Raw genomic sequence first — 60948 nt, 5'->3', positions numbered from 1 at the left:
AAAATAAACAGCCAGGGATAAACATGTTTTCACTGAGTGAAAGTCCTGACATGGGACTTGTCACTCACCCTCTCGTCCCTGTTTTCTATGCAGACAGCTTGAAGCAATGGAACCCAGTGCTTAAACTGAAAACCAGAAGCATGTGAGGCCTGGGGATGTCCCTGCAGTATTTTATGTAGAACAGGATTGTAGAGATCCCACAGGACATGCCTATGGCCATGCCTGTGGGATGTGGAAATTCAGTGCGTATGGCAATGGACTTCTAAACAGAAGGTTGTGAGTTCAAAATCCCAGCACCTCCAAACTGTCACTGCAGAGCCCCTGAGCAAAACTTTTAATCCTTAACTACTCAGATAATTGTAAGACGCTTTGAATAAGGGCTTGTGCCAAAGTGATGACAAATATTCTGTAGCATCCCTAATGAGATAAGCAGAGAGTTTCACATTCTCATGCACACCTAATGTACCTGCAGGTGAGATTTGCACAAAGGCAAGATTTAAAAGTAAAGCACACGGTGTAATATTATTTCCTCGACCAGGATGCTGTTATACGTCTGTTCCTAAGCAGTGAAACCAGCTAGTTCAGTCCAAATATGTAGATCATTTCTGAGGTTACTAGTCTGCATGAAAATAAATGAACCCTGTACATTCTCATGATTATCTGAAGGCAAGAAGTGTTGAAAAGTGTTGATTATTTCTCAATTAATTAAGAAATCAGTTTCTTAATCAGAACCTACAAATATGCATCAAATACAAATATAAACTCATTAGGAGAGCTGTTAGCTCAGTGGTTAAGGCATAGAGTTACCGACTGGAAGGTTGGGAGTACCAGCCTCCCAACCTTCAGTATTGGCAAGCTGGCATTTTGGGGCCCTTAAGCAAGGCCCTTAATCCTCTTTGTCCCATGGGTGCTGTATTATGGCTGATGCACTGATCCCAGCTTCCTACATGACTTGAATATGTGAAGAAATATTTTCCCTGTGGGATCAATAAAGTATTCTAAATGAAATAAATAAATAGGATAACAATGCAATGGAAATTTCTAAGCAAATTAGATTATTTCAGTACAATTGTAGTGTGTGTATATATATATATATATATATATATATATATATATATATATATATATATATATATATATATTTTTTATTTTTTATTTTTTTTTTTTTTTTTTATTATTAATTTTTTTTTTTTGGCTTTGTGCACAGGGTTATTGTCATGCTAGAACAAATTTGGGTCTCCAACTTCAAGTGAAGGGAAAATGGAATGAAACCGCATCCAAATACATCCTATACAATTGTGTGCCTTCCACTTTGTGCTAACAATTTGAAGAACAACCACATATAACTAAATACAATCTATATCTAAAACAAAATTTACTTTTGTTTATATAGTGGCTTCAATCCAGTAAAGTGTGTAATTTATGAGTTATGTACTGTGTATATATATATATATATATATATATATATATATATATATATATATATATATATATATATATATATATATATATACAGTACATAACTCATAAATTACACACTTCACTTAATCTCTCTGTAAAGAATCTTTTTCATGCCACCACACATTTGTGTAAAAAATGTGATGTTTTCATGCCACAATGTTCAGCAACCTTACAGTTGCACTGCTACACTATATCTAAAGAGAGAGATGACCTTGATAAAAGGGACCGTATCGGCTTTGGAGTAAACAAAGAGTACAAAATATATGTTTAGGGGTCAATAGGAAAAATAAACATGGTGTGGGTATACAGGTGTTTGCTGCTAGTGTGTTTACTGGTTCCTGTTGTAGCATTATAGATGCACCTACAATACTGGCTTGTATTAATAATGATTTGGACATATGGAAACTAACATATTTTATACAGTGTTTAAATAGATATTTAATATGATGCAAATGTTAAAATCTCTGGAAGGTTGGGGGTTCAAGCCCCAGAAACCTGCCCCTGTTGGGCCCTCGAACAAGGCTTTTAACCCTCCGTGCTCCAGGGGTGTTATATCATGGCTGTCTCTGGGCAAGTATGTTATATTTACTTGTGGAGGTTTTTTTATATATAATTGTATGTATTATTTATTCCACATTTAATCAATGGCTAATTGAATTATTACACTTTGAGTTTGGAAAAAAAGTCATAATTTTACTATGTGATGCCTTTTTCTGTTTGAAACTAATATTGTGTTGAAATAATTAATAAAAAATTAATAGAATTAGTCCAAGGACAATATTACTATATGGTTATGGCACAATGTTAGTGTGTTAGAACAAGCTAGAGCATATTTCACTGGGATCATTTTTCAAAATGGGAGTGGCTTGAATATCCCTCTTTTCCACTTAACTCCAATGTATGGTCAATATCAGGAGAAAGTGGTTTTCACTTCTACAGAGCGTAAGTCCATTGCAGTCATCTAAAGAACAAATCTTTAAGGTAGGATTTACAATAAAATCTACAATCTTACAATAAAAAAAACAGCAATAGAAAGATGTTATATTTATAGTCAATGTTATTCTATGCCATTTACGCTATTTTGTTTTCTCGGGACAGTTAAAGATGGTAACCACAAATCTGCTTAACAAGACACTGGTCTGTCTATATTTTTCGATGATACTCATGACAAGTCAGACTCTGTGCTTTATGTCTTCGTGGTGTCAATCCAAGACACACCAGGACATAACCCGTGATGCGGTTTTACTAACAACAGCTGATGTCTGCAGATCACGAGCACTTCAGGAGGGACGGAATTTGATTCTGGTAAACTAAAGCTGTTTATATACATTATATGGACAAATGTTTGTGGACACCTGCCCATTAGATTTGCATATGCTTTTTGAACATCCCATTCCACATTTGCCGTTATAAAAACCTCCACTTTTATGGAAAGATTTTTTATGGAAAGAGTTTTGGATTGTGCTTGTGGAAATCTATAAAAGAGTTTTGTATTGTGCTTGTGGAAATCTATGCTTATTCAGCCACAAGGGTTTTAGCACAGATGTAGGGGGTAGAGGACGGGTTGTAGTCATCATTACAATTCCTCCCTAAGGTGTTCAACAGGGTTAACATCAGAGCTTTATGGCAGGAAAAATCTTTCACTCTAACCACGGTAAAGCATATTTTCATAGAGCTGGCTTTGTGCACAGGTGCATTGTCAAGCTAGAACAGGTTTAGGTCTCCGAGTTCAAGTGAAGGGAAAATTTAATTCTACTGCAATTCAAGTCAAGTTTATTTCTATAGCACTTTTTACAATGGACATTGTCCCAAAGCAGCTTTACAGTATTTAAGAATTAAGGTGAATAATGTGTATTTATCAATAATGAGGCAAGGAAAAACTCTAAAAAATATCACATATACCTGGAAAAGTCAGGCATCTCAGTACTTTTGTCCATAAAGTATATTTTGTAATATAAAGCTTTTTGAAAAGAAAAAAAAGAAGTATATTTTTATATTAGATTGTCTTGTACCTTTTCCTATTGCAGCCAGAGCCATTGACAGTAAAGTCAGTAGCAAAAGCTTGTTCCTCTTCTGATTCTGCTAAAGAGTTTCAAAGCAGCATTAATGAGATAAATCATCACAATGCCTGGGTCGACTTTTGGCATTTTTTCAGCGCCCATTACCATTTCGAAAACGAGGAGTTCATGTCTGGACGGCAACTTATTACCGAAGGAGTATTTGCTGTCAAATACAGTGTCAAGCAGAAGAACTATCAAGCTGCCAGAGAGGCACTTGGTAAAGTCCTACACACTTTGCAGGTATGAAACCATTGTATTGTAGAATAATGAGGTAACTAATAATTAAGTTTAAGATATATAAAGTTTTTCTAAATAAATTAGACATTATGTTGCATTGCACAGTAGCAAGAGGTGTATAAAGCTATAAAATGTAAACCACAGGCCTCATTACTGTGTAGGTTTTCCTTGTACCACCAAAACATCTCGTTAAGGTCTGGATTCAAAAAGACAATTGAAGGTGTGCAATGGGGTCAGGCACCAAAATACAAGAGCATCAGGTTCTTTAAGGTTTTTAAGTTTTGAGTTTTGGCTTCCAGAGATTGGGCTTATTTGTCTAGTACATCTCAAAGATGCTTGATCAGATTTTGTAGTCCAAGTCAACACCATTAACTTTTTGGGGACCAAAAATTCCCAACAGGACCCAAAATTCCCCAGCAGAACATTGATCAGAGTATCGCACTGCCAAATGTACTTTACTTTGCTTAACTCATAGTGCAGTATGGTAACAATTATTACCACAATAAGCAACATACAGTACAGACCAAATGTTTGTCCAAACTTTTGGTCTGTACTGTATATATATTATATATACAGTACAGACCAAAAGTTTATATATATTATATATACAGTACAGACCAAAGGTTTATATATATTATACACACAGTACAGACCAAAAGTTTATATATATTATATATACAGTACAGACCAAAAGTTTATATATATTATATATACAGTACAGACCAAAAGTTTGGACACACCTGCTCATTCAAAGAGTTTTCTTTATTTTCATGACTATGAAATTGTAGAGTCACACTGAAGGCATCAAAACTATGAATTAACACATGTGGAATTATATACATAACAAAAAAGTGAACTGAAAATATGTCATATTGTAGGTTCTTCAAAGTAGTCATCAAGAGAATGCCAAGAGTGTGCAAAGCAGTAATCTAAGCAAAAGGTTGCTACTTTGAAGAACCTACAATATGACATATTTTCAGTTGTTTCACACTTTTTTTGTTATGTATATAATTCCATATATCATTCCACATGTGTTTTGATGCCTTCAGTGTGAATCTACAATTTTCATAGTTATGAAAATAAAGAAAACTCTTTGAATGAGAAGGTGTGTCCAAACTTTTGGTCTGTACTGTATATTCACTCATATATTTACCATCTACATGATTAAAACATGACTATTAAACCAGGCCACCTTCTTCCATCACTCCATCGTCGAGGTCTGATGTTGTAGGTGCTTCAGGTGATATTCAACAAGCTATGATGGATTATGTGTTCTGACACATTTTTATTACAATCGTCTTTCGTTATTTCAGCAGTTGATGCTACAGTAGATCTTCTGTAGGGTTAAGCTAAATAGTCTAGCCTATCATATATCATTGCATCAGCTTTAGGGATCCATGGACAAGGTCAAAGTAACTCAGATCCTTACACTTGACTATTTCTCCTGCTTCCAACATGTGAAATTAGAGAACTGATTGTTCTTAATTGTTCTTGATAGCAACCATTACAATGAGAATATTCATTGTTATTTATTTCACCTGTCAGTAGTTTTAATATTTTGGGTGATCAGTTAAAATCCTGAGTATTCCAATTTAAAACGTTGGGAAGTTGTGTTAAAAGTCTGATGTTGCTTTGTGTCTTTCTCTAAGGATTTCTACAGTAATAGCAACTGGATTGAACTGGGAAATACAGAACCTTATTCCAACTTGATTAAACCAGACACCCCAATCAGAAACATAGCAGGTAAATGTGGGTATGTGGGTATTTTTGTGCTGGTGTGTTTACCTGTTTTGCCTCTTTTATCACACAGAACTTTTAGTTTCAGTATCCTGCAAAGATAATAACAATGTTCCTAGAGCAACACCCTAAAGAAACCCTAGTGAAAATAATTTGCTGAAACATCTGACATGTACTAGGAATGAATAGTAGAAAGTAAAAAATAGTTCATATTGTATTGTGTTGCATTGATATTTACATCAGGCTGTTGCCCTGATATCCCTAATCCCTGACTGTGTAGCTAGCATGTAGCTATCAAATGGAAAACCAAATATCACTATAGCAGCTGTTTACATATATATAAAACTTTCCATCTAACAACGAAGATTCTACAACTTTGACCAGCTCAGCTTTTGTTGTGGAAGCTGATAATTTGTCAGACCAAGCTGGATTTTTCAGCAGAGCATATTCAAATAAACACTGGTCAGTCAACCCTTCTTAGTAACCCTGTTGTTTGTAAATCTTGAGATGTGACGAATGGAAAAACGAACAGATTCGCTGCATCAGTGCACACTGCCAGCAATAATCTATGACAAGAGAGGGATATGTAATATATTACATATTCTTCAAAGATATGTAATAACCTAACATTTTTTTATGACCATTATCTATTTATTAAAGCTTGTTCTAAGATTTTATAATTTAAAATGTATTTATTTATTTAATTTATTTAATTACAACAAATGGAAACACTTGTTTACTGTGAAATACTGTTCAGTGTGTTCATTGCAGGACAATGTTTTCTGAATACTGAAATACTGAAATGTATTCAAGCGTACACCATGGCAAATGCAACTTCATTACAGAATACATACCAGATCATAAAGGTGAAACAGAGAAATTGTATTTCATCCAGCATATATTTCTTATCTATTTTGACAGATTCAGAAACTTGCAGGAGTTGTTACGGTGATGCCTGTGCAGGAGGAATCCTGGAGGAGATCATTGCAAAGCAAAAACTAACCTCAGGATACTTCGACTGGTCCAAACCAAAGGGTAAAGATGTGAGATTTTTATTTACAGCTACACTATAAATTAAGAAATTTTATATTTTATGCTCCACAATTCCAGTTATTTATATTTTCGCATTTTTATTTCATCTTAAGGAAAGTGCAGTCATGGAGGATTACTTAAGTGGGAGCAAGGTGGCATAAATAAAGATACCGTCAACTCCAGTCACGGTTATCTACATTATACAGCAGCATCGGTCGCCACTAAAGCTACCAGAGAACTACTGCAGGATATTAGAGCGGCAGTTGGAGATTCTGAGTTTCTTAGGTATTAATTCAGTTCATTTCAGTTCAATTTCTATAATGCATTTACCAAATGACATTGTCACATACAGGTTTACAGAATAAAATAGAATGCATACCTTTTATCATCATAAATTAGTCCCTATTAGTTTATCCCTAATGTGCGAGCCATAGGCGACAGCACCAAGGAAAAATTCCCTGACATGGTTTAACAGCTTTAAAAGAGCCGTTCTTTGTCACACATACATTACAGCACAGTGAAAACATTTCTTTGCATATTTCAGCTTTAAGGAAGCTGGGATTAGAACGCAGGGTCAGCCATGATACAGCACCCATCGAGCAGAAAGGGTTAAGAGTCTTGCTAATGGGCCCAACAATTGGTGGTGCTGGGTCTTGAATCAGAACCTTCTGATCAACCAGAGCCGTAAACACTGAGCTGCCACCTCATGCTTTAGATTACCATATAAAATATAATTTTAGAACTAAGATTAAAATATAAATTAAATGTATAAATCAAATAAAAGAACAGTTACATACATGCTATTTAGGTAACTTGTTCACTTTAGGTTACACCAAGGTGTTACATCAGACAAGATAAATTAACTAAAAGAACACAGGACTACAGAACTATAAACTAACAACACAAAGTGCACATGTGCAACATTTAATGCAAAAAATAAAAAGACAACATGAGACAAAGAGACAGTAGACACAGTACCTGTCTAAAACAGTAATAGATTGACACTGTAGCACCGATTAGTACTGTACAGAAGGTTGTGCATGTGGATTGTTCATATAAAAAAAAAAAAGTATGGCTTGCCCATGCTTTATTTTTCCCCTTTCAACTTCTGAATGTCATCTACTCTATGAAATGACAGCTATTAACATTTGTTCTAATGGCTGCTTTGGATGTCTCACAGAACAGTGTAACAACCTTTTAAGGAAAGCGTTATCTATTCTCTTCTACATACATGAGCTCATAGAAACTCAGTCATATTTATGGAAGTTATTTTCCAGCTTCCTCTTTAGCTCTTTAGACTCTTTATCTGCTCTGTAGTACGTTATATGCATCACATCGTTTGCTTTTTCATCTATCAGACTGATGGGACTCCGCCGATCTTCAGTGCTGTGTTTTGTTATTGACACCACCAGCACCATGTCTTATGACATTGCAGAGATCCGAAGAGTTACTTCATCCATCATTGACAGTAAAACAGGCACAGCAGCTCAATCTATAGAATACATCCTTGTGCCATTTAATGACATCAGTAAGTCTGGAATGTTATGGAACATATTTATTGTATATAGTGTTATATATTGGTACTATACAGTATGTTGTACTGTATGTGTTTGTATACGGGGGCAAGATTTTGTTGCAATATTAGCAAGTTGTAGATAATAAAATGCATTCTTTGTACTCCAGGCTGGCAAGAGTAACTCAAATTCACATCGAACCACCTTGCTGTTAATGACAGGTAGTCCCCGACTTATGATGACATGTTACGATGACCACATAGTAACTTGAAAATATCATAAGTCGAGATAAAGCTTAGCCATGGAGTCTTAAACAATGGTAATCAGGATGGAGTTGTATATTATAATTTGTTAACAATTTGACAAATTACAGCATACAACCCAAAACTGATTACCATTGTTTAAGACATGGTTTAAATAGTTTAGCAAAACTGAGCAATATATATTACTTTACTGTATTAACTATATAGTATGCATGTATGTTGCAGCGGGCATGGACGAGAGCTGGTTCACGTGTTGGGCAGAGCATACACTGCTACGTTTGCCTGCTGTGCGAAACCTAAGATATTTTTTACGATTTTGTTGTATCTCTATCGTCATTGTAAAAACCAAACAAATCGTAAGTCGGACCATCATAACTCGGGGACCTTTTGAATTTTCCCACAACACTAGTTGGGTCCAGTTATTACAAACAATTTTTTAAAATTGAAAATATCTTTAATATAGTCCAATTTATCAACTAAATATTAGACTAATTTCTCTTTTTCACATTGCAACTATGTTGGGAGGTGGTAGCTTAGTGGTTAAGGCATTGGACTTTGGCTCAGATGGTCATGAGTTCACATTCTAGCCACACAAAGCTGCCTCTGCCGGGCCCCTGAGCAAAGCCCTTAAACCCATAGCTTTGCAGTTATATGAATGAGATAAATGTAAATTACTCTGGATTAGGGCATCTGTCAAATGCTGTAAGTATATAACACTCATGTTTACCTAAAAAAAGGTTGCCAACTTTAGATGCTATTTTTTTCAAGAAATATGCAGAGGAATCTGGTAATAGAAAATGAAATATAAAATGATCATACTATGATAATTGTATGGCCCTGTGTCTTTCCATTGCCAACCAGGAATGAATAATAATATGAAGCTATGGCATTGAGTAAATATTAAGATCTTATGATACAATTGATTGAACAAATAACAAACAGGCATTGAATAATTTTTTTTTTTTTTGCACATTCTTTTAGATTATGGCCCACTTACAAGAACAACTGATGCTAATGTGTTTAAACAGAAACTCAGTGCAATTACAGCTGATGGTGGAGCAGGTGCTTTTAAAATGTCTCTTTCAGCACTCCAGGTTAGAATTATACATTCAATTATGATTCCTTGATTTATTTTGTGTTTGTGTTCGGGGCAATTAAAAAGAGATGTGTTGTGCTTTGTCGAGTCATGTTTAACACATCTTATACTACAGCAACATAGTCACTATAGACACTTGTTTTCTCCACAACCCCTGTTTTTTCCTCTTTCTTAAAATTAATAATACAAAAAGTACATGTATTGTTACTAATGAATCACACAAAGTCCTCTGTTCTTGAGAAATCTCTGAAGACTTTCTGAATATTACAAAGAGCTAATACATGACACTACTTACATAACTGTAGAATAAACATCTATAACCTAATCATACATTTTGAATAGGTTTTTTTTATAGTTGATTATCTGTTTAAATCTTTTTTTTTTAAGTTGACCTTTAAAAAAATGTACATTCTCTGTGAGATATATTATCCTTTTGTATTCTATTCTTTTGATCTTAAATAAAACACTCAGACTATGTTTGAGTTCCAAACACTAATTGGAAGGCTGTTCCATAACTGTGGGGTTTTATAAGTAAAAGACCTGCTGTAGTCTTCATTATTTGAGGTACCAACAAATAGCCTGCACCTTTTGATCTAAGTAGGAGTGTGAACCTGAAGCTTATCTATGCACTTACTCGAACACCCAGACAGTAAAGCATTACAGTAGTCTAATCTAGATGTAACAAAAGCGTAAACTAGTTTTTCTGCATACTGTGACGACATCAGATTTCTAGCAATATTTCTAAGGTGAAAGAAGGTGATCATGGTAATATTATTTACATGAGCCTCAAAGGAAAGACCAGGGTCAATAATCACACCAAGGTCTTTGACTGCTGTACACACTGAGACAAAAACACCGTCCAGAGATGCAACGTAATTGGAAAGTTTACTGATCCTAGTAAAAGTACCTCTGTCTTATCTGAGTTGAGCAGAAGGAAGTTTTCAAGCATCCAGTGTCTAATGTCCTTTACACACTCCTCAGCATTTTTAAGCTGATATTTCATCAGGGCTTTGCTAAAATATACAACTGTGTACCATCAGTATATCAATAGAAGTTAATACCATTTTTAAGTATAATTTCACCCAGAGGGCAGCATATATAAAAAGAAAAGCAGTGGGCCTAAGACAGATCCTTGTGGAACACCAAACTTTACCTCAAAGATTGTGGAGAACTCACTATTTACATCAACAAACTGATAACAATCAGTCAAATAAGACCTAAACCCAGAAGGATATTATGATCAATGTTGTCAAAAGCTGCTCTAAGGCCGAGCAAAACAAGTAAGGAGACACAACCCTGATCAGAGGCTAATAACAGGTCATTTACCACTTTAACCAGTGCTGTTTCTGGGCTAAATTCTGACGTATACATTTTAAAAATGTAGGTGTGAGCAGTACTGCTATGATACAACCTTTTCTAAAATATGGGCGATAAAGGGGGTTTAATATTGGAATATAGTTAGACAGCTGACATGGGTCATGGTCAGGTTTCTTAAGTAGGGGGTTGATAACAGCCAGTTGGAAAGATTTAGGTACATAACCAGTGCTAATTGAACAGTTTATTATTTTACGAACAGGTTCAATTACTTGTGGAATTATCTGTTTGAAGAAACTTGTAGGCAAGGGATCGAGAATACAAGTTGATTTTAATGAGGAAATAATTAAATTAAGTCTTTTTTTGAATAGGGTAAAACACTTTGTAATCAATTGTCTGTTATAATTACATTGCTGTCTACATGGTTATTTTATTTGTGTTATACTTTATTATTTACAAAGTCCATGAAATCACTACTATCTATTGATGGATGGCATGTTAGTGCAGTGCTTATCACTTGCAGTGTAAAGTAATATAAGTACCATTGTGTAGTCGTTTATTGCCATTTACTGCATTCATAGAAATAATGACGTTGTTTCATTGTCCTGACAAGAAACATCCACGAATGCAGCACATACATACAACAATCGTATCGTACGACTGTATATATTTTTTGTTCCAGCTGGCCCTTACTGGATCTCCACCACAGACTGAAATATATGTCTTCACTGATGCTGATGCAAAAGACAAAGGGTTGACAAGCACTGTACGAGCACTGATTGAGAGAACAAAGTCTAAAGTGAGTACATGCATATATATATATATATATATATATATATATATATATATATATATATATATATATATATATATTGTTATTTAGAAATTTTCTAATAAATGGCTTATTGTGGATAAAAACACTCATATGTCTACCTCCCCAATTTGAAGGTGACCTTCATGCTAACTACTACTAGGCATTGCAGAAGCAGTGGGAAACCTGTAGATGGCCACCATCATTTCTCCACTCAAACTTCTCTTTATCACAACCTGGCTCAGGCCTCTGGAGGCTTGGCTATTGAGGTCACCAAAAGAACACTGGCCCAAGTTACTGACATTATTGCAGTTACTTCTGGATCTAAACTGGTAAATGACAGATATGCTAGTAGCATCATGCTAACTCATCCAGCTCAATTTCAGTTGTATTGTAAACATCTCTTGGAATGGTATACTCAGGTTTATGGTATGTTTCTGGTTTATACCTTATACCAAGTGTTATAGAGATGCAGATCCACTGCATCCATAAAAAGAGTAAAGCAGTCAAAAAATTAAATTAATTAAATACATTTTGTTAGCCTTTATTTGTCTTAGCCGAAAGAATTGCCTGGCCACTGTTCATCTTGTCTTCACTCTCTCTACTAGTTGTGTCTGGACATCTAATAATTGATTTAATGCCAAGATCAACTGATTAAATAGGTGAAGTCAGGAGGAAAAACTGTGTTTTTATAGATTTAACATATCTGAACATACTGTAAATTTTACATCCTGAAATGATATTTGACCAGAAATGAAATAAGTTCCCTCCTTGCTGTTGCTTAGGTTCTTATTTCTGTATTTTTAGCATTGCAAGAATGTACGCAGTGCTGTGCTTTTTAATTTTTGTACTAAATTCATTAATATTTGCATTGCATCTTAAGTTTTTGTGTAACACTCACTTTTCTGCTTCTTCAGGTCACCTTATTCCAGGCTACAAGAAAGACAGGAAAAGCTGAAAAATTCTCAGTGTTTGTGGATTCTTCTGTGCAAAACCTGACAATTTACATCACAGGCAACTCTCCAGTTTACACCATTACTAGTCCCACAGGTGTGTAGATCAGGAAAAATAAGCAGATAAGTGCTCACTCTTAAACAACCAAACACTCCGAATATGTGGGAACTTAAGACACTTGAAAAGTATTAATTCAAGGTACATTTAGAACAGATAAAAATGTCCAATGATTGCGGTTATGACAATTATTATGACAATTATGCGATTAATCACAATAAAATATTTTTATATTTTAATTAATTGACAGCCTAGATAGATAGATAGATAGATAGATAGATAGATAGATAGATAGATAGATAGATAGATAGATAGATAGATAGATAGATAGATAGATAGATAGATATATGTATAGATGTATCTGATCCTACCATCCCCAGTACTCCCAAGAAGAGCTTCAGGGTGCTGCATTTAAACTCTAGGCTTCACCTCTTCTGATCGGGTTCTTGTTCTTGATCGGTCCCTTTTCAAGAGACTATTTAATTATGATTGACAGGGAACTCTACCTATAGTAAGACAGCAGAGAGCCAGACACAGCAAAGCAAAACACAGGTTTAAAACAGAAGAAAGAAACACATACAAAACACTGGCATGTTGCACTCATACAATTTAGTTTATGCTATAATAAACTTTCTATTCTCTAACCCAGGAGTCTCACAGAAGAGCACTGAACTGAGCGGCATGCTGGGGTTCATTCAGAAAGTTGGAAACTTTCATACAGTGAAACCGAATATCACAGAGCAGACTGGACTGTGGCTTTTTAGAATCAGCTCAATGCAGTCCTATACCATCAGAGTTGTTGGTAAAATAATCTCTACGTTCGGATCTTTTATGTCAAATGTAAAAAAAAAAAAGAAAGAACAAAAGAAAAAAGATCCTACAAAATGTTTGTAGTTATGTTCAAATATTGACAGCCAATTTTTTATGTATTTATTTATTTATTTAATATCCAGGTCAAAGTGAGGTTGACTTTATGTTTGACTTTGTAGTCAAACAGCTAAATCCAGGCTATGCTTTGTTAAACAGCCGACCTGCGACTAGTAAGTAAACTGCCTTCCATAATTATAATAATAATAATAATAATAATAATAATAATAATAATAATAATAATTTTTGATCTACTTTAATGTTCCTACTCTATTCTTTCCTTTCGTTCAGACAACAGTGCCGCCCTACTGGTGACCATGGTTGGTGCAGACAGTTTGAAGCTGACAAAGGTGTCTCTTGTTCCATCTGCAAGTTCAATATCTTTAAGTGGGACACCAGAAGAGGTATCTAGTGGGCAGTACCTGGTGATCTTCAACAGCATCCCAGAACAAGAGTTTACTGTGCGTGTAGATGGACAGCTTGACTCTGGGAGATCTTTAGGCAACACCTTTCAGAGACAGACACCAACTCGGTTCCAAACATCAACTGTGACCATTACGGTATGTTTTCATTTGAATCAATTGAAAATGTGCATAAGAAGAAGAAGAAGAAGAAGAAGAAGAAGAAGAAGAAGAAGAAGAAGAAGAAGAAAAAGAAGAATTTATTTTTTTATTCAAATGAATATTTAAATGAATCTATTAATATCTAAATTTTCTACAAATTCAATCTTCACAAGCATCACAAAAAATGTATCATTTTCTCAATTCTGAATATATATCATGTACTTATCCTCAGGCTCAATGTTTTTAATGCATTAATTCCAAGCACATACATCTATTAAGCACATCACTTTTTGGTTCACATTATTCTCATGAAAACTGTTTTTCTTTTTCTATATTCCATTCAAGAGTGAAATTTCCTTTCTTTTGAATTCCTCTAGACCCAGCCTGTTGGAACAATGGAACCTGGAACACCATTCACTTTGCTTTACACAGTCACAACCAAAGGTTCTGGAGGAAGATTTAATATCAGAGTCAGCAACAATCGCAGTTTTGTGGCTCTTTATAAGACGTCCATTACTCTAGTCGGTGGGCGCAGTGTGGATGACATAGTAACTTTGTTCGCTCCTGAAAACACTTCCTCTGGAACTGATGTAACAGTGACGATCCAAGCTGAAGCAGTGGATGGAATCGACTACAACTACGTCTCGCTGCGTCTTATTGTCTTAGCTCCGGTAATTATCTACATCACATTCACTATTCCAGTGAGATTTTTACTAACAAAGCTTAAATTTACTATAAATACTACTTCATATAATTCCATCATGGCTCCCTATGACTGCTAATCTGATTATCTACTGTATTTTCTGTCATGGTCCGATATTATAACAACAACAAAAAAAATGCTTCACACCAACTTGCATGTACAATATATAAACAGGGGTATAGGGGCACCTGACCTGTGCAAGCCATATGAGATTCTTCACCAAACTGTTACCACAGAGTTGGAGACACATTCATATAGGATGTTTTTTTGAACTAGGAGACCCAAGCCCTTTCCAGCATAAAGCCAGCTTCATAAGCTTTACATGGGTTGGAGTGAAAGATCTTGAGTGGCCTGTGATAGAGATTTGACCTCAACCCTATTGAACTTCTGGATGAATTGGAATGCCAACTGCTCTCCAGGCTTCCTCACCCTTCCCTCATCAGTACCTGAATAATCACAAATCTCCACGAGCACACTACAAAATCTAGTGAAACATCTTCCCAGAAGAGTGGTTCTTATAATACAAAAAGGGAGTACACATGGAACGCTTTAAAAAGCACATATCAATTTTATGGCCAGGTGTCCACAAGCTTTTGTCCATGTATTTGACAAAAAGGTCCAAAATGGTCCATCTGCCAGTATGTATATAAAACATAGGTGAAATTTCCTCACACATTGAATCCCTCACTTGAATCACGTTGCTGTTATGTACAGCAGAGGTGGGAAGTAACGAAGTACAAATACTTCGTTACTGTACTTAAGTAGATTTTTCTGGTATCAGTATTTATTTACAACTTATCACTTTCAATCACTACAATTTTACATTTTTCAAACAGACTCGTTACTTGTTTTTTAGTCTATTTGGTGAAATGTCAAAATGTTTTTCTTCTCGCTGTGCACCGTTTTTAGCCCATAAACCCGTTTGCTGTCATTGCACTGCTTTTTCAATCCACCACTAGTGTATCATTTCCTGGCTCTCACACACCCCAGATGTAGACTAGTTTACAAAGCAAACAGTCAGCAGGCAGAAAGCAACAAGAAGTAAAGCTAACGTGGATGAGACAGAGGGAGTCAGTGATGTAAACAAGACTGAGAACAGACACATTTCTGATCACCTGATCATCACCATCATCTTTTCTCTGCTTGTGTTCTATATGGTGGATGTTCATACATTCATTAGTTAACAAAATTTGGAATTCGTTATGTATTAATATATTAATTATGGCTGTCAAAATTAACATGTTAATAATGCATTAACACAAATACATTTTAACAGCATGACCTGCGTGACCATTTTTATTAAAAATATAAATAAATACACATAAAAGAGGCGAAATTAAAATCTTTACTTAGAAAAAAAAAAAACACTTCACAGAAATATAATTTTTAATAAGTAAACATTTGTTTTACTGATGCAACAAGTCTCAAATCAGCACCAAAATCCGCCATGATGCACACAATTTACCCTGTGGGGTCGACAAACGCGCAGGCGTATTTTGTGAAATTATTTTACATTTTTGCTTTTTAAAATAAAGAAAACAGACAGGGGGCGCTTCCTGCGTTCTCTGTCATCTCTCTTTACAGACATAAAAAAACATCCTAAATCTCAATGAATACTTACCTCACAGATATAACAAATATATGTATAGAAAGCTCAATAAACAAATAAAATCAACAAATATTATCTGATTATGTAATCGGTATAAAAGTTAGAAGAGGTACAGTTTCTCCGGCATCACCTCATTAACCGTCCGTGTGGAAACATAGCAAAGGTTCACTTTGGTGTCCTGATGATTTATGTATTTTAAAACATCATAATTACTTTAAAACCTTTACAGGAATATTTTGTCCTCATGCTCTATGTTGAGTTTGGAGTCACTAATAATGAACATACATTCACGATTAAATATTTTAAACGATTGATGGGGCTAATATTAATATGATGTGAGGTCCAGTTACCAGTGTGACACTAAAACAGGTAGAAGTAATGGCTACTTTTTACTTAAGTACATGTTAAAGCCCAAACTTCTTTACCTTAACTTGAGTAAAAAAGTATAACCAGTACTTCAACTCTTACCAGGAGGATGTACTTTGCCATCTCTGATGTACAGTATGTGCCAAAAACATTCTTATCAGTTCAATTAATAGTATTAATAATATGCTGGCTGTCAAAACATCATAGTTAATCTTGTACTAGATTTAATCAACTAAATTTGTATTTCTTTTCCTCTTGATTTAAATGCTAGATTCCAGGTGGAGATGCATTTCTGTTCAGAAAAACCTCTAATCAACATTTTATTAGGCTTTTACGGGCCACTAAAGATCATAGTTAATACAGACAAGTCATTAGAGTCTACACAGACAATGAACTGTTTTTATTTTTGCTTTTTACAAGGTGGCAGATTTTACTCCTCCAGTTTGTGAGGCGGTTAGCTTGAATGCTAACTGTTCAGGCAACTGTAGCCTCTCCACATGGTACCTCACTGCCAACGTGACTGATGGAAGTGGATCAGGTGTTGAGAATGTGAGAGTCCTCTATGGAAATGGCAACCTCAGCACCACCACTGTGCTCAACAACACAGGTGTGAATGTCACTATGGTCATCTACAGCTCCTCCTGCTGTTCCACAGACCTGGAACTGGTTGCTGTGGATGCAGAGGGAAATGTTGCTACCTGCTATAAATTTGTAAAAGATACAACTTCGAGCACCAGCACTGGATCGCCTGGAACAGTGACCAACAACACCATTATCACCACAATTGCAGCATCTATGACTGCTCCCACTGGCACTACAGCATCCACAGACCATCCCATCACCCAAACTGGCATATCCACAGCTTATCCCACTATTCAAACCAGTATATCCACAGCTCTTCCAACCAGTGAGACCAGCTTATCCACCAACAAGACCAACTCAAAATCCACAACTCTTCCAACCTCTGAGAACAACACAAAATCCACAGCTCCTCCAACCACCAAGACCCACACATCTACATATTATCCATCCACCGAGACCAACCCAACATCCACATCTTATACAACCACCGAGACCAACACATCCACATCTTATTCCACCACCAAGACCAACACATCCACACCTTATTCTACTACTAAGATCAACACAACATCCACAGATCATCCCACCATCCAAACCAGCTCTAATGGTGCAGAATGTTGCCTGTTTCTGCCCTTTCTTTGGTTAAATATCGGAATCTTTCTATACCAATTCATTCGGATCTAAACAAAAATGTATCCAATTTAGTTTAGTACTGCTTTTATTAAGAATGATTAGTGAATGTAAATAACTAATAACCAACCATTGATCAGCTTTATTCTTCTCTCATTATAAATCTAGTATCTGTGAAAAAAATTCATAAGGTGAACTCTGAGGGTATGTTTGATTAGAGAATCCCCTTGATTTATGACATTAAGCTACAAATGTTAGTTTTTGCATACAACCTAGAAACTATATTGTGTAACCCACAGGAAAACCTCAATGATCAAGATATTGTCTTGGAATTGTGACTTTTCTGTGTCTTATTAAAATGCAAAAAAGAAAGAAAAGCTGGTATTACCATTAATAGCACTGTGAACAGACCCAGGGTCAATACTGTCCCGGTTCCTGCATGTGGAGGTCCTTTACTAAAGATCATGAGTAACCAAACTTACATGAAATATTATTTTCATATACAGTAATACCTCGGAACTCATCGGCTGTGAAACTCGTCAAATTCGGTACTCGTCACATTATGACGCCTGAATGTTTCGGCACTCGTCCCATGCTCAGAACTCGATACTGATTCTCTCGGACCTCAGAATCAGAAATAGCTTTATTACCAAGTATGCTTACACACACAAGGAATTTCACTTGGCTACAGGAGCTTCCAGTGCAGAAGTACAGACATAGTGTAACAATAGTAATCGCGGTGGTTACGTTTCAAAACTGCGCTAAACTGAAACAACAAAGCGGCTAATTTATGGATTTTTCCTGGGTTTTTCCTGGTTTCACAAACTTCAAACCAAAAAACTGAGCCCCATAACATTAGACCAATGAAATTGCTGAACGGGTTCAGGTGAACCAATGAAACTCTTTATATTAAATCAGATGCGCTCCCACTGAATCGGGCCGCACCACATCATAAATATGGATGAGGTTCCTCTGATGTTTGACCTGCCGCTCACTCGGACTGTCTACAGGAAATGCGAATCATTCATCACGCTGAAAAAACACTTCACCTGTGTTCTGAGCTGCACGGCATCGGGAGAAAAGCTTCACCTATGGTGATTTTTAAACGCACGACGATGCCAAAAGAAAAACTCCCGAGAGAAATAGTTGTGAAAGGAAGGAGGAAGACAGTGAACAGTTACTTTCTTGGTAGGTTACTGTTTAGATAAAAGCCGTGTAACAGACACTGTCTTTCATTAAAGCCTGTGTAAAGTTCATTAGTTTCAGTGTAGATACCTGCGGCTTATAGACAGGTGCGGTGTATTTATGTTCAAAATAAAAATCTTTGTCAAATTCAGTGGGTGCGGCTTATATTTGGGTGCGCTTTATAGTCCGGAAATTACGATGTGTGTGTGTGTGTGTGTATATATATATATATATATATATATATATGTACATAATTTTACTTTTTTCTTTACATCACAAACTCTGCAGATTTACAAAACAAAAAGGAATTTATTGAACTTTTACAGATTTTTTCCAAAGGATGTTTCAGGGCATGTATACAATACTGGTGGCTCAAAAAGAAAAGAAAAAGAATCTTATAAGCAAAGTGGAATGTAGTATGTAACCAACAGACATAAATACATTTATTTCAAGAGCTCACAAATTACAGATACAAAAGGGATAAAAAAAAAAAAACCAACAAAACAGCACAGCCGTAGATTCTTACGTAACTAAAAAATCTATTTTACAATACTACGTCGTTTTAAAAAGGACGAGCTACTGTGAGGCATGATGATACAGTACGTAAGTGGGACCCGTAACACAAATGCTCTACTAAAGCGCCTCATCAGTCAGTGGTTTCAATTTGATTTACAACTTCAGCTTCTTCTTACGACCGCGGCCGTCTGAATTCCCATCCTGCTTACGTTTCTGCGCCTGCAACGGCAAAACACGTTTTTAATGTCCTGTATAAGTGATACACGCTCCAATAAGTATATTCTGAAATACGTTTATACACGGTAAACTCACTGAAGAATTGCGAGGCCCCCGTTTCTTCTTCTCCGCCTTCTCCCGCTCTTCCAGCTCCATGTTCTCACGCTCGATTAGAGTGATCAGTGTGTTGCATCTCCTCTGTAACTCCTGGAATTGCACATGAACGCTTCAGCTTTAAACAGCACTTAGAACACAGTGCTAGTGTGTGGTTTAGAGGCACCAAGAACACCTTTAGAGAAACGTGTAAAATCACTCACCATAGCTGTGCGAGACTTCAGGAACCAGTCAAAGCGGAACTGGGGTGAGTTACGAATACACTGGCGCAGCTCATCGTAGACGCTCTCCTTGTCGAAGCCCAGCTTGTGTAGCATGCAGATGAGGAATCGGTCCTCTTCCTCTGTGTAGTTCTTTCCCTTGTTGGTTCCGTAAGAAATCCTTAGCTGGTGGAATGGTGCCTTGTAACGGCCGATCTGACCAAAAAAATATTCATTAACAAATTAAACTGAAGGCATTTCAGTTATATACATTATATAAAATATCTCAAGAAATGCAGGAAGATCCCCATGTGCACACATGAGTTTTAACAGATTTTGATTGGCCTGCTATAGCGCTATAAACCCTATTGAACACCTTTGGGATGAACTGGAATGCTGACTGTACCCAAGGGCTCCTTGAATCGAAATCCAAAATGTACAAAAGTAAAGCACATAAGCTCAGACCCTTACCTTTGAATCCAGTGCTTTCTTGATGCTGATCCTCCTCTGAATCCTGGCTTCACCTCTCTCTATCTGAGCCATGATCTTTTCAATATCCTGTAGCTCATTGCAGCGCTCCCAGAACACAGCTACACACACACACACACACACACACACACACACACACACACACACACACACACACACACACACACACACACACACACACACACACACACACACAATTCATTTCAACTTAGCAGTGATGCACATAATGGGTACCGTTTAAACGTGTGGAAGATGAGAGCTACTCTACCGGAATATTCCATGACTTCTTCAGGTGTTTTGCCTTCGACTTCACGGGCGATGTTTTCAATATCGTCTCGTCCCCATTTCTCATTAGCCTTAATGAACTGGTTAAAATCACGCTTGTTCCAAATGGTAAAGCCCTATTTAAAAAAAAAAAGAAACGAATGGTTATTATAGGCTTATAAAGGGAAAAGAAATTACACCCAGATGTATCTACATGCAGCAATCCTTTACAAATGGTAATTTCTATATAAAAATTACAACGGGCCAATTTGTTTTAATGCTTATATACACAATCGTTAAAAAAAATATAAAGTCCCTCTATCAATCCCATTTGATTTATTGAAGACGATTTAAATGTTTGGTTCTATAGAGCTTTTCACAATGGACATTGTCTCAAAGCAGCTTTACAGAATGTTAAGAATTGTAGAACAAAAACAAAAACAAGATTTCGATCTACTAAATCACAGACAAATTCCCATAAGAGGGGGAAGAATTTAATGTTTTTGATACATTAATGTGTTTGTATATTTTACTGTATATACCTAATAAACACCTTTACAAAAAAAATACACGAAAACAAGATTTCTATATGTAATCCAACATAGAGCAGTGTGTGTGTGTGGATCCACCTTTAGAAACAATAACTTGAAGTAACAGCTTTTGTATGAGTTTAGGAGACTCATCTTTTTGGAGAAGTTTTGGCCCCTCTTCTTTACAGCATGACTTTGATTTATTGATGTTTTGGAGAGTTTTGTGTATGCAACGTTCTCGTAAAATCCCACCGAAGCAGAACTAAAAGGTGGGTGCACTTTTTATTCTCCTGACTCTAGTTCCGTATGTATATACTGTTTTAATCACATTACCGTTACAAGTGTTGGAGATAATCTTTCTAATTGTAAGTATTGATAAATATTATTGGTACATTTTGGAGGAAAAGGAATCATTTCAGACTCGATTGCACGCATTGGTGATGAATTCATATTCTTAATTATGTCGTCTTGGTTTGTTCTATATTCTAAAAACGCATAAAGCTGACCTGTGACAAAAGGTTCTCCTTCTCCTCCAGCTCCTCTTCATTTAGAGGCTCTGCTTCATCGATCTTGGCCTGCTCTTCCTTCTGCACCTGAGCCGAGTTGGCCAGGTCAGGATTCCTCGGCACCTGGTAGATCGAGACCCATGAGCTTTACAAACATGTCTGCCGCTTAGACTGTTCCTGTTACATTACCATACCTACATACCATCCGAGAACCGCAGCCTAACAAATATTTTAAGGGGTACAAATGAGAAACACGACCAACACGCACCTTGTAGCCGATAGTTTTCCTGTAGTACAAGATCTCCTTTTCGAGCAGCTCAAACAGCCGAGGTGGGAAGAACTGGAAGTCTTGAACGTTGGGCTGTTTGGGAGGCCGAGGAGCCTGAAGAAGAACGGAGGAAATAAAAAATTCAGGATTTCTTTAATGCATAACTGAAGAATTATTTTTTTCACTGCTTTACTGTGATAAAGCAAAAGCCGAGACGGTACCTTTGGCGCTTTAGGTTCACTAACACGCAGGGCCTCTCTGAAGTAGGCGTCGACAGCGTAGTTCGCTTTGCGCTCTCTTTTGGGTGGTTCAATCCAGTTAGTGATGACCTGAGAGATAAAAAAAAAAACATTTAGATGAATACAGATAGGAATCTGTTCGTCTGGTTTCTAGCTTTAGGAAACATCACTAAGCAAGACTTTCACATCCGTCTGACTTCAAAAGATTCGAATATTTATATGACAACATTGCAGGAGGAAAAACTTACCTTTTTCTTCTCTCTGTAATCTTCACCTTCGAAATTGTACACACTGTTTTCGGTGTCCATGGTGAAATTCTTCAGGGAGCCTTCACCAAGGGTGGACAACCTCTCTTTCATTTCCATCGTCTTGAAGAATAAGGAACAAGGATTTGAATTCAATTGTAAAATCGTTATACTATATATATATATATATATATATATATATATATATATATATATATATATATATATATATATATATATATATATATATATATATATAAAACTAAAACCCAAAACGTAACGTGCAAAAGATTTCCGTTGTATGCGTTTGCGTGTATACCTTCTTTTCTCCTCTCTCCAAGATGACATCAATGTCTTCATCGGTAATTTCACTCTCCTTGGAAGCGAAGACGTGAGTGGCGCCGTGTCGAATGATGGACAGCATCTCGTCTTTGCCCAGCTTGTTCATGCTGGGATCAACCAATCTACCTAAAAGTCAGAAAACAGCGACCAAATAGTTAAAGAAAGGTTGATCAAGCGAGCCGGGAGAAAGAAAGAGAGAGAAAGAGCGCATGCGCCACTTGTCCTGTCAGGGCCTCACCTTGTTGGATGACGATGGAGTCTAGACGCAGTTTCATTTCGGCACGTTCCACGATCCTCTCCTCTACGGTGTTCTCTGTAATGAAACGGAACACGCGCACTTGCTTCTTCTGACCGATTCTGTGAGCGCGGTCCTGTAAAAAAAAACAAATAATTTAAGTCTTGAGTTTTCAAACTTCAAAATAACAACAGTTTAAAGTTGCTCATGAAGATTTAAAAAAAAAAAAAAAAAAAAAATTATACAACAAGCAGTAAGAAACCATGATTAATAATATGCACTAACCATGGCCTGCAGGTCCACTTGAGGATTCCAGTCAGAATCATAAATAATGACCACGTCAGCTGTAGCCAGGTTAATCCCCAGACCACCGGCTCTAGTGCTCAACATGAAGAGAAACTTGCAGCTGTTGGGCTCGTTAAAGACGTTGATGGAGATCTTAAGGGGGGAGAAAAAAAATAAATGTAAATAAATAAATAAATAAACACAGGGTGCAAAAATCACTTAAAAATTAACGCTGCATCTACACTTCGATTTTTCGAAAGCCTTAAAACGTTCAAGGAGCCGGAAATTAATCGAAAAGAACTGTTCAGGTTCGTCGTCTTTTTCTTAAAGCTTTCCTTAAAGCTGGGCGTACCTGTCTCTCTTCGTGAGGCGTTTGTCCATCCAGGCGGCAGTAACCATAGTTACGCCACATACAGTAGTCTTCCAGAATGTCCAGCATCCTGGTCATCTGGCTGAAGATCAGCACACGAGAACCTTTAATCATGAAGAGAAAGGCAGATTAGATTAGTCAAGTATGAGGAGTAAAAATCTATAGTAGACCAATAACTTCATTTAAAAGCTGCATTGTGAATTCACAAACGCATTCGATTACAGCAAGGGTGCGAATAATATATTTTTTATAAATAATAAAATAGATTTGTATTTAGATATTTGTGTTTACATTTTGATGAATATATTCTGATATTCCTGTATGCAAATTCAGCAATTTACATGTTTCTAAAAAAGGAAACAAATTCACTTGTGTGTTTTGAGAGACCCATCTTATTTTTTTTCTTGATATCTCATTATCTCATTAAAATAATCGATAGCTGCAGCCCTAAATACATAAAACTAATATAATTGATGTATATTTATAGCTATATTTATGTGGTGGTCTGGATTTTAAAATCTCACTTTACCTTGTTCCTTTAACTTAGGCAGCAGTTTATCGAGGACGGCCATTTTTCCGCTGTTGACGACGAGATGGAGGTCGGTGGTGTAAGGTGGACCGGGTTCTGCGCCGTCGAACAGGTACGGGTGATTACAGCACTTCCTCAGCTGCATCAGCACGTTCAGCAGACGCATCTTATCCATCTTCCCCGCCGAGTTCAAGATGTCGATGTCCTTCATTAGGATTTTGGTATACCTGTCGGGAAGGAGAGCGTATCTCGGGTAAGCAACGTCTGGATGTTTATTCGTTTGGGGGCCTCGACATTTCGACATCTCGCCTGCATTACCATTCTCTCTGCATCTTGCTGAGCCCAACATACATCTTGACTTCTTTTTTAGGAAGCAGAGATTTTTCCACGTCGGCTTTGATACGCCTCAGCAGAAAAGGACGCAATACCTACACATTTGGAAACGGATACAGTTGGGTTTAAGGTGGTTTCCATTACAAATACACCATTATGCAGGACTCATACAGGTCATAGGGGGAAAATAAAATAAAAAACACTTACGGTGTGTAAACGCTCAACCAGTTTCTGGTCTCCAAGACAGTTATTTGTGTCAAACCAGGAATCAAAGTCCTACAGGATGGAAATAGGGAGAAAATTAAATAGAAATCTCTAACTCAATTCAGAATACTCTTGCTTGTACTATGACTATTGTACTATTATGACAACCTGTGATTTTATTACTGTCAGGGGAGAGGATTAAATAAAAAGCTGTATAAATGTATAAAAAGGAATAAAACATTGGCACTTTAGAGTCACATTACATCAGTCATCACTTTCCTACATCACATGACCCTTTTTATATCAAAAGAGAAATTCTGCTCATTGGTTGTGTAATAACTAAAAGCTCTCTGTTACTGATCAGAAGGTTCAAGCTCTTCTGCTATTGACGGGCCCTTGTTGAAGGCCCTGACCCTCCAAAGCCGCTGTAACATTGACAAGCATGAAAGACTTGCGCTGTACTGTGATGTGTGAATGTATGAATGCTGTCGAGTGGCACTGATTTATAACGTTTAGGAAACGTCCTGTGAAAGCTCAATGTTTGGTGAGGAGGGTACCTCAGAGGAGTTGAAGACGTCAGGCAGGAGGAAGTTGAGCAGAGCCCACAGCTCGTGCAGGTTGTTCTGAAGTGGGGTTCCTGTGAGCAGCAGCCGGTTGGTGGTCTTGAACTCTCGCACGATTTCTGATAGCTGACAGACAGACAGACTTGTTTTCACAAACTGATTTTGCAGAACACTTAGATTTGGGTCGCTGGGATATTCATAAAGCAAGACTTACTAGTACAAGAAACAAATCGAATTTACAATTTTTTACGTATTCAATCATATAAATGATAAATTCTTGAGGCAGACCTTCGATTTTTCATTCTTGATACGATGGGCCTCGTCGATCACCAGGTATCTCCAGTTAAACTTCTTAAAGACCGCTCTCTCGATGATGAGCATTTCATAAGAAGTGACGCACACGTCCCACTCTCCAGGCAACAGGGTGTCCCGGATAAACGCCGTCTGATCAACACACAGACGCACACGAAGAAATTGAGTGTTGTACATAAGCACATTACCATGGAGTCGGATTGCAGGGATGCGACTCGTGGCTCACCCTCTCTTCCCTGTCTCCTATGAGGCAAACAGCACGGAGCGAAGGAACCCAGCGCTTAAACTCATTCATCCAGTTATAGAGCGTGGACTTGGGAACCAGAACCATATGAGGACCGAGGATGTTCCTGTAGTGTTTCATGTAGCCCAGGAGAGAAATGGTCTGAAGAGTCTTACCGAGACCCTGAGGACAAAAAGGAGGGAAGAAAGATTACATTTTTTTATGCTCGCGTACCGAACTTGAAGAGGGTTTCTACATGATCTCGTCATACCATTTCGTCGGCCAGGATGCCATTGATTCCGTTCTCATACAGGGAAATCAACCAGTTCAGTCCACGGACCTGATAATCTCGGAGTTTGCCCGTTTTCACATCTGCATGAAAACGAAATCATGTTAAAGACCGGAAAGTTCTCGAGCAAAACGATGGAAAATCTCTGACGTGAGCGCGAGGCCGCGTGAACTCACAGGACGGAGAGTCGTCAAAGCGTGTGCACACGTTGGCAGCTTTACTGCTCTCGCTGAGCAGCTCCTCGTCCTCCTCCTGCTCGGTGCGGCGGTGACGGTTGCTGTGGCGATCAAAGTGGTGTGTGAGCAAACCAAGATACACGCATCATAAAGATTTTAATATAAAGGCACATCTGCCCTGCTTCAGCACATCAAGTCATCAAACTAAATCATCTCAACCACTGATCAACACATTGTGAGGTGTCCCTTTAAAACATGTATTAGAATAAGTGGTTGCAAAGATAAAACCTCACGTCCATTATGTAACACGTGACGAAGCTTTATTAGCTGACATTCTGCTGCAATTATCTCATGTATATATTGGGTTAAGGGGCTTGCTAAAGGGCCCAGGAGTGGCAGCTTTGTAGGGATGGGATTTGAACTTCCGACCTTCCAATCCAAAGACTAATGTCTCAACCACTTACTCAAGGAACTATTACAAATATTACTACTAATATCCCTGAGTCGAGGACTTAGATCACGATATCTGTGGAGCCCCAGTTTAATATAAACGGGAACAAGCAGCAGAACGAACGATGGGTGAAGAAGAACGACAGAGAGCAGGAGGGGAAAAAAATGAAAGGACGTACTCCCCGGCGGACAGCAGGTTCTGTTTCTCGTCCTTTTTAATGCGAGGGCGACCGGGCTTCATCTTCAGCGGAGAGGTCGGGGTCTTCTGGGCAGCGGGCTGAATGAAGTGAGCGAACACCTCCGTCTGCTTCAGCAGGTACTCGAATCTGTTGGTCCGGTCTGTTTTCTAGAGGAAAACAGTCGGAGGGTTTAGAGTCGGAAATCACCCCCCACCACCACCACCACCCTCCTTCTGGATTAGCAGCTAGAAAATGAAAAGGAATAATTACCACTTTCTCTTCATAACACACCAACGGCTCCACCGTCGCCTTTTCAGCTGGAGGAGAGGACGACTGCTCACCTCCGTCCTGTGTGGCTTCTTCAGCACACGGAGCAACATCCTTAAACACACACACATACATTATAAACATGACGTGCTGCACTGTAGAGATGATGCACCAAGTAAGGATTATAATTAGTTTCTCGATTGTACACGCAAATGAAACGTCACCAGATCTTTTTACTTCACACACACAAAATATCCAGTCACGAAACTCTCTGCAGTATAAAGCAGTTCAATGTCGCCGAGTTACAACATAATCCCCCTCGCATGATGTGCTACTCACAGAAACCGAGGACGCCACCTGGCTGTTTGTGTTCCGGCATATTAACTCGCTTTAAAGGCAGGAGAGAAATACAACAACAAATCCGAATTAACTTAAAGTTAGTTTGAGTGAGTTTACCTTCCCGAAACAGAACAACATTATGGATGTAAAACGGTCAGTGCGACTCATTTTCATCATCCAATATACACAATTGTCGATCTAAACCTGATAAAGACTTAAACATGCATGTGAGCTGATTTACTGCAGATGCTGTTAAGAAGTTCCAAGAAAACTGTTTAAGTTGATCAAATCACCACCAGAAAAGTTTTAAGGACAAAATAAAGACTGTGCTTACCTACACTATATAGACATAAGTATTGGGACACCCACAAAATCTGAGGCAGACAATGCCCAGGGACTTTTTTGGCTGCACTGTATATAAATAAAAATTATATAGATCAACTTCAAAGGACTTTGGTACTGTGGTTTTTTTTTAGTTTGAAATAATCACAAACTTTGGAAACGTTCTGCCATTTTCTATGGCCTGAATCTTCTGTTTTCTCCCCGTTTCTCCGTTTTCCATTCTGCAGCGTCTTCTGTGTTCCCTCTCCAGAGCGCCTCAGAGTTTAGCAGGTGGTGCATCAGTAATAATGGTCCGTGGGAAACGCAGTGCTCCATGTTCAGTTAAATGGACTAAACAAAGCATGAACTTTTGTAATCGAGTTACTCATGGAATCGTTGCAGCCCTAACATTGAACCCTTTTATCTCAAAAAATCTAATAAGACATGATTGAGAAAATTGCTTAAATTAAACATTTATTAAAACACAAGCATCTCCTGTACCCGAGAATACCTGTAACCTAGGCAGCTACATTCCCGGACAGCTGACTATTAGCTTGGTGTGTTCTGGGCTTTAAGTTCTCATCACTGCATTTGAAGAGAGAGTGAGTATGTTTTTATACCAGCTGTAGTTTAGGCCACATGTAGGCTCAGATACAAAAACCTGCTAACAGGTGCACTGATTGGAGAGGCTTGTTTCATTCAGAACATTTTTAATTCGAGCAATTTTCTCCATTCTCCACCAAAAAAAATAATAATAAAAGGCATATATGGTATCTCAAAAGTGATTACACCCCTCGCAGCAACCACTGTAGTATATCTTCTTGAGGGACAATACTATAGAATAATACATTTTGAATATATTTTAGGGTAACAATAACAAACATGCAGCCTTTATTGTCTAAATAACTGGCAACAAAAGTGAGTACACCCTAAGTGATAACAGCTGTACATCATGTAATCATGCAAAGCCACATGTCCTATTTATCATGTTCTTGTCTGCTTGACAGAACCATACAAATTCTCTCATACTGACCACTGGATGTTCAACATTCACCTCATGGTAAATTCATTGTTGCTCCCCACAAAGATGCAGAGGCTATAAGAAGATCAGTATCAGCCTGAAACTGAGTTACTCTACAGTGCTCTTGGTCATACAGAGGTTTTTCTAAGATGGGTTCCACTCGGAACAGACCTCGCAAGGGTCCATCAAAGAAGTTAGAGTCTTCGTGCTGTGTATCAGGTGCAGAAGCTGCTTCAAAAAACAGATGCATGAGTGCCGCAGCATTGCAGAAGCGGAAGGTCCCCTTGTTAGTTCTCAGACCGTATGCCGCACACTGCAACAAGTCGGTTTGCATCTCCGTCGTCCCAGAAGGAAGAATCTTCTGAAGCTGGCTCACAAAAAAGCCCACAAACAGTTTGCTGAAGAACAACCTGTCTAAGATCATGCATTACTGGAATTATGTCCTTTAGTCTGATGAAACTAAGAAACTTGTTTGGATCAGATGGTGTCCAGCATGTGTGGTGACACCCTGGTAAGGAGGACCAAGACAATTGTCTTAACTACAGTCAAGCATGGTGGTGGCAGCATCATGGTCTGAGGCTGCATGATTGCTGCTGGTACAGGGAAGCTGCAGTTCATTGAGGGAAGCATGGATTCCAACATGTTCTGTATCATTCTGAAGCAGAACATGATGCCCTCCATTCAGAAACTGGGCCGAACTGAGGTTTTCCAACATAATAACGACCCCAAACACACAGACAAGATGACACCTGCCTTACTGAGGAAGCAGAAGGTGATGGAATGGCCAAGTATGTCTCCAGACCTGAGCCCTATTGAGCACCTGTTGGGCTCCTCAAACGAAAAGTGGAGAAGTGTCATGTGTCTAACATCCAGCAGCTCTGTGATGTCATTATGGAGAAGTGGAAGAGGATCCCAGCAACAACCTGTGCAGCTCTGGTGAATTTCATGCCCTGGAGGATTAGGGCAGTGGTGGATAACAACGGTGCTCACAACAAATATTTACACTTTGGATACAGATTTGACATGTTCACTTGGGTACGTTGAGTTATTTTCAGAGAACAGTAGTGCCTGGATGGAAATCTGTGGACACACCAAACCATCTCAGTGGATGTACAAAGAGAAGTCATGTTCCTTTTATTTTCACCACCAGCTTTGACACACAAAAGGCAGTCTAATATCGTGAACCTTTTTTTTTCTTCTTTGAGATAAATATCGCGGTATAATCGGTAAATCAGGCTTCCTCTATTGATCAACGCGGCTAGCTCGTTAGCATGAGCAGATGTTTGTTCTTCATATCTTTCTAATGGCGTGTCTCTTTTTTCCGATACACGATTTATACAATAATCGCATTTTTTTTATTACTATGGAGAAAAACAATTAACCGAATGCTCGCCAATACACGTACCGGAAGTAGTATTACATATTTCCGTTTTTGTTTTCTTTCGATAGAACACACAAAAAACGTTAAGATAGTAAAAAAAAAAAAAAAAATAACAGATCACCCTATTATTTACTGTTCGAATTATATATAACCTAGAAAGTATTAATATATATGTAAATTAATAAATATAAAAGTGCGTGGCTAGCGAAGCTCGTGGCAGCTAAGCTAAAGGAACAATACAAGGTAAAGCCGAAGAGCTAACATGCTAACACGCTAGCTGATTCATTTCGCCCAAAGTTACTACACCGTGCTGGGGTCCCAGACGTCCACACATCGGTGTTATACACAGTTATTTAGTAATGAAATGTACATTAATGTGTAATAAAACCGCGGTTTTATTGCGGCTGGTGGTGTTTCACCTGAACCATCACGGGCTGCTCAACTTCAGCTTCTTCTTCCCGCTGTTTGTCCACACTTCCCTCCGTCTCAGACATCCTTCGCTCTTCAATCTCCTTTAAAGCCAAGTCAGATATAAAACACGGGTTTTTATAATCCTCCCCAGATCCTTTTCTATCTCCAAGCCGAATTTAATACAATATACAACGATATAAACAACAAAGCCACGCGTTTCGTCTCTCACTTCCCACCGGCTTTTTTTTATTTTTTTGTCGCCACCGTTTCCCGCACAAGCGGCCCAAATATCGCAAGATTTCAACGTCCTTCACTGCTGCCGCTGAAGTCTCGCGAGATGTCTCTGTACTCTTCCCAGTTTCGGTTAGTCAACTCATTTGAATCGGTTCACCGCTCCAAAAGAGTCGACTCTTTCGAAACCCAAAGGGCCCCTTGTGTTCCTAAGTACAGTACTGTCAAAAATACTGATCAGGCAGTGAATAACACTGATTATCTCTTCTTAATTCTTCAAGGAGTAAGACAGAGTACATGTGTGTGAATGAGAGGGATGGCAGTGGAGTGGTTTTCCTATCTAGCTTGAAGGACCATGTAAGGGAGTTTCACTCTCTGGTGTGTGCTGATCATGAGATTGTACTCGCCCCAGTGTGTCAGTAAAAACACGGTACAGGATGAATCAGTTGCTAGCTGCTGTTTGGTAGGTTCTGTGATGTCGAATGACCATTGCTGAATGACAGGTTGTACAATGTTAAATGCCCACTGTTGAATGAAGACTGCTGCTCTGTGTTCTGGCCTTTTATACTCTTGATGGAGAACAGTGGTGCACTGCGATGTCATAAGTAACTTGTCATGATTGGTAAACTGTATGTTTGCCTTTAGTGGTGAAGCCTGGAAACACAACTGAATGGGAATCCTTTCTTCAGCTCCTACCTTCTGACAGGCGCTACAGAACTTTGTTCACTAAAACTGCCAGACACAGGAACTGTTTCTTTCCTCAAGCAATCACCCTCACTAACAACTGACCATAATTTTATTCCCTGCTCATATCTATCTAAGTACCACACAGAACTGTCAGTCATCACATAATCTGTATATGTTACACACACTATGGCTGCTATATATTGTACAAAGTTCTATAGTAAACTCTCAGTCATAGCTGGCACACAATCATTTGCACTCTCACACTTTATGTACATTACTGATCTTTATCCCTATTTATTACCCACACTGTCTATACTGTCTCATATTGTCTGTATTGTCTTGTATAGTCTGTTTTTGTCTTGTCTTGTCTGTTTTGTCATGTATAGGTTTTATTTATGTCTGTGCTTTTGAGAGTCACAAACAGCTGGAACCAAATTCCTTGTGTGTGTCAACACACTTGGCCAATAAACCTGATTCTGATCTGATTCTGATTACACTGCTGCCCCCAAATATGCATGGCATATTTGCCCCTAAATCCAAGTTAAAAGTCTGTAGGTTTGATCTTGGTATCGTCCTCATCAGCTATCTCTGGTATATTAATGAAACAGGTAACTGTCGTGTGTATAATCGACCCTTAACATTGACCTCTGCAGACCTTACTTGTCCATCGTTCCAGGGAATGTTCTTCACTCCCCCGATCAACCGAAGGGCTCGTGATAGCTGGGGATCAACCATCATAACAACAGACCCAACTGCAAGGGTTTTAATCTCTGAGTCATAGCTGGAGATTGGGAAAGTAGTGTCTCACGAAGCTTGACTAGAAATGATCAGTAAGAACTTGACTTTGTCTCCATCTACGTCGTCCTATGGATTCATCGGCAGGGTATATTACTTGAGGTAAAGAGCTGCCTGGCCGCCCCATGAGCAGGAGATTTGGGGTAATTGGGTCTAAATCTGCTACATTAGAGGAGACATAACCTAGAGGTTTGCTATTGAGAATCCCCTCTATCTCAATAAGTACTGTTTGAAGAACTTCTTTTACTACTGTACGGAGGGCATTTTTAAGAGATCGGATCTTCCTTTCCCAGCTGCCACCAAAGTGAGGGGCATTAGGCGGGTTGAACCAAATTTCAATCTTTTGTTTGGCGAGATGCCGTTGAAGTTCCTGGTTGCAATTCCTTAAGGCATCTCTTAACTCTCTCTTCACCTTGGAAGTTAGTGCCTTGGTTAGATATCAGTTCTGTGGGGGTGCCTCTGCGTGCTATAAATCTTCTCAGAGCCATGAGGAAGGAATCAGTGTCTATAGCTGTGAGAAGCTCAATGTGTACTCGAGTTGTGGGACACTTGAAGATTATTACCCATCTTTTCTCCAGGCGTCTGCCTATTTTGATTTGGAAAGGCCCAAAACAATCCAGTACTGTAAAAGGGTGGTTCGTGGGGTCTCAAGCGTACTGGAGGAAGATCAGCCATTTTAGGGGTCTCAGGTTTAGCCTTCCACTTATGACATTCCATGCAGTTATGTTGAGACGCTTCACGACCTCTTAGCATCCAGACATTTCATTAAATACTCGTTCCAGTCCTGGGTGACTTCAGCTTACTATCATAGTCCTAAATAAGTAGTTTGGTGGCTGAATGATGAGGGTCCAGGATAATGGGGTGAACTGTCTGGAGTTCCAGGCCTTTGGCACGATGTAGACATCCTCCGACCTGTATAAGCTGACTGACTTTGTCAAACTCTGGGGCTAAAGTGTGTAATCTACTTGTAGTGGATACTGGCTTACCAGACTTTAATTGTTCGTATTCCTCTGGAAAGCTGTCTTGTTGGATGTTACGTAAGAGGAGATGTTCTGCTGTCACATAATCCTTAGCTGTAGGTAAACTAGATTGATTTAAATCACTTTGACGGTGTTGAACTGTGGCTACAACGAGGTCTTTCCAAGAACTGTACGCACTGGGATCTAAGGAATTTTATGTTTGTGTGACACCGCAGAATACATTGGTTCTCCTTTCCACTTTACCTTCAGGGGTTTTGAGGGATGGCAGAATTGGCCACTCTGATTCAGTTTGAAGTAAGAATGGTGGGTCTTGACTCCACCTGTTTGGTGTAACAAGCTCTAGTTTCCTAATCTCTTCATTATATGCAATGTATATATATGAGTCCTTAGAGGTACAGAGTTGTGGCTTATTAGTTTTCCTTAAAAGGGGAGTTGCATAGCGATTTACTCCATCTACCATCGCCCTGGTCGTTCTGGTTTGTTGTAAATCCATTGCCACTTGATCCTGCTTTGATCGTGTGACTAATTTCTCATTCCTGTGTGAAATAGTATCACCTTGCCAAAGTCTCTCCACGTTCCGGGACAGTTCCTCCATTTGAGGGGTGAAGGAGATATGTAAACATTGCTGAGGCTGTAGCTGTTGCTGCAGAAAGCATGTTGGGCCTTGTAATGTCCAGCCTAGTCTAGTTCTGATTGCTGCTGGACCTCCAGGGGGCCCAAAGGCATACAGGCTCAATATGTGTTATAAGGTGTGGATGGTCGGCTCCTATCAAAAGGAGGGGTTGTACTTTATCAATGGCCTGTAAAGGAATGTCCTTTAGGTGTTGGTATCTCTGCTTGAGTGTTGCAAAGGGGTTAGGGTGCTCAGCCAAACCATAGTGCTCAGAGGTAAAGGCATTCTGGATCCAGTAACTCCATTGGGGCTGTGATATAGAGCGTACTCTAAAGGAAACTGCTGCCCCATTGAGTTTCTTGACATCTTGTCGAATAGTTCTTAATGTTAAATCTTCCTTACATCTTTGTAGCCCTAGTTTTTTAACTGCAGCTGGGATTAGCATAGTCCTTTCGGATCCGTCATCGAGTACTGCATAAGTGTTCAGGGCTCGATTGTTGTGTTGTAATGTATGGCCAAGAGGAATTCAGGACTGAGTCTGCTATTAGGCGAGCCTCTGGAAACTCGAGGTGTCCTAGGAGAACCTGATACTTGAAAAGCTCAACTGCATTGGCATGGAGAATGTTATCAAGGGCTAACTTTTGATGAGTGAACTCGCTAGGATCAGGACTGGAGAAATTTGGAATTGTTGGATGCGGACCCTTGTAGGAAGTGTCCGGAGATAAAGTACTCTGAAGCCGCCCCATCAGCGAAGGATATTGTAGATGATGATCGATATGATATAGAGCATTAGTGGTATTAATCCGCCACACCTTAAAGGCATGTCTGTGAAAAATATTGTCCTACATTAAACCGGTTTGTGGCGCAAAAAAGACCACTGGTTTAGAGACAGTGGTATTGAGTAAAAGACAGGAGGTGGAGCTGGAGGTAGCAGAGCATGTAGGACGTTTTGAAGACAAAGTGAGGGAGGTGAGTTTGAGATGGTTTGGACATGCGCAGAGGAGGGACATGGGGTATATCAGTAGGAGAATGCTGAGGATGGAGCCACCAGGAAGGAGAAAAAGAAGAAGGCCAAGGAGAAGGTTTATGGATGTGGTGAGGGAAGACATGCAGGTAGTTGGTTTGAAAGAGGCAGATGTAGAGGACAGAGTAGTATGGAGACGGATGATCCGCTGTGGTGACCCCTAGTGGGAGAAGCAGAATGAAGAAGACAGAACACCTTTCAAGAACAAAAAATATTGTGCTCAAGTGTGCTAATTCTAATCACACATTACACTGCTTCATATATACTGACTTGGCTGTGTACCAGAAAATATATATTTCATACATGACAGAAACACACATTAATGGACAGGTTAAAAGGTTAAATGCTTTAAAAGCTGTGTCCAAGTGTACCAAGAAGAACCAATAATGATTTGCAGGCAAACGGTGGTCACACCAAATATTAATTTAGTTTAAATTTATTTTCTGTTTGTGTACTTTCCATGTACTTTCCTATTAACACGTCTAGTTGTAAAAGCATTTATTTGACAAATGAATACCACAGAGAACTTGTTTTGTGAAGATATATGGTAAACTTTAAAAATTTATTTTATAAATAAATATCATTATTAATATTAACAGTGTAATGGAAAAATTACTGTCTAATGTAATAAAAAAATATAAAACACAGTACAATATGCACATTTGCATACAGATAATTTATTTGTTCCATAACTATAAACTTCCTAATTAAGGATTTTAATAAAGAAACACACACACATTTTTTTTTTTCAATGCTTAAAAAATATTCCTTTCTTAAAAAAAAAAAAAAAAAAACTGGCACAATTTCAGAAAGCCCTACAAGGTCCTGGTTTATAGCCGGTCGCAGGATGATGACGTAATTGTTCATCAGCTGATTGTCGCATTGAAGTATAATCAAAACACTGCGTTAAGATAAAACCGGATTAAATTAATTAATGAAGCTCCTCGTTAGAGTTTGTTCATGAATCGTGTAAAATGACAATCGGTGAGTCTATTTTTGATGTTAATTTGGTTTTTATTTATACCAGAAACTAAACATTGAAACGGCCAAAATTCTGTTAAGTCAGTGTAGTCCTCTGGCCTGCCGACAGAGTTGTTTAGTTCCTACCCGTTTTTCTCTTTGTGCTTTGCGATTGGCTAATTTGAACAAACTTTAGCCTTACTGATTGGTGGCTTAAATCACTGGCCAATCCAGGCGCAGGATGTTGGTTTGCCGTAAAGCGGGTAGTAAAATATCGATGTCTGTTTAAAAAGACATTGGTATTGGGGCTTTGTTGGGTTTTTTCCTAATCAAATCTGATTAGTTGATTTATATAAATTAGATTCACAAAGGGTAAATATTTACCAATATTTATTAATACAATATCTTAATTATTTTTCGTGTCTAATACTTTTAAGATAATTGATCGGGTTTCGTCATAGAAAGCTCTATAAGATGCTAAGCTAAATTGCTAATAATTGTAGCTTTGCTGCATGATCATCATCAATACACAAATGTTTCTTGTTTTTTTTTTAAATTAATATTTAATTAGAAAAAATATTGAAACCCCATTTTTTAAATAGTTTTTTATTATTTACTGAATTAATGTGTATATTTATATGATGCTCAGTCATTTAGATTAGAAAATGCCTTTTTTTCTTTTTTTTTTCTGCATGAAATATTAAAAGCACTTCATGATATAATATTTTATTACATCTTTCTAAAATGGAAATATGTTTAGTCTGATCAGATTCTGGCTCTGTTGTTGCATTCATATTTTTTACTTTGGATTAGACTTTTCAGATCTTCTCAGTTCTTCTCAGGTGATTGCCTTGGATCTTCTCAAATGATTGTTTATGATCTTCTCAAAAGATCTTCTTAAAATGATTGTTTATGATCTTCTCAAATAGTCGTCTAGGATCTTTTCAAATGATTGATCATCTCAAATGATCGTCTCAAATGATCGTCTCAGATCTTCTTAGATGATGATCTAAGATCTTCTTTAATCTCATTGTGATTCTGAGGGAAGTGGCAGCTCAGTGGTTAAGACGTTGTTCTTTATGTGGAAGGTTGTAAGTTTAAATCCCATCCCCACTGAGCTGCCACTGCTTTGCCCTTGAGCAAGACCCTTAACCCAATATATAGATGAGATCATTGAAACCTGTTTTGGATAAAGGTGTAAATGTAACATGGATGTTGAAGAGAAAAAAAAAAGATATTGAAATATTCACTCCTTTGGGCAATGTGATTGTGTGTGTGTGTGTGTGTGTGTATGTGTGTGTGTTTGTTGCCCATACCAAATTTCTTTGAAGATCTATTCCCACCTCTGGGCCCTTAATCAAGGCCCTTATCCCTCAACTGTTTAGTTGCACAAATGAGATAAGGGCCTATGCCAAATGCTGTAAAAGTAAATGTTTATCACACTACAATGTTCTTTCTCATGATCTCAGAGTTCATTAACACAGAGTAAAAGTAGTATGATTTGTGTGTGTGTGTGTGTGTGTGTGTGTGTGTGTGTGTGTGTGTGTATATATATATATATATATATATATATATATATATATATATATATATATATATATATATATACATACATATACATGTGTGTGTGTGTGTGTGTGTGTATGTTTTTTTTTTTTTAACACGTTTTCGCATCTCTCCCTGTGCACATCTTCTCCGTACAGCAGTTCCTGTCCTCTCCAGCCTCCCCATGGTGCAGTAGAGCTCCATAATGGATAAGATTCTGGAAGGTCTGGTGAGCTCGTCTCACCCGGTCCATGTTAAGCGAGCCATAGTGAAGATGGTGGTGGAGGCGGCTGAGAAAGAAGTGACCCCGGATCAGTGTCAGGCCCTGTACCATCTGACTGCACGCCTCATCCTGCTCGGCGAGGACGCCTTCCAGCGGCAGGTGGGTCTCCAGGTGCAGGAAGCCTACGCGCGATACCACCGCGACGAGTTTGCCCGGTTCCTCAGTAAAGATTACGTCCTGGAGCTGCTGCGTCAGGGCTACGGCCCTCTGGACCCCCGTGATCTGACCATACTGGACTTCCTGCATGGCTGCCTGAGGCTCCTCATCAGCTGCCCGGCTGTGCTCGAGCTCGCCCCGACGCTGCAGACCGAGGTCCTGCGCATGGTGTGCGAGCGACCCAACGCCACGTTCTGCAGCAAACTCGCCACGCTGCTCAGCGACTTTCCCCAGTGTGTGCCGCGCAACAAAGCCGCAGTGCCGTTTTGCCAACAGCTGGTGCGCACGTTCGCACATCTTCAGTGCTCAGCGGCCGAGGAGGCGGAGTTGAGACGATACGTTAGGCAGGTGGGCTGCGTGGCTGCGTTGCTGCAGGGCATCTGGAAGGCAGAACCAGCCACGATTCTTCCCTCACTGCAGGAAGTGTTCGCTGTTATCTCCTCAACAGGTCAGGGGCTACTGCAACTTTTTATTTATTTTTTCATACGCACAGAAACTATAGCTCTCGTACAGTACGTTAGTCAGAAGACAGTAAGACGTAAGGGAAGAATAGGTGCTTTTCAGCGCAATTCATTTCCCATCACGTGTGTGTTTTTTCTTTTTTTTTGTCAATCGAGTACAGGAGAAATGTTGTTACTCAACTACGACTGGTTCGATAAGTCCCATTACTCGAGGGACAAAACACGCTTCCTCAAATCTCCGTGCGATTTCCGAAGCCTCCGCTTCATTCGGCATCCGTATCAGATCTCCCATCAGCTCCATTATTATTCCCAAGATATACACATTTTTACTGAGCTCTTGTGAACACTTAATTCGGCGCAGCTTCCCGAGTTTGTATAACAAAACCGCGACACCAAAAAAAAGGAGAATTGGATTTTTGAACAAAAAAAACTATTTTCTACTAAATTCCAACAATACGCTCCCACCAGTCCTCATTACGGACCTTCATCCACACGCTTTTGCTTGGTAGTGTAGAGGGAGGGGTAGTGTAGAGGGAGGGGTAGTGTAGAGATGCTCCTTAGAGAAAAGCTCAGCTTCAGCCGTATCTTCCAGCAGTAGTATGCCTACAAATTAAGAGCTCCACTTTACATAAAAACGGGACGCATGAGAAATAACAGAACTCCGTGTTGATGAGGCAGGACATAAGCTGATGTGTCACAGAGCCATTCCGATCGAAAGCGCCGGCACACGTGAACACCGCGTCGGATTAGATAACGTCTCGTGAACAGTCCACCGAATCTGAAAAAACGGTGTACATGTTAACTACGTTGTGAAGCCTAGAAATTTAGAGATGTGTGTATGTCGGTTGTAGATCCATCCTTTGAGCCATCCATTGCTCTGGCTAGTCTGGTGCAGCACATCCCCCTGGAGATGATCAAAGTCCTCATCAAGAGCCTCACCACCGACCAAAATGTCAAGGACGCCAGCATGACCCAGGCCCTCAGCAGGTCAGTTCTCACTCCACTCACTTTATTTTTTTAGGAAACATTTTAGCTACGGTGAAAGCACCTCTTTATTCTCCCTTTAGCTGATAGAATTGTTTTCGAATGATTTGGATCTTTGTCTAAAGTTTTGTGCACTAATATATTTGGGCTTTAACGCAAAGAACCTAAAATAGGGTAAGAGGTCAGGAGGTTGTCTGATCTGTCGTTTTTTGTTTAGGTGAACACTGTTCCGCCATGGACATGCTTTTATTTCTTCCCTCTCTTTTTCTCTCTCTGTTCCCTCAGAATGATCGATTGGCTCTCATGGCCGCTGGCCAATCACGTAGACATCTGGGTTATCGCTCTTCTGAAGGGGCTGGCTGCCGTGCAGAAGTTCACCATCCTCATCGATGTCACTTTGTTGAAAATCGAACTGGTACGCACATGCTCAGACGGACAGGCTTTTGTGTAAAACACTGCACCTGATGCATTATAGACATGCAACAGATAGTATTCCAAAATGTACAGGGGATTAATCTGGGTTCATAAGGAAGCCCATGTATCTATCAGGTGCCATCTGTGGACCTATTTTTTTTCCCCTATATGGACGACCAAATGTCACCGTTGTTCATCATTATTGCTCTGTTGTCACCGACAATATTTTTGACGTGCCAAAACTCTTCGTATATAAGATTATATTAAATGTTTGAATTTCAGGTATAGCGAGAGCATCAAAGGAGTTTGCTCTCATGCATTATTTATCATTCAAACCTTTAGAGCAACCAATCTTTTCCACAAAGGGCCAAATTCTACCTGTTTCAATCTCACGATCTTCATTTTCAATCGCAATCAGATGTGGCTTTTACTTGGTCTGAATGAACCCCTACACCCAACCGATGGAAAGTTCTCAGATTCGGGTTGTTTTTGACACTTTGACCCAAAACAGTGGCATTTAGTTGTTTACATTTTGGAGGGTTGGTTTACATGGTGTCACTTTATAGACTGGTATTTGGGGCGGAATCCCGAACATTGAACAAAACAATATATGCACATATTTTGCAGTTATTTGACGCATCACTTGTGCACGTGTCTCGTGTCCTTGAACGTTAATATGACTCCCCAAATAAATGCAGTAGCAAAGTATGTGTCCTCTCTCTCTTTCAGTACTTTTATGGTTGCATGTATTTTTTTTATTATTTTTTGGCTGTAGGTCTTTAATCGTCTGTGGTACCCCATAGTGAGACCGGGAGCATTATCAGTCCTCTCTCACATGCTGCTGAGCTTCCAGCACTCACCAGAGGCCTTCCACCTGGTAAGACCATCACAAAAGCATCAACCAAATCTATTCAGCAATATGCATAATTTGAACATTAAACATCTCTCTGTTTCCAAAAGTTTCTTCTTGTGAGGTCTCGGGAAGTTTTTTTCCCCTTCGCCTTAAAACTTGACCCGAGACCTTACGAGAAGAAACTTTTGAGAAGAACCAGATCCTCTTCTCATAGGATTGTGGGATTTTAAATCATTGCAGTACACAGGTGTATAAAGAAGTATGACGTGTGTTGAAGATGTGATGAAGAGTTCTGTGTATGTGAATGCAGGAGTAATTAGGATTCCTAATGAAAGTCCTTTTCCTGGTGAGACAGGTGGTCCCTCACGTGGTCCCGCTGGTGAAGTCTTTGCAAAGCGACGGCCTTCCTACCAGCAAAGCCTTCCTGCTGCAGTTCACCGAGCTCATCCACTGCATGATGTACCAGTACTCTGGCTTTCCTGACCTCTATGACAGCATCCTGGAAGTCATTAAGGTGAGAAATTCTGATTGGATTAGTTCCATTAAGGTATCCAAATGGAGATATATATGTATATGTTGAGCCCTAAACAGATACTCGGTTTCTTCGGAACATTATAATCGGGTAACTTTTGACCACCAAACGTGGTTAGGAACCTCCTGCTTTCTACATCTCGCTCCAATTATGTGAACGCTCTTCAAAAGAAACGGTTTAAGCGAACGTTCTATCCGATAGAACCAGGTTGTGTTGGATCAGAAACACAACAATAGTGTACACCCTGCTCTGACAATGAGTACAAACCTAATTAACCCAAACCTAATGGTCATGATGACCGCAGCTGTATGTGGGAGGAAGGAACGCGACAGCGCGAAGCAGTTCAGGGACGCTCTCAGATTCAAAATCGTATAGTTTTAACGATTAAATAATTTAGTAATCATTGATAATGTTGCTATATTGTAGTGTACTACAGTGTGTAATTGTTGTTAGGGTGAAGCTTTCTGTAGGGAGATATCGAGTTTCTGGAAGGAGTCTCCAGTGTGGGTGAAGGAATGACCGTTTACAGCTGCTATATCATGAATCTTAACTTTAATACATAGTTTTGGTCGACTTTCCACGACATCGGATGCATGGGTTGTAATGAAACACTCTGGTCAATGACGCGGGTTATGATCCCGGATTCTAACGTTTGACACTCCAAATATAAAATGTTTTTTATAATGTTTTTATAGTTTATTGCCATTTTATTGTGTGATTGAGTTATTCAGGTTTGGGGCTCCTTTTAAGGAACTTGGATATTAAAATAATCGCTTAACCATCAGCACAAAATCTATCAAGCGATCCAATTTTGGCTTCTTCCAACATTCTGGCTTCGCATTATTCAACATTGGCGAACCCGTGGAGCATTATTTTCACAATATTTAATCTCTGTTCGCTAAATTTTGTGGATTTATTTCAAACACAAGAAAGCGACGTGTCCGGAATCATTGGTCCAAAATCACCCATTAAAGAGAACAACTAAGAACAACCTCAAAATCCTCCCCAGACAACTTCAGCCTCGGTCTTCACCATGTTCTTCTTGATTGTCCTCGATCTCAGAACATGCGTTTGTATTATTTATCATTTGTGCAAATGACAGCAGATGAAATTGACTTTTAGGTTGGAAATATTGTCCACATTGATCTTTTTTTTTTTTTTTTTCGTGTACACAGAAACAATATAAATCCATTTCGAAAAAGGAATAAATAAATTGTAATCCTCGTTTTGTGCACCCTGGTTGCAAATCGAATAATGAAGAATACTTGCATCATCACAATGCGTCATGTCACGCCGTATCAACACTCCTAGATATAACGATAAATGAATAAAGTAGGTTCGAGTGGGAGTCATTTTTTTTATTATTATTAAACACATTGTAATCCTTTTTCTGATATAATAGAAATTCTAAAGGTATCTGCTTTACATTGGACTGCATCCCAAAACCACATGGTTGAATATTTTCCTGCTTTTATTCCTTTATGTTAAAAATGCTGCCATGGCATTTTTTACTTTACCCGTTTGTTTTTGGTGTAGGACCTCCCTAAACCCGGTGAAGAGAAGATCAAGTATGTGCTGAATCAAAGTGCCTGGACCTCTCAGTCGAATTCTTTAGCCTCTGGACTGTTGAGGCTTTCCGGCAAATCGGAGACAGGGAAGACGGGACTTGTGAACTTGGGCAACACATGTTACCTGAACAGCATCATTCAGATGCTGTTCATGGCTACAGAGTAAGTTACACCCCCCTACATACTAACCTGTGGAGAAACATCTGATCTTATAAGTTCCAGAATAATTTCTCTCGTGTAAAAATGCACAACGTGTACAGTTTCAGACGGAACGTGTTATCTCTGAACCTGAACGGCTCGAATTCGCTAATGAAGAAACTACAGCTTCTCTTCGCTTTCTTGGCGCATACTCAGGTTGGTGAACTTCCACCTTTAGCTTCCTTGATGTTCTTGTGACCATGTACTACGCATGTAGTAGCATTTCAGTACACTTGCTTTTTTTTACCTCAACTGTCACTTTTTACATTTTTTTTTTTTATATGCTTTACGGACAAAAGGATTACAGGTCCCTCAGAATAAGATGCGCTTTTTGAACATACTCCACTTGTGCTTGTGGAGATTTGAACTACTTCAGCTACATTGGGTACTGATGTAGGTGAGGTGAGGTGAGGAGAGAAGGCCTGGGGTGTTCACTAGGGTTGAGGTCAGAGCTCTATAGCAGGCCACTCAAGCGTTCCCACTCCAAACCTTTTAAAGCATATATTCATGGAACTGGCTTTGTGCATAGGAGCATGGTCATGTTGGAACAGGTTTGGGTCTAGTAGGGTAAATTTAAGGGAAAATTCAATTCATCCAAAAACTCCAGGTTGGAGAAGAACCACAGAAAGCCAGAAAAGTCAGGTGTCCTAATACTTTTGTCCGTACTGCATATGACTTTTGGTGGAATTGGTTAAAACGGAATGTAGCTTTAATTTATTACAGTATGTACAGTATTTATTAATATGTTTTTGATTAGTAACATATTTGTTTTAATTCATGGTCAAAGTTGATATTGAAAAAAAAAAAAGGATTAAATGATCAAGTGACAGTATTTTATTGGATTGAGTTTCCTTTTAAGAAAAAACACACTAATGTAGATTTATAATCATAGACATTGGTATAAGGTTTGTGCTTTTGAAGTATTTAAAAAAAAAATATTATATATAGAATATATATATATATATATATATATATATATATATATATATATATATATAATAGTTACTGTTAGGCTTATACACTTTTTTTTTTGTTTTCTTTATTTATATATAGATCATATAATAATCTATATATAGATTATTCACCTTACGTGTCCTAACATAATGGCATGTAAATTGTAATTTCGATAAATGTATAAAGTGATTTTATTGGCTAGTAAACACTACCCTGAATGACCACTTCTAATAAAACTACTTGTAAATACTTGTAATTTTGTCGTTTTAATGAAAATGTTTCTACACCCAGCGAGCAGCATACGCACCGAGGGGTTTCCTGGAAGCGTCTCGGCCGCCCTGGTTTACAGCCGGTTCACAGCAGGATTGTTCCGAGTATCTACGCTTCCTTTTAGACAGGTACACCCAGTAGTTGTTTTTTAATGCCCCTTTTTTGGGGGCATTAAATGTCATTCTTTGGATTTGTTTTGTTTTTTTAATGACATTACAGTGGAATTCAATATACAGATGAAAGTGTCCCTCTTTTAATGATGATCAGAATGCGGTGAAAAAGCCTTTGATGTTTTTTTTTTTTTTAGACATGCCCTTTTTTAATGATATTTTTATATAATATATAATATATGCGTAACACACTAGGTAAAAGGCAAAAACAGACGTTAATTGGACAGCGAATGAATGGAAGGAAGTTCTGTGGACAGATTCACATTTGACATTTTTGGCTGTAACAGACAAACATGTAGGTGGAAGCTTAATGGCTTGGGGTTGTTTTGGAGCAGGGAAAGTTGGAGACTCATTCCAGGTAAAAGGAATACTGAACCATTCAATACTTCAACACCATGCAATTTCGTCTGGACTGCAGCTCATTGGAACCAACAAGAAGACACCATACAACAAGACAATGACCTGAAGCATTCATTTAAGCTGTGGAAGTGTTCTTTAAAGAGCAGTCAGCTGTAACGGTATCTATCATAGAAGGCTATCATAGACCTGCTCTGTGATGAACTGGATCAAAAGTTCAGAAAGAAATTTCGAACACCTTTCGCAAGTTTTACAAGAGGCACGGCAAAGCATTTCAGAGGAATGTTTGGAGAAACTGTCCGGATGCTGAATGTGTTACCTGTTATTCATGATAAGGGAGGATTTTTCATCTGTATATTTATATTTGTTTAGTCAAAGTGTCTTCATACTGTTATATATCTAATTTTAGAAATGAAAGGAACACGCGTCGCTCAAAAAAACATAAAAGAGTGGCCGTGTCCATACTTCTGTGAGGCACCGTATATCGAATTCCAGCATCTTGATCATGTTAATGTTTGTAATCCTGACATGTTTTAAAGCCTTTAATAATGCAAATGAACTTCAGGTTGTCTGTGTTTATATTAATCATTCTGTTTGTGGCGGGGAATTAACGCATTAAAAGTTCACCGGTTATTTTTGCATATGCACATTTTTTAAAATAATCTGTAATACTGCAGTATGTAGTTTGGTAGCTTTTGAAATCTGGGTATGTATGGATGCTTGTATAATTCCCGTCCTTTTTTTTTTAATCATCAAGGCTACATGAGGAGGAGAAGGATCTCCGAGCTCTCCAGACAGCCCATCCCAAGACCGTGTCCTCTGATACCGAGGGTAACAATGAGGCAAAAGCTCAGAATGTGACCGAAACGCCGTCTCATTATCAGACTAAAGATCTGGACACTGGTGATGACAGACGGACTCTGGTGGAGCGAATGTTCGGAGGTCGTCTTTCCACGAGCATCCGCTGCCTGCAGTGCCACAGTGTTTCTGAGAAAGAGGAACCGTTTACTGATCTCTCTCTTGCTTTTTGCCCATCTGGAATCACGGGCTCCTCAACAGCTCAGTTCCACCAGAGGGCAGTAAACGGCGGCAGCGAGAACCCCGAAGGCACTGCAAAGGACGAACGCAGCGTAGAACCCCCCAAGACCGAGGCGGCGCTGTCCCTGTCCGATCTGCTCGAGTATTTCCTGGCACCAGAGATCCTAGAGGAGGAGAATTGTTACTTCTGCGAACGTTGCGGCTCGCTGCAGCGGGCGGAAAGGGCCATGCACGTGGCGACAGCCCCCGAGTACCTCGTCCTCACTCTTTTACGCTTCTCGTATGACGCGAGGTGCCACGTGCGGCACAAAATACTGGACAACGTAGGTATCCCGCTGCACGTGCACCTGCCTGTTCACCAGCACCACTCTTCTGCATCTTCACCGTCTTCGTCCTCAACGTCTCCACCATCGGTGCAAATGGACTCTCCAGGGAGTTGTGAAAACTTGGCCAAGAAGTTGAAACCTTCCCATAAAGAGAAAGAGGAGGAAGACAAAGGATTAACGGACAGGGGGAAAAGGGACCGGGAGTCAGGAGTACGACGTGTACCTTATGTCCTGTGTTCCGTCGTGATGCACTCTGGGATGTCGTCAGAGAGCGGCCACTACTATTCGTACGGCAGGAACTTGAGCAGTCCGTCAGCCGGGAATTCTTTCAAGTGTCCGGAATCGGATTCCGGTATCGGACTTTCAGAGGGCTCCACGGCTTCGCAGGAAGTACTGGAGCGTGCAGGGGAGGACTCCAGGGACTGGTTCCTGTTCAACGACAGCAGGGTGACCTTTACTAACTTCCAGTCCGTGCAGAACATCACGAGCCGCTTCCCCAAGGACACGGCCTACGTCCTGATTTACAGGAAACAGGAAGAGCTCGGAGCACAGGCTGGGGATTCACAAACTACCGTTCACGGCTCCAGGTTCAATGGGGAGCCACCTCTTCATAAAGATCTAATGGATGCCATCACCAAAGACAACAAACTCTTCTTACAGGTGAGAGGATTTCTTTTGTACACAGTAGAACAGTCTTTTAGCAGTGACTCAAAAAAGCAGATTGAGCACACACAACCTACCACTAGAGGGAGGTAATGGGTGTTTATTTGGATCCTAAAGCCTTTCGAAGCCGCCTTTATTCCCTACTGCGTCACATTTCAGTGCTCCCAAGACGCGAGATGAGTGAAGGTTTGATTCCTTTACTTTAGTTGATACAATGTTATAAATATGCAGTGGTAGTTTACTTTAAGTAATTTCCCACATACAAGATAAAATAATCACTAATTACTAATAAATAACTATCCTGGCATTATTCATGTGTGAATCGACCTTTACAATGGAATTTGGTTAATTTTCCAGCAGTTCACCCACTGACCACTAAGTACACCTTTATTAACACACCATATGGATCTCTATCCAGTATAGTAGACCATGAGCACTCCACAGATACACCCATGCAAGCTTTTTTTTAGCAGAAAGACAACTGATTTGTGGTCAAACGAGGGTATTTGTGTTCTGTTCCTGGCTTGTGAGGGTATTATTTTATCTGGATTACACAATTGTGTTCCTCAAGAACAATGAGGAAGTATTTGGACTGCAATTATTGTTGTCTATATATTTTATAGTGTATATAAATATAAATGTGATCCATATATTTTATACTTCTATTATTCTTTTTATACTTTAGATTTATTATTATTTATTTTTTAATTTTCTGTTTCCGTTTGCATGTTGGTCAGTCGTAAAAAAAACGTTTCGCTACACGTCGTATTCTGTATGAACGTGTATGCGAGAAATACACTCTGATTTGATGAATGAAAATATACAGTCTGCTACAACAGTTCACACGAACACTTCTGAATTTAAACCCCTATCACTCAACTCGGCAGATGCCTTTACAATGGAGCCGCTATGGGGTTAAGGGCCTTGCTCAGGGGCCCAGGAGTGGTGCGGCTGGGATTTGAACTCATGACCTTCGGATCCAAAGCCCAACCACCTTCCCTGAACAGTACATTGAACAAATAATTGTACTATAATGGATATTCTGTGCTACCCTCGAGTTTGGTTCCTCTTAAGGTTTCTTCCTCATACCATCTCAGGGAGTTTTTCCTCGCCACAGTCACCACTGGCTCATTCATTAGGGCTAAACTTATACATTCCAACTACAGAACCTCTTTATCTGTGTAGTACAGCTGCTTTAAAACAAAGCTATACAAATTAAACCGAATTAAATATTATTAAATTATTAAAAATGTGTAAGCACTGGCAAGGTCGAGGTGATCTAAGTGGAAGAACACACTATATAATGCTCAATCATGGTCACACCATCCCATCCCTTGGTTCCTATAACAGCACTGTGGTGTTTATTTTACTCGGCGCTCTGTAGTCATGGCTCAATAAGTCAAGTAGGCTTTGTCATTTCAACCATATACAGTTCAGTACACAGTGACACGAAACCACGGTTCTTTAGGACCAAGGCGCTGCAGCAAACGACATAAATGAACACAAGGAACACAGAACTACACAGAACTCTAAACTGACAACGCAAAGCGCACATGTGCACCATTTAGTGCAAAAAGGGGAGGGGAAAAGGACAACGAGACGAGCAAAAACAGTCACACGGTAGCGCCGACCAGAACATTACAGAAGGTCGATCAAAATGGATCGTCTGCATACAAATCAAAAATAAATACCGTACATGTAAACATTTGTCTTGATGTAAACTTTTGGTTCAACTAAAGTGTGCAAAAACATAAATTCGTGTTTTTTCTTTCCCCCCTCTCCCAGGAGCAGGAGCTCAACGCCAGGGCTCGTGCTCTCCAGGCCGCCTCGGCTCCCTGCTCATTTCGACCCAACGGCTCGGATGACAACGAGCCCCCGGGAAGCTGTGGGCCCTCGGGTGGAGGAGGTGGTGGAGGAGGTGGTTTCAGCACTGTCAGCAGACTGGTCTTTTGAGAGTGGGCCACTTTCAGATTCGAACAGAGCACTGGACTCACAAACTCAACACTGGACTTCCTTCTATCCGAATCCAACATGCAGAAAATAACTCGAAAACCTCACCTCATAAAGCTTTCCTTCGCATACATATCTTTTTTTTTTCTTTTTTTCATGCAAAGTGTACACAAAAAGCACTTTTTTGGTAACGTATTTATTACAACACATAGAGGGCCTTTGTAACACATTGCATACAATTATTTATTTATATATAAATATATATATATATAAATGCCAGAAAATCCATGGTCTTTATATAAAAGAGCGAAGAGAGAACAACCTTTATCTCTGCAGATCGACTTTTAAAGTTATAATTTTTTTTATTAGATATTAATACGTTTTTATCAACAGTGCATTCATATCTCAACGTTCTCGATGATGCGCTTTAGGGCTTCCTGAGTGTTAATAAATAAATACAAATCTGATTAGTTGGAGGGCATTCAAATGGTCCATTCCGCTGTCACAAAGTTGCAATAAATACATAAATAATGAATAAATAAAATGGTGCTTCATAAAGGTTTTAATTGCAAATAATGCACCAGTACAGTAGAACCCTTAGGTTAGGAGTTTAATTGGTTCTGGGATCGGGCTCGCAGCTTAAAACGCTCGTATCCTAAAATCATTTTTCTCATAAGAAATAGAGGAAATTCACTCGGTGTTCCACACCTCCATAAATACACATATACACTCCTTTTTAAAAGGTTTTGTAATGGTTATTATTGTACAAATTATAACCCCTAACATCAGAAATGAATAATTTACAATAAAAAATTTAAATAATTGACAAATTAACTCGGGCGTCACCTTTGAGGAGAGTCGTGGCTGGCGTGAGGGAGACGAGAGAGTTAACTTTACAATGCAGCGCAAAAAGTCTATGAATACGAACGATAGCGGTCACAACTCGACAACGAACACGAAGTCACAACTCAAATAACAGTTCCCGAAGACGCTGCTTCTACGAGTGCTGCTCGGAGACTCGAGTCTCGTTCGTACTTTTTGCTCGCCCGCAAAAATGGCCATATGGCGCGAAAATTTAGCTCGCAGGCCGATGCAACACTCGTAACCTAATACAATGAATTAAATATGTATGCTCGTATTCCAATGTGCTCGTCAAAGTTACTCGTAACCCGAGGTTCTACTGTACTTCACTTCGAATGCTGCAGTAATAAGTAGAAACAGTTCACACCTTTTTCAATGCAAATGAAGCAGACGAATAGCCATAATAATAGAATGGTTCTTTCTTCTTTCTTTTATGTCAATAGCAATATGCTTCGTAAAAAATGTTTGTCGCAGGGTTTTGACATTTACATCAAGCCCCGAATACCCGTGTGACCCTTACGAATGTGTTATGAAGGTTCCCCCGTAGTGTTACCCCCCTTTTTTTTTTTGTTACGGGTTGTGACCGATCCATTCACGGTCCTGCAATCTTCATAGATACCACTGCTGTCTTACAGAGTCAGAACTGATTCTGATTACATAAACCTCTACAGAAATAAGATTTCAGATATTTTTTTCTGAGTTTGTTTTCAAGCAGGCAGCCATTCTCCACTCAGAACGCCAAACCGTCGTACTTGAACGAGCTCCTGTCTAGACGTCTGTAGGTTCTGTGGCGCGACTCTACTGTAGCACTGGGACTGATCACCTGACGTGTTGCAATACATTTACACAGAAGGATGCAATACTATTTCTTTTTTTTTTTTTTAAACCATTGTGGAATCGAAGCTATATTATTATTATTATTATTATTATTATTATTATTAATATAGAAGAAATGTCGCTGAATCGTCCTCGGATTACATTACAAAAAAAACCAATGTGAACGTGTGGGAACAGATTATCTTTTGCATGCTGAATATTTAATTTGAATTTGGTTTGAGGTGAATTTTCACAAATATCTGTTTATACATTGCTATTTTTTGCTTTCGGGGAGAATTTTTTTATTGCTCCTGTTGATTTTAAAATGGGTTTCATGTGCCTTTGGATACACATTTACATGATTTTACAGGAACATTTGACTGTATTATGAATCAAAACTTGTGTAGCTATATTGTAGTGTTATTTGGTGTGTGTGTGTGTGTGTGTGTGTGTGTGTGTGTGTGTGTGTCCCTCCCACCCCCACAGCAGTAAAGGTTCATTTATAAGCAACGGCTGATTTATTCGATGTACACAAACGTCCTGTATGTAATGTGTGTTGTACTGCTTATAATAATTGGTTTTGGCCAAATGAGTAATTATTTTCAAACTGAAATGAAACTGGTGTTTTTATGTCATCGTTTTCACATGTTAAAGAAGCTGGAGCAATTTTTGCATCTTTATAAACAGTATGGAAGGAAGGTATGACCTGGCTCTATACAATTTGCAAAAATGCAAATCAAAGTTATATGAGTATTATAGCTTAAAAAAATTTAATGAATTAAAAGTTACAAACTGCCCCCAGACTGGTTTTTATTGTTATGGAAAGGATGGTGTATAGCGTCTGGCAATAGTCTGGAAGCATCTTTATTTTATATGCAACAAACTAAGTCAAAGGCTAAATTAATTGGACAGTGGAGAAAGTTCTGTGGACAGTCCAAATTTGACATTTCTGGCTCAAACAGAAGAACCTACAGAACACTGAGAACGGAAGGGAAGATGGAGGTGGAACCATAATGGTTTGGGGTTGTTTTAGATGCAGTGCATGTCAGGTGAACCGAATAAAGAACCAACATGGCTACCATTCCATACTTCCACGACCATGCGATTCCATCTGGACTGAAACCTAAGTCCTATAGCTGGAGTGTTCTCTATCATGAAATTTCCTGTACAATCACCTCAGCTAAATTGTATTGAACTGCTTTTGGATAAACAGGATCACATCGAAGAACATATTCGTTCCAAGAGGCATTCCAACGTATGTCAGCTGAACATTTGCTATGGGAGGATTTTTCAATGAATACAAAGTTGAACATCTGTATATTTTACATATTTGTTTGGTTAAGGTGAATCTTCATACCAGTAAGTATGGCCTAGTTTGTTGCATAAAATCCAAAGGTATTTGCATGTGTTTCCTAAAAACGATAAAAGACTGGGTATTTAAATACTTTTCACAGGCACTGTACTTATTCTTTAGAAAGTGCTTGGTCCCACTTTATTCTAGACTCTGTTACCTATTTAGTTACACACATTTTAGTGTAACTACTAAGAATGTTTACACTGATCACGGTAGGACATCTTGTGTAAATACGCAGTTTATTAACTTTTGCCTTGCGTAATTTTCACAGTAGAAACTTTTTTGGATCGGAAAGAGAGGTTGTTCTGAGGTATGCATATGTATTTACCCCTCTTTTTTTTTACATGTTGTCACATTAAATCCCACAGCTGAGATACTGGCTGGTTACGTTTTTCTCTACTGAGATTTGGTGGATGGCCTTTATCATGAGATATGGTTGTGTCATATCTTTATTTTTCCCTTAAATAATGGATTTAATGGTGCAGATTGTGCAGGAAGGGTTGGGATTTTTTTGTTGTTTTTTTTTTGTCATAAAAATGCGAGACTCTGATTGATACTCTAAAATGTTTTTGTACTCGTTTTGATTGCTTTTTGGATTTTATGTTGCTGTTTTTGTTCAGATATGTTCTCAGACAGACTATTTAGATTGAGATCACATGAGGCTTGAGATGCACCTTTTAACAGCACTAGAACTAATTAGGGTAAATGGGGAGGAGGTGAATAATTATATATATATATATATATATATATATATATATATATATATATATATATATATATATATATATACATATTGTGTATATTTTGTAATCGTAAAAATATTTTGACACTCAGTAATTTATATAATTCTTTGCCATTTTGGGATTAGTGGCTATTTTGTGTAGGTTCATGACAGAATTCCAGTTCCAAGCTATAACGATACACAGTGCAGAAAGGTTTAAGGTTGTGAATAGTTGTGCGGTTTACTCTAGCTATGCATTTGACATTTCAAATTTATAGCATTTGGTAGACACCCTTATCCATAATGACTTACATTTGATCTCGTTTATCCAACTGAGCAGTGATGGGGTTACGGCTGGGGCATGGCTGTGATTTGAACTCACAACCATTGGGTCCAAAGTTTAATTTCATAGAATTTTGCGAGGTGAAGATTCGCTTCAGACTTGTATATTTACAGATGATACACTGATGTGATCCACCTGTAACATTAGAGGGAGGACAGTGGAGGGGTGCGGTTGCAGGTAGAAGAGGTGGAGAAGGTGGAGGAGTTTAGGTACCTGGGGTCAACAGTGCAAAGTAATGGAGAGTGTGTTAGAGAAGTGAAGAAAAGAGTGCAGGCAGGGTGGAGTGGGTGGAGAAGAGTGATAGCAGGAGTGATTTGTGATAGAAGAGTATCTGTGAGAGTGAAAGGGAAAGTTTATAGGACTGTGGTGAGACCTGTGATGTTGTATGGTTTAGAGACAGTGGTATTGAGTAAAAGACAGGAGGTGGAGCTGGAGGTAGCAGAGCTGAAGTTGTTAAGGTTTTTGTTGGGAGTGATGAGGATGGACAGGATTAGAAATTAGTTTATTAGAGGGACAGCGCATGTAGGACATTTTGGAGACAAGGTGAGGGAGGTAAGATTGAGATGGTTTGGACATGTGCAGAGGAGGGACATGGGGTATATTAGTAGAAGAATGCTGAGGATGGAGCCACCAGGAAGGAGGAAAAGAGGAAGACCAAGGAGGAGGTTTATGGATGCGGTGAGGGAAGACATGCAGGTAGTTGGATTAAAAGAGGCAGATGTAGATAATGGGGTATGGAGACAGATGATCCGATGTGGCGACCCCTAATGGGAGAAGCTGAAAGAAGAAGAAGAAGACATTATAATTTGTATGTAGTAAAATGTCTAATTACACAGTGGTCAGAAAAACTATATAAAATGGGAATGAGTGCATTTACTATTAATATTTCTCTCCTATACACCCGAACCTTCATTCTATCTCTGCTTCCTTTATCGCTTCCTGCACCCTTTCACCCCTTCCTGATCCTAATTGAAAGTATTAAAAAAACAATTGTGAAGGTCCAACCTCTGACAGCATCTCCTGATCCCATCTCACCTAAAACTCCACAACTACACTGCATTACATGTACAGGACAGGAAGAGCTGTATGATGTTATTACCAAAGGCAAAGCAACAACATTAGTCTGTTAGATCCCATTCCAACTAAACTACTAAAAGAAGTGTTACATACAGCTGCTAAGCCTCTTCTGAATATTATTAACTCCTCACTATCTTTAGGTCACGCCCCTAAACCCCTAAAGTTAGCAGCTTTTTAGACCCTTAATAAGAAACCTAATTTGGATCCAAATTAAAGATCCATTTCAAATTTTCCATTTATGTCTAAGATCTTAGAAAAGATTGTGTCTGCCTAGTTATGTTCCTACTTACAAAAGAACAATATCTTTGAAGAGTTTCAGTCAGGATTTGGGTCCCATCATAGCTCAGACACTGCTTTAGTTAAAATCACAAATAACCTGTTTTTAGCTTCTGACCAAGGCTACATCTCTCTGTTAGTTTTACTAAATCTTAATGCTGCATTTGACACTATAGATCATTATCTTCCCTAGATCGCTTACAAAATTATATTGGCATTCAGGGACAGGCATTAATCTGGTTTAAATCCTACTTGTCTGATCGTTACCATTTTGCAGATTTAAATGGAGAACTATCCAGTTTAATACAAGTAAATTATGGAGTGCCACAAGGTTCCATTCTAGGACCCCTGCTTTTGGCGATACACATGCTTACCTTCGGAAATATTATTAGAAGGCATGGGATTAGCTTCCACTGCTATGCTGATGATACCAGCTATATATCTCATTGAAATCAGACAATACAGCTCAATTGTCTCGGATAAATGTGTGTTAATGAATTAAAAGATTGGATGACTTATTACTTTTTATTATTAAATTCTGATAAGACAGGGATTTGGCTCATTGGCCCAAAAACCAGTACACAGAAGCTCCAGCATTTCCACCTGCATTTAAAGCATGTACTGTAAATACTGGTTCAACAGTCAAGGACCTGGGAGTTATTTTAGACACTGACTTGTCTTTTAAAAATCAGATCAACCATGTTACAAAAACAGCCTTCTTCCGCCTTAGAAATATTGCTAAGCTAAGAAACATATTATCTATATCTGATGCAGAGAAGCTTGCCATTCGTTCATGACCTCCAGACTGGACTATTGTAATGCATTACTAGGTGGATGTCCTGCTTCATTAATAAACAAGCTACAGTTAGTCCACAATGCAGCAGCCAGTGTTCTCACAAGGTGGAGAAAATATCACGATATAACCCCAATCTTATCGTCCCTACACTGGCTACCTGTTAAGTTTCAAATCAACTACAAACTACTGCTACTTAATTACAAAACACTAAATGGTTTATCTCCCATGTATCTATCCGTCACGCTCCTTGAGATCTCAAAACTCTGGACTTCTAGTAGTTCCTAGAATAGCAAAGTCCACTAAAGGTGGTAGAGCATTCTCACATTTAACTCATAAACTTCCTGAGTGTTCGTGTCTCAGACACACTCTTCCAGTTTAAGCGCAGATTAAAGACGTCCTACACATAACACACATCACATCATATCCTTGTGTTCCAGTACACCTTATCAAATGCTCATTATCAACTTGTGCTTGTTAATATCATGAACAGCAGCTAGGCTAATTCCTCTCCACTGCTTCTCTTTCTCTACTCATCTTGAGGCATCCTGAGGTTGTGCCAGCTCCATTTACGTCCCACCTCATGAAGATTGTGGACCTTTAAAGAAGTAGATGCTGACCCCACAAACATCCCGAACCATCTAGAGACGTACCAGCGCCATTTGGATTTCACTTCATGTAGAGTTTGGATATTGGACCTCTTTGAGTGATTAAAGGCTCTGGCATGGAGAAGCTGGTGTTGGATCTATGATGACCGCAAATGTTGAGCTATTTTATAAGTTGCTCAGTAGCTCTTGGTTCCATAATCTCTAATGACTGTATAAGACTGTAAAAAGGTTATTGTGAAAAGCGATATGTAAATAAACCTGACTTGACTAACTCTTTTTCTTCTCCACCTCTAGAGTTAGCCTTAAGATACCTTCCCCCTTTTTTTTTCTTTCCTAATCCATGGACTTTTCCTGTCCTCTGTCTTCTAAACCCAGGAAGACATCATGTCCTGCTGCTTGGCTGTTGGAGGCATTACTCAGCATTCGGAGATAATTAAGAACAGCAGAGAGAAAGTGGAAGAAATCATATCTTCGATCACAAAATTGCAGTTCACTCTAGGTGTGTATTTGACATGTAGGAATTTCAGGAAAACCAGAATTTCATACAGGAGTTTCCTAGAATTTTGAATGTGAAGATACACTTGAGACTTGTGTATTTACAGGAGATATGCTGCTGTGATTCACCTGTAACAGACACTGCAGACACATATAGTAGTTGCATTATAATCATTAGTGTGTAATTACACAGTGGTCAGAAAAACGATATAAAATTTCATACCTTCCTGAAAACTCTTTTTCCTCTCTACCTCTAGAGTCCCCCTTCTCTTTTTCTATGGACCTTCTCTGTGCTCTCTCTCTTCTAAACCCAGGAAGGCATCATTCACTGCTGCTTAGCTGTTGGAGGTGTTTCAGCAATTGGAGAGACTTAAGAGCAGAAGAAAGAAAGTGGAAGAAATTACGTTTGACGCTAATCTGATCTGAATTTTCCCGTCCGAATTCTCCAATGAAGTGACTTTTGCCTTGTACGATCAAAAGCTGGAAGTGATTGCACAAGATCCACATGATCTGCACATCATTTCTTCACTACAGCAAAAACCTTTGCTTTCTAACTATTTTCTCTCCCACCAAGGAGATTTAGTTCTAATGAACCAGCATCAGAATTTATTTGTTGATGAAGACTTCAGAGCACTTTAAAAAAAAGTGTCTGCCAAATTTCCAATTATAAATGACGGTGTTGGTGATCTGGACTGGATCCTGTTCTCCATCAGAATCCAGTCCAGATCACCAACACCGTCATTTATGATTCATATTTTTGAAAGGTTCTGTTTTTTTCCACGGCGTATTGAGTTTTAAAAAACTGTTTGCAAAGTGTTATATACAGTATGCACTCTTTCTATATGAACGCTGTGGAGCACCAGCATTTTTTACATCCATCTGTTCTGTAACACAACATGTTCAACTGTGTTTTATATGGTGCATCCTCCCCCTCCTCCATTCATTTAGCTGATGCTTTTGCCTGGCCCACCTTGAAGATGCTTTACAATTGTCCTTTTCGGCAAATGACTGCTATTAGAGACCGAAGACGGCTTATTAATGCATTAGAGAGCATTAGACACGGCGCAAAACAGATTATCAGAGATAGATGTTATCAGGGTTACCCCGGCTTTTACGGCTGAATTAGGAGCTCTTTCGGTGTCACTTCGAGACCAGCGATCCATCAAGCTCTGGCAGTGCACTGATTGAGTCGTTGGCCCACGTGTCCTGAGACGAACCCAATACCCCACGTCTCTGTTTCTGTGTCTGTCTCTGTTTTCTTATACAGCTCATAACGCTGTGCAGTGCCACTAGTTTACAGCTTCAAATCGAATCTCCTTATTCACTTTGAATAAAGGCAGAGAATTGCATTTTTTGATTGAGAGGCGCCTGTAGATAATGTGCCAAACATGGTGTTTTTTTCTTTGAGAGAGAGAAGAGTGCTGCATTAAAAGCTCTTAAATCTCCCTTTAACCCATTAGCTTTACAACACGGTGTGTGCTGGGGATAAGCGCCACTCGTGCTGCCTCCAAGACCATTTGGTAAAATCAATGGCTCTCAATTATTCAAAAGCCAAGCACCCGTTTACTCTCTCTCTCTCTCTCTCTCTCTCTCTCTTTCTCTCTCATAGCCATTTCACAAGGACACATCGACACTCTGGCTCACTCCCACTAACCTACAGCATTCTCATCATCTCTGAACGAAAGTAGGAGGTGAGGTGAAATCTCTGTATCTCAACATCACTTTTTTCTAATACGGGGGAAAAAGTCATACAGCGCACTCTTATTTTGTTATGCATAAAATATGAGCAGGGTTTTGAAATCTTGGTCTTCTGGAACTCTGAAAGACTAATGACCACAAAATTGCATGCATAATATAAGAACTAATGCTTCAGCACTCTGAGTGGGCAGCGGGAGCAGCTCGTTTCTTATCTACATGTTCATACCTGCCTCGTAATGTAACACTGGTTTTGGTGCACCTCGTTTACAAGAGTTAACTATTCGCAAAAATCGATTTTTAAAACATTTGATAAGGTTTTTTTTTTATTGTGTAATATTGAAAAGCATTGTTCATGTAGAACTAATTATTATAATTTTTTTTACAAAACTCAAAATAAACTACATTTATAATAATAATAATAATAATAATAATAATAATAATAATAATAATAATAACGACAATTATTATTATTATTGTCGTTATTATTGATTATGTTATTGTGATTAATGTGTATATTTGTTTATTATTTTAAATATTTGTAATATTTGTTTATTTATTGTATAATTTTTACTGACCTTGTTTTTTTTTTTTAATAAAGCATTATTATTATTATTATAATTTTTATTATTATTATTGTTATTTTAAATATGTTTATATTATTTTACAATTATTATTATTTTTTTTATTTGTTTAATATTTCATTATTTTTATTCTTTATTTCTAAATATTTATTTTTCAATTTTTTTTTATTGATTTATTTATTTATGTTTTACAAATGCAATTGGTTCAAAGGATGAAACTACAACAACAACAAAAAATAAAAAAAATCTAGCATCAACCTTAGAAACCATGCCAAACAGATGACTGGTGGATAACGTGTTCACTGAACGAACCCCACATGCAGAGACATCGTCCCGAGGCGGTTTGGAGCGGACTGTGCTTCTAAAAAGCCCTGAGTAAGCAGTTAGTAAACTTTTGTTAGCAGGCTTGACTGGAGAAGGCGTTTTCCAGTACGACGGCATTCCACACATTCCGGTTTTACATGGACACAAATCCCTGCCTGCATCACTGGCTCAGGCACATTCAACCCCTGCTCCTCACTGCTCTATGGAAACCAACACAATAGGCATTGTGTCCTAACAGGGAAAGTAACAGAGCTGTATGAACTGGTTAACAGGATTGAATCATTGTATCACATCATAAAGCATTGATTTTACACGGTTCGAAATGGGCCTGCATTACTTGACCTAGATTAGATGTGGACAACGATGATCACAGGGCATTACGAGATTTAGTTAGAGGATTAGCTCATTATCATGTTCTCCTAAAAGAAAATATCACACAATCTGTGGAAAATTGTGGGTAAAAATTCTTTAGAAAATTCTGATAGTTCTGATATAGATACTTTATTTTTATGCATTGGTGTAGCAATCAGACATAACTTTATGTGCCACTGATCAGGGCATAACATTATGACCACCTGCCTAATATTGTGCTGGTCCCCCTTTTGCTGCCAAAACAGTCCTGACCAGTCGAGCATCAACAGTAATCATTTCTTCAGCAGTTTGAGCTACAGGAGCTCGTCTGTAGGATGACGCTGTCGCCGGTTCACCACTGTTTCTTCCTTAGGTCACTTTTGATAGATACTGACCACTGCAGACCAGGAACATCTCACAAGAGTTGCAGTTTTGGAGATGACCTAGACGTCTAGACATCACTATTTGGCCTTCGTCAAGTCCTTACACATGCCCATTTTTCCTGCTTTTAACACGTCAACTTTAAGGACAAAATCTATCTATCTATCTATCTATCTATCTATCTATCTATCTATCTATCTATCTATCTATCTATCTATCTATCTATCTATCTATCTATCTATCTATGATTGTGACGATGATGATGATTGTGATGATGATTGTGATGATGATGATTATGATGATGATTATGATGATGATGATTGTTATGATGATGATGATGATGATGATGATTGTGATGATGATGATGATTGTTATGATGATGATTGTGATGTTGATGGTGATGATGGTTATGATCATGATAATGATGATGATTATTAGTAGTCACACAAGTGAGATATGTTTATTTGTGTAGACTCTTGGAATAATAGCTGATTAAATTCGCTACAGGATCAAATGGAAAGTAAATACATTAGACTGTAGGTGTGTAACTGTTGGTGTGTAACTGTTGGTGTGTAACTGTAGGTGTGTATCTGTTGGTGTGTAACTGTAGGTGTGTAACTGTTGGTGTGTAACTGTAGGTGTGTATCTGTTGGTGTGTAACTGTAGGTGTGTAACTGTAGGTGTGTATCTGTAGGTGTGTAACTGTAGGTGTGTATCTGTAGGTGTGTAACTGTTGGTGTCTAACTGTATGTGTGTAACTGTTGGTGTGTAACTGTAGGTGTGTATCTGTAGGTGTGTAACTGTAGGTATGTATCTGTAGGTGTGTATCTGTAGGTGTGTAACTGTAGGTGTGTATCTGTAGGTGTGTAACTGTAGGTGTGTAACTGTTGGTGTGTAAATGTAGGTGTGTAACTGTTGGTGTGTAAATGTAGGTGTGTAACTGTTGGTGTGTAAATGTAGGTGTGTAACTGTTGGTGTGTAACTGTAGGTGTGTATCTGTAGGTGTGTAACTGTAGGTGTGTATCTGTAGGTGTGTAACTGTAGGTGTGTAACTGTTGGTGTGTAAATGTAGGTGTGTAACTGTTGGTGTGTAACTGTAGGTGTGTAACTGTTGGTGTGTGAATGTAGGTGTGTAACTGTTGGTGTGTATCTGTTGGTGTGTAACTGTAGGTGTGTAACTGTAGGTGTGTAACTGTAGGTGTGTAACTGTTGGTGTGTATCTGTAGGTGTGTATCTGTAGGTGTGTAACTGTTGGTGTGTAACTGTTGGTGTGTATCTGTTGGTGTGTAACTGTAGGTGTGTAACTGTAGGTGTGTAACTGTAGATGTGTAACTGTTGGTGTAACTGTAGGTGTGTATCTGTAGGTGTGTAACTGTAGGTGTGTATCTGTAGGTGTGTA

At 38.8% G+C, this 60948-nt stretch overlaps 3 protein-coding genes across 8 annotated transcripts; 2 read left to right on the top strand and 1 right to left on the bottom strand.

The window, feature by feature from the left end:
* The first annotated feature begins 1908 nt into the window (after window positions 1-1908).
* LOC124395480 (von Willebrand factor A domain-containing protein 7-like) lies at window positions 1909-18689 on the top strand. The gene is made up of 17 exons (XM_046863983.1): window positions 1909-2035; window positions 2376-2442; window positions 2560-2766; window positions 3489-3761; window positions 5408-5501; window positions 6417-6530; window positions 6641-6812; window positions 7886-8055; window positions 9286-9398; window positions 11397-11513; window positions 11663-11857; window positions 12443-12575; window positions 13186-13338; window positions 13490-13576; window positions 13695-13963; window positions 14344-14637; window positions 17065-18689. Exons 1-17 carry the CDS (start codon window positions 1914-1916, stop codon window positions 17908-17910), a joined length of 3426 nt encoding a protein of 1141 aa, XP_046719939.1. The 5' UTR covers window positions 1909-1913; the 3' UTR covers window positions 17911-18689.
* Window positions 18690-19330: 641 nt separating this feature from the next.
* smarca5 (SWI/SNF related, matrix associated, actin dependent regulator of chromatin, subfamily a, member 5) lies at window positions 19331-31174 on the bottom strand. The gene is made up of 24 exons (XM_046870527.1): window positions 30867-31174; window positions 27389-27499; window positions 27119-27285; window positions 26490-26590; window positions 26296-26396; window positions 26028-26207; window positions 25778-25933; window positions 25484-25615; window positions 24930-24998; window positions 24708-24817; window positions 24390-24616; window positions 23843-23964; window positions 23491-23643; window positions 23209-23341; window positions 22948-23096; window positions 22632-22751; window positions 22366-22473; window positions 22145-22258; window positions 21877-21999; window positions 20845-20977; window positions 20559-20677; window positions 20091-20303; window positions 19870-19980; window positions 19331-19776 (listed from the first exon to the last, which is right to left on the bottom strand). Exons 1-24 carry the CDS (start codon window positions 30939-30941, stop codon window positions 19711-19713), a joined length of 3093 nt encoding a protein of 1030 aa, XP_046726483.1. The 5' UTR covers window positions 30942-31174; the 3' UTR covers window positions 19331-19710.
* usp38 (ubiquitin specific peptidase 38) lies at window positions 29329-51053 on the top strand. Of its 6 annotated transcripts, none has more exons than XM_046870583.1 (12): window positions 36050-36172; window positions 36962-36990; window positions 37852-38580; window positions 39445-39580; window positions 39863-39992; window positions 40767-40868; window positions 41200-41358; window positions 42913-43106; window positions 43205-43298; window positions 44388-44494; window positions 45651-46917; window positions 48706-51053. In XM_046870583.1, the coding sequence occupies exons 3-12, from the start codon at window positions 37899-37901 to the stop codon at window positions 48871-48873; spliced, it is 3039 nt and encodes a 1012-aa protein (XP_046726539.1). In that variant the 5' UTR covers window positions 36050-36172; window positions 36962-36990; window positions 37852-37898; the 3' UTR covers window positions 48874-51053. The 6 variants fall into 6 exon arrangements, with proteins under 6 accessions (XP_046726513.1, XP_046726496.1, XP_046726529.1 ...); XM_046870549.1 differs by lacking the exon at window positions 36050-36172 and adding an exon at window positions 36355-36520; XM_046870557.1 differs by lacking the exons at window positions 36050-36172; window positions 36962-36990 and adding an exon at window positions 29329-30101.
* Window positions 51054-60948: the final 9895 nt, after the last annotated feature.

The sequence above is a fragment of the Silurus meridionalis genome, chromosome 2 (genome assembly GCF_014805685.1).
Source record: "Silurus meridionalis isolate SWU-2019-XX chromosome 2, ASM1480568v1, whole genome shotgun sequence".
In the NCBI taxonomy this organism is placed as follows: Eukaryota; Metazoa; Chordata; class Actinopteri; order Siluriformes; family Siluridae; genus Silurus; species Silurus meridionalis.
This window is presented reverse-complemented; position numbering and strand designations above follow the sequence as displayed.

Coding starts and splice junctions, on each gene's coding strand:
- LOC124395480 (XM_046863983.1), top strand. CDS start 1,914: ATGTTAAAATCTCTGGAAGGTTGGGGGTTCAAGCCCCAGAAACCTGCC. Junction 6,531..6,640: donor CGACTGGTCCAAACCAAAGG/GTAAAGATGTGA, acceptor TTTCATCTTAAG/GAAAGTGCAGTCATGGAGGA. Junction 13,964..14,343: donor CATCAACTGTGACCATTACG/GTATGTTTTCAT, acceptor GAATTCCTCTAG/ACCCAGCCTGTTGGAACAAT.
- smarca5 (XM_046870527.1), bottom strand. CDS start 30,941: ATGTCTGAGACGGAGGGAAGTGTGGACAAACAGCGGGAAGAAGAAGCT. Junction 25,616..25,777: donor TCAAGAATGAAAAATCGAAG/GTCTGCCTCAAG, acceptor TCTGTCTGTCAG/CTATCAGAAATCGTGCGAGA. Junction 19,981..20,090: donor TGAAGTCTCGCACAGCTATG/GTGAGTGATTTT, acceptor GTGCAATTCCAG/GAGTTACAGAGGAGATGCAA.
- usp38 (XM_046870557.1), top strand. CDS start 37,899: ATGGATAAGATTCTGGAAGGTCTGGTGAGCTCGTCTCACCCGGTCCAT. Junction 40,869..41,199: donor CACCAGAGGCCTTCCACCTG/GTAAGACCATCA, acceptor CTGGTGAGACAG/GTGGTCCCTCACGTGGTCCC. Junction 43,107..43,204: donor ATGCTGTTCATGGCTACAGA/GTAAGTTACACC, acceptor CAACGTGTACAG/TTTCAGACGGAACGTGTTAT.